The sequence below is a fragment of the Galeopterus variegatus genome, unplaced genomic scaffold, assembly GCF_000696425.1.
Source record: "Galeopterus variegatus unplaced genomic scaffold, G_variegatus-3.0.2 Scaffold960, whole genome shotgun sequence".
Lineage (NCBI taxonomy): Eukaryota > Metazoa > Chordata > Mammalia > Dermoptera > Cynocephalidae > Galeopterus > Galeopterus variegatus.
In genome coordinates this window covers 394,679-465,010 of record NW_007727071.1, presented here as the reverse complement: position 1 = coordinate 465,010, position 70,332 = coordinate 394,679, and the positions used below count along the sequence as shown (strand labels likewise).

Below are 70,332 nucleotides of genomic sequence, written 5' to 3'. Positions count from 1 at the left end.
GATTTAGCTTTGCTATATAAATTTAATAGACTAGGTATATATATACAAAAAAAATAAATAAATCCAAGTAAAGCCTTTAGAAATGAAAGAAAATACTGAAATTAAAAACTCAATTTGTGGATAAAGCAGATTAAACGTGGATGAAGACGGAATTAGTTAGAACATATATGTGAAGAAATTATCCAGAGTGCAGTACTGAGAGATGGAGATGAAAAATGAGATTAAGAGAAAGTGGAGGTTAGAATAAAAAGGTATGGTAAATGTGTAGTTGGAATTTCAGAATGAAAAAATAGGGAAAATGGAAGAGGGGCATTATTCAAAGTATTAATAGCTTTGAACTTTTTAGAAACTAATAAAAAACATATTTAAGAAGCACAGTATGTAGCAAGCAGTATAAACAAAAAACCCATCCATACCCACACATTGAAATTCTATAGCATCAAAGACAAAGAGGATATTAAGCTAGAGGTAAAAGATTACGAAAAAGGAGCATTAGCTAGGTTGACAACAGATGTCTCGTCAGCATGAATGGAAGCCAATGGAGAGTAGAATAATTCCTCAAAGTGATGAGAGACTATAAATTTCAATATAGAATTGAATTGAAATTCTATATCAGGTAAATTTTGCAAGAAAAATTTCAAGGTCTTATGTTTTTGATAATGTTAGGCTAAGTTATTTAGACTACTTTCTACTCATGCACCTCCCACCCCATGGAAAACAACTAAAATTGTTGGATTAAAAAAAAAAATTAAAGAACCATCAACGTAGCAAGGAACTTCTAGATCAAAATCAAACTGAAAGTAGGAAATGTGAAAGGTAATTTAAGCCCCATAAGATGGAATCTGTCTTTGCCTTGATGGTATTTGCTGATCTGGAGAAAGTGGGGCTTTGATTTTAGAGGACTTATAGGGTGAGAAGAAGAGTAGTTAAGATCTACTGGCCTTCTCAAGGTAGAAAGCCGAAAGGGGATTGAACCCTGGACCTTGGTGTTATCAGCATGACACTGTAACCAACTGAGCTAACCAGCTAGTCCTCTACAGATTTTTTTAAAGGACAGTGATTAGTAGTGCACAGACAAAAATGTAAGTATGTAAGGAAACAAGCAAGGCACCATGAGTTAAACCAGTAGAAATGGACCCTCAAAATCTTCAGATATTGGAATTATCAGAAACAGACTATAAAACCAAGTGTGCTGTTTATTTTTAAGGAAATAAAATAAATATTTAATGAAATAAAAATATGTGTTGGAAACTGTAAAAGATGATCTAGAATATTTGAAAAAGAACCAAGTAGAACTTCTAGAAATAAAGAGCACAATATTAAGAATTCAGCATATGTATGGTATATACAGTGAAGCAATAATATAAATGAGCCAGAAAACAAGTCAGAAGGAATTACCCAGAATAGAGCACAGAGAAAATGATGGAAAATATAGAATAGAGGTTAAGCAGCATGAAGCATAGAGGGAGAATGTCTAACGTACATTTAATTGGTGCTCTATTAGGAGAAAAGAGAGAATGGGACAAACTTATTACTAGAAAAGATAAAGGCTAAAGGTTTTCTAGAATTGATGAAAAAAATAAGTCTACAGATTCAAAAAGACAGATGAATCATAAGCAGGATAAATAAAAAGAAAATTTATAGCTAGTCAAAAGAGTAAAACTTCAAAGCACCAAAGGCAAAGAGTGATCTTAAACCAGAGGAATAAGACAGATTAATGTCATCTGAGCAATAGACAGACTGATGGCTGGATTCTTTTTTTTTTTTAAAGATGACCGGTAAGGGGATCTTAACCCTTGACTTGGTGTTGTCAGCACCATGCTCAGCCAGTGAGCTAACCAGCCATCCCTGTATAGGGATCTGAACCCATGGCCTTGGTGTTGTCAGCACCACACTCTCCCGAGTGAGCCACGGGGCCAGTCCTGTTGGCTGGATTCTTAAGTGCAGCAATGGAAGCCAGAAGCCAGTGGGATAATATCTTTATTGTGATGAAAGTAAACAATCGCTAACTTCTAGCTTTATATCAGGCAAAATTGTCTTTCAAGAATGAGGATGAAGGGCTGGCCCGTGGCTCACTTGGGACAGTGTGGTGCTGACAACACCAAGCCAAGGGTTAAGATCCCCTTACCGGTCATCTTTAAAAAAAAAAAAAAAAATGAGGATGAAATAACGACGTTTTTAGGAAAACAAAAACAGAGTTTGGGGCCGGCCCGGTGGCGCACTGCTGTGGTGCGCCACTTGGGAAGCGCGGCGGCGCTCCCACCGAGGGTTCGGATCCCACATACAGACCGGTTCCCGCTCACTGGCTGAGCGAGGCGCGGGAGCAACACCGAGGGCTGCGATCCCGTTGCCGGTCCCGGTCTGGTACGGGGGCGACACTGAGGGTTGCGATCCGTTGCCGGACACGGAAAAAAGACAAAAAAAAAAGAAAAAAAAAAAAAAAAAAAAAAAAAAAAAAAAAACAGAGTTTGTCACTAGCAGTCTGCTATGACTGAATGTTTGTGTTCCTCCAAAATTCATGAGGGTGGAGCCCTCATGAGTGGGATTAGTGCCCTTATAAAGGGGTGAGGGAGTCTGTTAGTCCTTTTTGCCCTTTTGCTCTTCCACCACGTGAGGACACAGAGAAGATGTTGTCTGTGAAGAACAGGCCCTCACCAGACACCAAATCCGCTGGTGCCTTGATCATAGACTTCCCAGCCTCCAGAACTGTGAGCAGTAAATTTCTGTTGTTTATAAATTACCCAGTCTAAGGTATTTTGTTACAGCAGCAGGAATGGACTAAGACACAATTCTTTTCTAAATATAATTCTAAAGAATGGGTTTTCAGCAGAAAACAGTAATCCCAAGGGGAAGAAATGAGATTCAAGAAAGAATGAAAAACCAATATGTGAGCAAATATAAATGAGCACTAGCTGTTTAGCAATATGCTAATGTCTATGGGGGTAAAATTAAGAAAGAATTATGTAGTTATGAAAACAATGAAGTGTAAGTCAGGAAGGAGGGTGAATGGAAGCAAAGCATTCCAGTCTCTGTAACAGCTGGGGTTGGGATTACTGCAGACTTTAATAAATGTGCAATTTACAGATTCTAGGGAACTATTATAAGAATAGAAGTATTATACAGCTTCCAAAGTAGTGAAGAGAAAATAGTGGGATTTCCTTTATTCTTGTAAAGAAAGGTTGCAGAAGCTTTTTTTTTTTTTGTCTTTTTTTGTGACCAGTAAGGGGATCGCAACCCTTGGCTTGGTGTTGTCCGCACCGCGATCAGCCAGTGAGCACACCAGCCATCCCTATATAGGATCCGACCCCGCGGTGGGAGCGCTGCTGCACTCCCAGCGCTGCACTCTCCTGAGAGCGCCATGGGGTCGGCCCTGCAGAAGCTTTTTAAAGCAACTATTAACTTAATGATGCTGTATTGAAAACTTTCCCTGTGAAAGTGGGAGGACTGGGTGCTTGCTTTTATCACTTCCACTGAGGATTATGATGGAGGTTTTAGCCAGCCCAATAAATCAAAAAAGGGGAAAAAGATAAAAGAATCTGAATGGAAGAAACAAACTGTTATTATTCATCGATGATATTATTACATATGTTGAGAATTCAAAATAATCTATAGATTACTTATTCAAATCAATAATCCTTTAGCGGGTTTCTGGATACAAAATCAATTTACAAAAATAAATTACCATATACCATCAACAAACACATTGAAGTTAAAAAGTAATACATATAGTAGAATTATAAATAAAAAGTACCTAGGAGTAAATCTAATACAAGATATGCAAACCCTCTATGGAGAGCACTGTAAAATTCTTTTTTTTTTTTTGTCCTTTTTTTTTTGTGACCGGCCTCACTGCGCTCAGCCAGTGAGCGCATCGCGCTGGCCATCCCTATATAGGATCCGAACCCACGGCGGGAACGCTGCTGCACTCCCAGCGCCACACTCTCCCGAGTGCGCCACGGGCTCAGCCTAGCACTGTAAAATTCTGAGAGAGGTTAAAGAAGATTTGAATAAATGGACAGATATATCCTGGTTTGGGATCGGAAAACTCAATTTTGTAAATATTCCAGTTCTCCCTAAACTGATCTAGAAATTCAGTGTAATCCAAATAAACCCAAGAGGTTGTGGGGGTGGGTTGGGGGAATTGGCAAGCTTATTTAAAATTGTAGGAAAATGAAAGAGTCTGTGAATACTCAGAACACAGTTGAAGAATTCTAACTCATTCCATGTGTCAAAGATCTTGTCAGGATGTTTTGGAAGCCTGAAATGCTGGTGTTTTTGGTGTTGGGAGGCTGCCCACCAGCCCTGGTTTGCCCAGGTGGCCTGGTTTTTGCCTGTGGTTCTGGTCTCATTATTAATAGCATGCTCTTTCATCACTGCTGTTTAGGGAAAGGATTGACCGTGTTTTGTAGTTTAGATTTTTTGTTGTTGTTGTTGTTCTGGTTTTTAAGTTGCCCACATTTTCCCAAATATACAACTCCAGACCAACAATAAACACATACCATCAACAAACACATTGAACCAACGAACAGCATTTAACCATGGTGGAGAAAGACTGCTTCTCTTTTGGTAAGTGGTGGTCAGGAAGGAGCTTCAGGCAGCATCAAGCCCAGGACCCCAGACATGCTTGTTCCCTGTCTTCCCTCTCACTGGGTTCCTTGGGCCCCTCGTCATGAAGGAGAGTAAATAAGACACAGCCTCCTCAGCCTCCTGCTTCCTTGCCATGCTTAAGACAAGCAGCTACCTGGGGCTGTTGTTCTGCCACTGGAACATGAGAGTGTGAATATTAAAACTAATCTAAAACGGAGAGGGAGGGGGCACCATGGAGCTTACAGTGCGTGTCAGTGACAGCAATGAATGAATTTTCATTCATTCAGTAAATTCAAGTTCTGTTTGTTTGGCACTTGTTATGTGCCAGGCACCTTATGTAACACCTATAACCTTTTGGAGAAAATATTATCATTTGATAGACGAAAAAGCCAAAGCCTGGGAAGGTGAGAAGGTTGCTCAAATTATATTATGGTGCAGGCTGAGCTGCTGCAACCAAGAGATGACGTGGGACAATGGCTTGAGCAGGGCGGAGCACGTCTCTCTCTCGCTTGATGGTCCAGTCTGGTGGGCGGCTTTCCTCAACCTGTGGCTTCCACTCACAGATCTAGGAGGGCTGCTCTTGTTCTTAATCTCCCAGCAGGCAGAAGGGCCAGGAGAACCACAGGAGCTCACACCCAGTAATACCTTGAGGTTCCAGTGCCATTTCTACTCCCATCCCACTGACCAGAGTTTAGTCACATGACTACAGCTGGCAGCAAGGAAGGCTGGAAAAGTTAGGCTTAAGGAGGGTGACCATGCACCAGCTAACTCTATTGCTGTTGAAGAAAGGCGGAATGGAAATTGGGACAAGTGGAATTTCTGCCACACCTGCCTGGAGTCACACCTGCCTAGAATCACATAGGTGTGGATCCAGATACTACGTTCCTGTCTGCCTGGCTTCCTGCCATGCTCTTTCACTGTACCCCACTACCGGCTTGGGAAGAGGCAGCCTTTAAGAATTAAAGTTAATTTATTCATTGATTCAGTAAACCTATAGAGGATGCCAGCTGCATGCCCAGCCTGGAGTTATGACCCAGGGAAATGAAGCACTGGGAGACACCGACCCCATCCTAAAGGAGCTCATAGTCTATTCTGGGGACAGGCACATACACTGATGATCCAGGTGGGTCCCTCAGAGCATTGCAACCTGTGGGAGCCAGGCCCTTCTCTGGAGAGGCTAGATCCACAGTCTGCATGAGGATTGTGTGTGTATGTTTTCAGCGATCTAAGATGGTTCAGGCTTTCTTTGAATGCATTAGCGTAGACTTGTGTAATTCTTCTTTTTTTTTAAATTTATTTTTTAAAAAATTTATCAATATACAATGTAGTTGACTTTTGTGTCCCTTTACCGGTTCCTCCTTTTCCTCCTTCCCTCTCCCCCTCCCCACCATCAACATCATATCTCTTCACTTATTAAGACATTAACAAGTTCAAGTGTTGTGATTGTTGTGTCTTCTTCCCCCACCACCCATTTATTTGTTTGTGTATTTATTTATTTATTTTTATTAGCTCCCACAAATCAGGGGGAACATGCAGTATGCCTCTTTCTGTGCCTGGCTTATTTCATTTAATATAATTTTCTCTAAGTCCATTCATCTTGCTGTAAATGGCAGTATTTCATTATTTTGTATAGCAGAGTAGTATTCCATTGTGTAGATATACCACCTTTTCCTTATCCACTCATCTGATGATGAGAATTATTCTTTTATAATTATTTTGATCTACCTTTCTGTTTGTGGTTATTTCCTCTTTTCACTTCTGATTTTGGATTTTTATTCACCTGTTCTCCCCATGGGCTCACACTGGCATATATTTTCTGGCCAAATGGAGTTCAAGTATTCAGCCTCTCCAGTGGTATGTTGGTAAATGTTTAACCACTGGCTATCTCAGGGAGGAAAAACATCTCCTGGTTTGTAGCATTTTCTGATTTCCATGATGTGAGTACTCCTACCACGTCCAACTTATGCCAGTAGTGGGATGTCCTGAAGGTGGGATTGGGAAGAGAGGCACACGGTCAGCTCACTGCTCTGGCCACCACAGAGCTTGTCTTCTGTGGGCATGATGACCTCATCTCTGTTTCCTTCTCTTCTTTACACTTAGGGTCTTTGAGAATAAAATGTGCTGGGAACTGTTCTAGACCCTTAATGTGGAGTAACTCAGTTAGTCCTCACAACTCTACGAGATGGGGATAATTGTCCCCATTTTACAAGTGAGGAAACTGAGGCACAAGAGGTTATGTAACTGGCCTCAGGTCACACAACAGCACCAGGACTTTGATTATAAATATTTAAAAGAAAAAAAGAGAACTGATTTGTTGCCAGACAGGTAATAGTGTGCATTTCAGATTCTAACTTTCTCTTAGCAACAATCTCTACCACAGAATGTTCTTTTTTGAAGGGCTCTTTCATGGAACTGTATGATCATATGGGTAACATTTCTGTTTGAAATCTACCTTCTGTCTGTTGGTTATGCCAACCTGGAAAGGATAGGAAGCAGAGCCTGAAGTTCCTTTCATTTGGCTGTTGAATAAAAGTCTAGAAGATGTTGGTAATACCATGCTTGACATTCCGGGTGGACTGTTGAGGATAGTTGTCAGGATACAAGGAATCCTTCTGCTGTGTTGATACTCCAGGTGTAACCAGAGACATCTGAAATAAACAAGCCAGTTCACGAGCAGTTATTTGTTCTAAAGATGCTGTCAGTGATGACCTTAGGGTCATCTAAGGAAGGAAAACTAAGGCCTTCCCTGTAGGTAAGGGCCAACCAAGAAGATACTAACATTGCTGTAGAGGGTGGAGCATAGTTGCTGGGATATGAGAAATATTTGGGATATGAGATATGAAAAATACGTATGCAATATTATCTGAGTACATGTTCTGGAATCAGTTTACACCAGTTTCTTTGACAGTGAATTTAGCTACAATTAAACCAGTGCCATCGCAGTGAACTCTTAAAGGGTGCCACTGACGTCCTTGTTTTGTGAGAATTTCTTAAAATGCATGGATAGCTGACAGAAGCATAGAAGGTTTTTTGTTATACAGAGATTTTGATTTAATGCCACAGCAAAACATACTAATATGAGCTAGTGGGGCAGATGGCCAATCTAAATGAACAATTTTAAGAGTAACCTGGTTTTGGGCCGAGCCCGTGGCGCCCTCAGGAGAGTGCAGCGCTGGGAGCGCAGCAGCGCTCCCACCACGGGTTCGGATCCTATATAGGGATGGCCGCTGTGCTCACTGGCTGAGCGCAGTGTGGCCGGTCTCAAAAAAAAAAAAAAAAGAGTAACCTCGTTTTAATTCAAGTGTCAATGGTAATGTAAATAGTTGTTCTCAAATACTGGTCTGTACTATTGGTGAGATGAGCAAAATAAGCGTAATGAGGTGTTTTTTTCTTAAAACAACATTTTTTTCAAAGTAAAACATTACTCTCAGTCCTGAGATTACGGCCTACCTTTTCTTGAATATTAAAAAATTCATTGTTTTCAGGCCGGCCCGGTGGCGCACTCGGTAGAGTGCGGCAGCGCTCCCACCAAGGGTTCGGATCCTATATAGAGACCGGTCCGCTCACTGGGTGAGCGCGGTGCAGGCGCGACACCGAGGGTTGCGATCCCGTTGCCGGTTGTGGTGCGGGTGCGACACTGAGGGTTGCGATCCCGTTACCGGTCACGAAAAAAGACAAAAAGGAAAAAAAAATTCATTGTTTTCTGAAATAAGGTAATTGTAGATGGTCACTTATCCTTTCCTTTCTTTCCATTTGTTCTTTGTGTCTCCTTTTCTTTCTCCTTTCTCCCCCCTCTCTGCTCCTTGCTAGACAAAGTTAAAAAGTTGGCAACCCTCTGTTAGTTTTCTAAATTAAAAGAAAAAAAAGTTTACTAGTCTGCAAAATCCCAAGTCTTAGAACCACTGAGCGCAGCTAACTTTTACACACAGGTGCCCAGGACTTGTTTAGGGTGTAGGCAGTCAGCGGTATTTAGCTGGTACGCTGATCCTAAGACTGTCGTAGGTTCTCAGAGCTCTCGCATATCCTGTTCTTGTTTACAGGGTGGACATCCTTACTAAATTTTCTGTTCTATAATTGAGGGGTAAATAAGTAGGTGTTAACTTAGCTTATTGTTTTAAATTCCAAAAGTTATGGATAAGTGAGTAATTTGAGGGTACTTCAAAAAGTTCATGGAAAAATATAATTAAAAGATAATATGAATCTTTTGGGCCGGCCCGGTGGCGCACTGGAGTGTGTGCCGCTTGGGAGTGCGGCGGCGCTCCCGCCGAGGGTTCGGATCCCATGTGGAGACCGGTTCCCGCTCACTGGCTGAGCGCAGTGCGGGTGCAACACCGAGAGTTGCGATCCCGTTACCGGTCAGTAAAAAAGACAAAAAGGAAAAAAAAAAAAGATAATATGAATCTTTTCATGAACCTTTTTGATTTTTTCAGATTTTCGAGTGTTTGCATATACCTAATCTTGGGGATGGGACCTAAGTCTGAACAAATAATTTATTTTTATGTTTCATATACACCTTATACACATAGATGGAAGGTAGTTTTATACATATTTTTTATAATTCTGTGTATGAAACAAAGTTTGTGTACCTTGAACCATCAGAAAGCAAAGGTGTCGCTCTCTCAGACACTCCCGTTGACAGCTGTTGTGCTTGTTTGGCATCATCACTATTCCTGACCCTGAATTTACATGCTATCGATATTCAATCATTTTCTCACACTTATTTACACATAAGTACTTAACAGTAAAAAGTATAACATACCATTAATTCAGTGAAAGATAATGTGTTCATGGTACCTAAGCAGCACAGCAGTGTCACCAGAACATGTGTGTCAGCTGTTTCCCAGCAGCACCCACAAACAGCAGCAGGCTTTTGGTCTCTGCCTGTGAGGGTGTGTTTTGATTAAAAGGTTACTGTACACTGTAGTTTACTTTTTTTAGGTGAGAAGTAACATCAGAAGTAGTTGAGGGGGGGGGCCGGCCCGGTGGCGCACTGGATGGTGCGCCGCTTGGGAAGCGTGGCGGCGCTCCCGTCCGAGGGTTCGGATCCCACATACAGACCGGCTCCCGCTCACTGGCTGAGCGAGGCGCGGGAGCAACACCGAGGCTTGCGATCCCGTTGCCGGTCCCCGGTCCGGTACGGGGGCAACACTGAGGGTTGCGATCCGTTGCCGGACACGGAAAAAGACAAAAAAAAAAAAAAAAGAAGTAGTTGAGGGGGGGGGCCGGCCCGGTGACGCAGTGGATAAGTGCGCCGCTTGGGAAGCGTGGCGGCGCTCCCGTCCGAGGGTTCGGATCCCACATACAGACCGGCTCCCGCTCACTGGCTGAGCGAGGCGCGGGAGCAACACCGAGGCTTGCGATCCCGTTGCCGGTCCCCGGTCCGGTACGGGGGCAACACTGAGGGTTGCGATCCGTTGCCGGACACGGAAAAAGACAAAAAAAAAAAAAAAAGAAGTAGTTGAGGGGGGGGGCCGGCCCGGTGACGCAGTGGATAAGTGCGCCGCTTGGGAAGCGTGGCGGCGCTCCCGTCCGAGGGTTCGGATCCCACATACAGACCGGCTCCCGCTCACTGGCTGAGCGAGGCGCGGGAGCAACACCGAGGCTTGCGATCCCGTTGCCGGTCCCCGGTCCGGTACGGGGGCAACACTGAGGGTTGCGATCCGTTGCCGGGCACGGAAAAAAAAACAAAAGAAAAAAAAAAAAAAAAAAAAAAAAAAGAAGTAGTTGAGGGACCAGGAAGTGGGTCCTCTAGGGATGAGGAGGCATTTTGTTGGGTGATTTTTAAAATTTTTCCTCCAGAGTCATCTGCCTCATTAACAACGGAAGTCTCTCTTTGTATTATAAACTCTTGTGGCTTCTTGTTCTGTCATGAATGCACACTGCTCTGGTCCTTCAGTGAGCCTATCACACATTTTGATACTGTCGTCTAGAGGCACATTTTCTGCGGTGTTAACACTGTCATCTTCGTCATCACTGTTATCATGACACCTTGACATAGAAAAGTGTTGGCTGTCCAACAGGGCCCTCACATTGACGTTAAAGACTTCTTCAATATCCACTTCCTCCAGCCCACTGTCAAACTCTGACAGCGCATCTTTTGCATGTGTTAAGGAGGTCAGACATCACTTTTTTCTCACTTGACATGCTGAATCCTCAAACCACTATCTTGTTCATCATCACCACTGAACATAGTTGCAGGCCAGAGGTTGTGATGGGTGTGCCAGACGTGCACAACTGTCTATAGTCACTGTGTTCCAAGCGTTGGCGAGAGCATAAACAGCATCCTTTGTACTAAACTCCTTTTGAAAACCTTCCGTGTCCACACCTCTGTTCACTGCTGCTAGCATGCTGTTCAAGAAAGTGTTTTTATATTTACTCTTTATTGATCTAAGGATACCCTGGTCACATTACTGAATTAATGAAGTCACATTTGGGGGAAAGTACATGGCAAAAACATTATTTCAGATGAGAATTTCAGCTGGAAAATGAGCAGAACAGTTGTCAATGAATAAGAAAATCTTACAGTTGTTATCCAGTCCAGCTTTCCTGCAGTGCGTATGAGTTGATGGTACAAAATATTAGTGAAACTAATCAGAAAAGATGTCCCTGGTGATCCATGCTTTCTTGTTAGCATGATGATGGATTGGCAAGAAATTCGCTCCTTGAAAACAGCAAGGGCACAGGATTTTGGCTATCACAGAAAGTTTACACTTACGCATGCCTGCTGTGTTAGCACATCCCAGTACAAGTATCCTGTCCTTGCCATCCTTAATTGCAATCCTATAAGGGCTGTCTCATCAGCTGTAGCCAGTGACTTTCTGAGGCAGTGGCACCAAAACAGTGATGTTTCATCAGCATTATGGACCTGTTCTGGTGTCAGATTTTCATCAGCATTGACCTTGGCAAACTTGTCAAGGAATTTCTCTGCTGCTTCTTATCAACAGATGGTTTTTCACCACAAACCATTAAAATTTTAATGTCATGTCTGTTCTTAAATTTCTGCAATCAGCCTGTTGAGTATTCACAGTTCCCTTCAATTTTCAGCCCACGGTGACAGATCTTTGCTTATTTCATGACCAGCATGCCATGCAGTGCATGTGTTTGCTGCAGGGCTGATGGATGCACTCTTTCAATACGCAATTCAGATCTTCATTTTAGCTTGATGCAGCGTTTTTCTGTTTTTCACTAACTTCTGTTTGTCACTTTCATCACAGAAGTCCAACAGCTTATACTTCTGTTTCCTCAGGGTGTATATATGGTGATTGTTCCAACACTGTACTCTTCTGTGAGACATTTCACACTTACGCTGATATCCAGTTTCTCCAACAGCTTGACTTTCTGGGTTATAGATAAACATAAATGCTTCCTTTTTTTTTTTTTTTTTAATCACTGTTACCCACAGGGGTATCTGCTTTTTTGTCATTTTCAGCAATATCTTCACACCATAGAGCAGAAGATAAGCAAAAACACACAGTGAGTCATGCACATAGGTCTTGGCCCTGTTGTGGGACATCATGGGGACCTGCTGTTGGCTCATCCAGCCTGTGCATGTGCCATTTTATTACCCTTTGTGGGCCTGCTTGCATCGGGGAATCTGGGCATGTGTGGAAAAGATATATCCCAGCTGAAGGGGGCCAGGAGGTTCTTTTTTCCCTTGGGGATGCTGAATAAACTGTGTGTTGTACACCTGCATTGTGACTGTGACCCATCACAAGTTCAGGTATGGAGTTTTCCACTTGTGGTGTCAGGTTGGCACTCAGAGAGTTTTGGATTTTGGAGCATTTTGGACATAAAATGTATGACCTAGTCCTCTCATGAAGAAGTGGCGGTCTGTGGGCTGGTGTGGGCCCAGGGCCTGTGTTTGAGCTGCTGGTATTGTGCAGAGCAGCGTCAACTGCCCCTTTATTCGGTGGGTGGGGCAGTGCGGTGGACACTCAGTGTGTCTGTAGGCAGCACTGCCAGCGTGATGCCGCCTGTACTGCACATGGAAAAACAGACCACTTAAATGAAAGGAACTTTACAGATATTGGCACAGACTTATGGCAACTGTTAATAGCATTGGGCAGATATTTCAAAATAAGTCTGGGCAGTGAAATGGATTGATATCCAGGATTTAATTCTAAATGGTCCACTGGGAAGCAGTCTGGGTGAGACAAGATGGGCAATTGATCACTTTTCAGGCTGAATGGGGGGGCACACAAGGATTCATTATGCTGTTCTTTCTACTGTAAGATATGTGTGAAATTTCCCAAAATATAAAAGATGAAAGAAAAGCAAACAAAACTCCTAGCCATCTAGGAACAGTGCTGAGGTGGAAATTTGGACTTGGACCTCTGGTTTCTTGTTTCCCTGGGGATATGCTAAGCAGCTGCTGACTGTTACCTGCTGAACAGAGCCACAGCTGCAGTCAGAGGAAAGCATGTCAGGTGAGCTGTACTCCCTGAAATTACCCTGGTAGGTACATAGAAGTATGACAGATTTAGTGTTTTTAAGTCCAGCATCGTTGTCCTAGTTCCCTGCTTTTCCTGTTTGGAACTGTGGTGCAGGGCGGAGGTGGCCGTGCTCACAGGCTCAAGAGGCAGCCTTCTCCTGATCGGGCCCTTGAGCCTCCATTCCCCACTCTATGGGCAATTATTGTGATATGCTTTGTGTATGTCCTTTTGTGTGTCTGTGTTCCTATAAGCACATATTGTTGTTTGGCATGCATGTGTTTTAAATTGTATAGATGTATTGTGTTATGTACTTGATTCTGTTTCTTACATTGTTTCAGTTAGCCCAGTGTTTTTAAGATTTATCCACATTACCGTGTGCCCACTTAGTTCACCACCTCTAACCGTGCTTGGTATTTCCACACATTTGCTGCATGCTCTCTGCCTCCTCATCTTCATATGTGATCCTCCAGCAGGCAGGAGTGCCATTGCTGGGCTAGGTATAAATTTCCTAAGCAGTGTCTTAGTTGCTTCAGAACTGGCATACCATCTTGCCAGGGTCAGGAGTGTGTAAGCTAACTCCTCCCACCCATCCTGCCAACACTTCTAACAATCTGGTCAATCCAACAGGTGTAACCTGAGAACATTTAACTGTTTTTTCAAAGAATCAGTGTTCAGGTAATCTCACTTTTAAAATTTCCTGTCTTATTGATTCAGGTTATTATATTTATTCCTGCTTTTTCTTTTGGTTTGCTTTGGTGTTATTTTCTTTTCTTTTCTTTTTTTTTTCTTTTTTCGTGACCGGTAATGGGACCGCAACCCTCAGTGTCGCGCCCGTACCGCGACCGGCAACGGGATCACAACCCTCGGTGTTGTGCCCGCATCGCGCTCAACCAGTGAGCGGACTGGTCTCCACATGGGATCCGAACCCTCGGTGGGAGCGCCACCGCGCTCCCAAGTGCCGCACTCTACCGAGTGCGCCACCGGGCTGGCCCCAAGGTGTTATTTTCTAACTTCTTAAGTGAATTGTTTAGTTTGTTTAATTTTTTAATTTTTTTTTTTAAAGATGACCGGTAAGGGGATCTTAACCTTGGACTTGGTGTTGTCAGCACCATGCTCTCCCAAATGAGCTACGGGCTGGCCCTAGTTTGTTTAATTTTAACTTCTGTTATTTCCTGGTAAATATATTAAAATTATACATTCTTTTCTAAAGTACTGCTTATAGCTGTGTCTCACAAATTTTGTCATGTGATATTTTTGTTATTATTAAATTGTATATATTTCTACTTTTTTTTTTTTTTCCTTTTTATCTTTTTTACTGACCGGCAACGGGATCGCAACCCTCGGTGTGAGCGGGAACAGGTCTCCACATGGGATCTGAACCCTCGGCGGGAGCGCCGCCGCACTCCCAAGCGGTGCACTCTGCAGTGCGCCACCGGGCCGGCCCATATATTTCTACTTTTTAACTAAAGGGGTTTTTATGGATATGTTATTTAGTTTCAGGTACAGAGGATTTCTTTTTTTTTTTTTCCTTTTTGTCTTTTTTCGTGGCCGGCAACGGATTGCAACCCTCAGTGTCGCGCCCGCACCGGACCGGGACCGGCAACGGGATCGCAACCCTTGGCGTTGCCCCCGCACCTCGCTCAGCCAGTGAGCAGCCGGTCTGTATGTGGGATCCGAACCCTCGGCGGGAGCGTCACTGCGCTTCCCAAGCGGCGCACTATAGCAGTGCGCCACCGGGCCGGCCCACAGAGGATTTTTAAAAACAATTTTATTGAGATAAAAATCACACACTGTAAAATTCACTCATTTAAAGTGTACGATTCAATGGATTTTAGTGTATTCATACAATTGTGCAACTATCACCACAATCAATTTTAGAACATTTTGATCACCCCCAAAAGAAGCCCCTTATCTTTTATCAGTTATTTCCCGTTTCCCCATCCTCCCGCCCACCCTGCCCTAGGCTACCATTAGTCTATGTTTTGTCTTATAGATTTGCCTGTTCTAGCCATTTCACATAAATGGCATCATACAATATGTGGTCATTTGTGTCTGACTTCTTTCTCTTAATGTAATATTTTCCAGGTTCATCCAGCTTATTGTATTTATAAGAACTTCATTCCTTTTTATTTATTTATGTTTTATTTTTATTTATTTATTTATTTTAAAAGATGACCGGTAAGGGGATCTGAACCCTTGACTTGGTGTTGTCAGCACCACGCTCTCCCAAGTGAGCTATGGGCCGGCCCTATATAGGGATCCGAACCCATGGCCTTGGTGTTATCAGCACCGCAATCTCCCCAGTGAGCCACGGGCGGACCCCTTCATTCCTTTTTATTACTGAATAATATTTCATTGTGTGGTTATGCCATATTTTGTTTATCAACATATTTCTTGATGGACATCTGGGTTGTTTCAACATTTTGCCTATTATGAATAATACTGCTGTGAACATTTGTGTACAAGTTTCTATGTGGATGTATGTCTTCATTTCTCTTGCGTGTGTACCCAGGAGGGAGGTTGTGAGGTCTTATGCTAACTTTGTGTTTAATTGTTCAAGGAAACGCCAGACTGTTTTCTACAACAGCTGCACCATTTCACATTCCCACCAGTAGTGTAAGAAGCTTCCAATTTCTCCACATCCTTACCAAAACTTATTACCTGTTGATGGAGTTTGGATATGTTGTCCCTTCCAAAACTCACGTGGAAATCTATCTCCAATGTGGCAGTGTTGGAAACTCATTGAGTCATGGGGGTGGATCCCTCATGAATGGATTAATGCTCTCCCTGGGGGTGGGGGGGTTAATGAGTGAGTTCTTGCTCTATTAGTTCCCACGAGAGCTCATTGCTTAAAAAGACCCTGGCACCTTCTCTCTCTCTCTTGCTTCCTCTCACCATGTGATCTGCTTGCACCTGCCGGCTCCCTGCCGCTTTCCGCCATGAGTAGAAGCAGCCTGAGGCCCGTGCCAGACGCAGCTGTCCCAGAATCATGAGCGAAGTAAACCTCTGTTCTTTATAAATTACCCAGTCTCAGATAATTCTGTTATAGCAACACAAAACGGACTAATACACCTGTCTTTTTGATGACAGCCATCCCAGCAGGTGTGAAGTGGTGTCTCATTGCGTTTCCCCAATGGCTGATGATGTTCAGCATCTTTTCATGTGCTTATTGGCCATTTAGATGTTTTCTCCAGAGAAATGTCTGTATGTTGCTCGTTTTTTATTTCTTTGGTGGCTGGCCAGCACAGGGTGTCATCAGCATCACACTCTAACGTGCTGAGCCAATGGACCAGCCCCCTTTGCTCATTTTTAAAATTTGTCTTTTTATTGTTGAATTGTAAGGGTTCTTATATATATTCTAGGCACAAGTCCCTTAGGTAGATGATTTACAAAAACTTTCTCTCATTTTATGGTTGTCTCTATATTTTCTTGAAGGTATCATTTGAAGCATAAGTTTTATTTTTGATGAAGTCCAATTTCTTTGTTTTTTCTTTTATTGTTTTTAGTGTCTTTTCTAAGAAACCATTGCCAAACCCAAGGTCATGAAGATTTGCCTCTATGTTTTCTTCTAAGAATTTTGTCATTTTAGTCCTTAAGTTTAGGTCTTTGATCCATTTTGAGTAAATTTTATATATGATGTTAGGTAGGGGACCAACTTTTTCTTTTGCTCGTGGATAGTTTCCCCAGCACCATTTGTTGAAAAGACTGTACTTTTCCTGAAAATCAATTGAACAAATATGTGTGGTTTTATTTCTTGACTCAATTCTGTTCTGTAGGTCTATATGTCTGTCCTTGAGCCCTGTAGTGGATTGAGTTATGTCCCCCTAAAACTCACTGAATCTTGACTTGTGTCCCCAAGTTTTATGTATTAGAAACTTGGCCCCCACTGTGACCGTTAAGAGGGTGGGAAATCCTATTATGGTAATTGAAAGGTGGAGGCTTGAAGAGGTGATTAGATTGTAGGACTGTGCAGTAGTGAATGGACTAAAAATGGTGGTCAGGGGTGTGGTTCTGAGGGATTTCAAAGAAGAGGAGGATATGTCTCTCTGCTCTGCTCTCTCTGCTTCCACGATCTTGCAATGTGAGACCCCTGGGTCACTATCACCACCACCAGATGGACTTTGGAGTTCCCAGCTTCAGAAACTGTAAGCAATAAATTTCATTTTCTTTGTAAATCACCCAGTTTAAGGTACTTTGTTATAAGCAATGGAAATGGACTAATACAGAAAATTGGTACCAGTGAGTTGGGGTGTTGCTTATAACAGATACTTGAAAATGTGGAAATGGCTTTGGAACTGGGTGTTAGGCAAAGGTTGGAGGAGTTTAGAGGACTCAGAAGAAGACAAAAGGAGAGGGAAAGTTTGGAATGTCTTACAGACTGGTTACGTGGTGGCGAGCAGAAGGCTGATAGAAATATGGACTGTAAAGACTATTCTAAGGACGTCTCAGATAGAAATAAGGAGTTTTCAGAAACTGGGGCAAAGATCACCCTTGGTGGGGCAAATATTAACCTTGCTGTGAACTGGCAAAGAACTTGGCTGCGTTGTGTTCATGCCCTAGGACTTTGTGGAAGTTGGAACTTAGGAACTGTGAACCAGAGTGCTTGGTGGAAGAAATTTCTAAGCAGCAAAGCATTACAGAAGCTGCATGGCTACTTATAACATCCTATTCTGAGTTATGGCGGCAAAAGCATGACATAAAGCCAGAACTTAAAAGGGAAGCAGAACGTAAAGATTTGGAAAATTTGCAGCCTGACCATGTGGTAGAGAAGCAGAGAGCATTTTCAGAAGGAAAATTCAATGGTACTAAGAAGATTAACACAAAAGAATGGGATTATCAAGAGAAGGGTAAAATGCCCTGAAGGCATTGCAGAAGCCTCTGGAACCAGTCCTTCCATTTCAGGCCCAAAGGCCTAGTGAGACAGAATGGTCTTGGGGAACAGGCTTGAGGAGCCCTCCACGGTCCTTCAGGCACCAGCACCCCAGCTGCTTTGGCTACTCCAGCTGTGGGTAAATTGGTCCCATGTGTGGCTGGATATGCAGCTTTGGAAAATACAAGCTGGAAGCCTTGGCAGCGTCCATGTGATGTTAGGTCTGCAGGCTCACAGAATGCTAGAGCTATGGAGGCTTGGGAGCCTCCACCCAGATTTCTGAGGATGTATGGAAAAGTCTGGGGGCCCAGGAAGAGATCTGTCTCAGGGGCGGGCTCACCACAGACAACCTTCACTAGAGCAATGCTGAGCAGAAACGTGGGGTCAGAGTTGCAGCAGAGAAACCCCAACAGCACCATGCCTAATGGAGCTGTGAGAGTGGGCCAGCCATGGAGACCCCTGATTTGTGGAGCTACAAGAATGGAACACCAGCATGGGAGAGCTGAAGTGTGGCCTGAGACCAGGAAAGTCATAGGAGTGGAGCTGTCCAAGGTCTTGGGGACTCAACCCCAACACTAACGTGCAGAGGACATTGAACATGGAGTCAAGGTACATGATTTGCCAGCTTCGAGATTTGATGCCTGGCCTGTTGGGTTTCAGGCTTTTTTGGGACCTGTTGCCCCTTTCTTTTGGCCTATTTTTCCCTTTGGAATGGGAATATGTACCGTATGTTTGTCCCACCATTGTATCTTGGAAGTAGATAATTTGTTTTGATTTCACAGATGGGACTTTAAACTTTGGACTTTTGAGTTGAAACAAGTTAAGACTTTGGGGATGAAATGAATGTATTTGTATGTGAAAAGGACATGAGTTTTGCAGGGGCCAGGGGTGTAATGTAGTGGATTGAGTTATGTCCCCCCAAAACTCCCTGCAGCTTGAATTGTGTCCCCTAAGTTTTACATATTAGAAACTTAGCCCCCGCTGTGACTGTTAAGAGGGTTGGAAATCCTATTATGGTAACTGAATGGTAGAGCCTTGAAGAGGTGATTGGATTGTAGGACTGTGCAGTAGTGAGTGGATTTAAAATGGTGGTCAGGGGCGTGGTTCTGAGGGCTTTAAAAGAGGAGAGTCTGTCTCTCTCTCTCTGTTCTCTCTCTGCTTCCACCATCTTGCAGTGTGAGACTCCTGGGTCATTGTTGCCACCCCGAGATGGACTTTGGACTTCCCAGCCTCAGAAACTGTAAGCAATAAATGTCATTTTTCTTTATAAATCACCCAGTTTCAGGTACTCTGTTATAAGCAATGGAAACAGACTAATACAGGCTGGTACCACACTGCCCTGATCACTAGATTTGTAGTGAATTTTGAAATCGGAAGTGTGAGTCTCCAGCTTTGTTCTTCTTTTTCAAGATTGTTTTGTGTGTTCTGGGTCCCTTGCATTTCCTTTGAATTTTAGGAACTTATCAATTCACACTTAGGATTTTTAAAAACTTTCTTTTAGACACTAATTTCTGAGCTTTATTTTATTGTGTTTGGAGAACACAGTCTGTAAGCTAATGGTCTTTTAGAGTGTATTGATGTTTCTTTTATTGATTTATATGTGGTTAATATTCGTAAATATTACATGGTGTGTTCAAAAAGAATTTGTATTTTCTGTTCTTTAGGTTTATTTTATATCTCTTTAATAGTCTGAGCTTAGTAATATTTACATTTTTGACATTGCAACTGTAAGAAATAATACAGAGAGATCCCTTGTACACTTCGCCCAGATTTCTCTAGTGGTAACATTTTTCAAAATTGTAGTGGAATAGCACAGCCAGAAATGGACATTGATCGAGACCTTGTTCAGACTCCCCTTTTATGCGTGTGTGCGTCTGGTGCTCCACGGTTTGTCCCCTGTACTTACCGTCACAGTCAAGATACTGAAGCTTCAAAGCCATGAGGACCCCTGGTGTCGCCCTTTTGTAACCACACTGACCTCCCTCCTGCCACCCATCCATCCTTGTCCCTGATTGCTGGAACCAGTCATCTCTCCTCCATTTCTAAGATGTTATATACATTGAATCATACAATGTGTAACCTTTTGAGATTGGCTTTTTTTGCTCAGTGACAGTTCCCTAGAGGCTCATCCATGTTGTTACAGGCATCAGTGGTTCCTTATTATTGCTGAGTAATATTCCATGGCATGAACCTAAGTTTTTATTTCTCTAGGATCAATGTCAAGGACCAAGGCAGTTTTTATCTATGGATTTCTGTCGGTTGCTGTTCTGTAGAAGCTGAAGAATTCTGTAAGGTGCGTATGTGTTCATGATGGTTAGAGCTATCCCATCGTCCCTTCCACCTATATATATATATATATATATATATATATATATTTTTTTTTTCAAAAGATGAATGGTAAGGGGACCTTAACCCTTGACTTGGTGCTATCGGCACCACACTCTCCCGAGGGAGCACAAGCCGGCCCCTTGTATATCATATTTAAAAAAAAACATTACAGAGGTATAATTTATATGAAACAAATGGACACATTTTAATTTTGCGGTTCTGTGGATGTTGACAGATATGCTATCACAGTCGAGATATAGAACATTGACATCACCAGAAATTCCCTCGCATCACGTTGCTGTTGTTCCTTCCTGCAACCCCTGATCCTGAGCAACCACCGTGCTTGTGTGATTCTTCTATATTGTGCTTATTGTCTGTTGCTAAGTAGTATTCTGTTGTATGAGTAGACCATAATTTGTTTTCCATTCACCTGTTGATAGACATTTGAGCTGCTTCCAGTATTTGGCTATTATGAATAAGGTGGCTGTGGGTATGCATGTACAAAAAGTCATTGTATAGACATACAATTTTATCATTGCATGGTACCTGGGACTGGAATTGTGGGTTATATGGTAAGTGTATGCTTAAATTTATAAGAGACCATCAAAGTGTTTCCCCAAGTGGCTGTGCCATTTTACAGTTCTACCGACAGTGTATATATAGTAATTTCAGTTGTTCAGTATCCTCATCAACATCAGTACATGGTATTGACAGCTTCTTTTATTAGCATATTCATTATTACGAATCATACTTATTCTTTATGCCCCTTATCCAATCTCTCCCTATCCCCCTCCAATAACCATAGATTTGTTCTCTCCTTCTGATAGATTAACTATTTCTCTGTTGATTTGTTGCCTAGATGATCTGTCCAGTTCTGAGAGAGGTGTGTTCAGGTACTCCATTATCATTATTATCGTATGGAAAATGTTTTTTTATTACTCTGGAGTGTGCTCTGTGGAGATAGAGGACCTCTTCTTTTTTTTTTTTTTTTTTTTTTTTTTTTTTTGTCTCCACTGTTGACTGTCCTTGTGTCAATGCTGTCAGGTGTCTGGTGTGCCATCTGAACGGTGGCTGTGACTACTGCTATTGCAACTAGCCACTTTTGTGGCAGCCATGGCAATTATGGTGGCTGTGGTGGGCTACCTCCATGGAGATGGTGTTTTGGGTATACCCTTTGCCTGATTGCAGCTGGGTTTGGCTTCCCCTGGTTCCTGCCACAGGACACTGGTGGGGCCCTGTGGTGGTGGCAGCGTGCCTGCTTGTGGCTGGGGTATTGATGGCTTTTTAACTTTAGCCATTCTAGTAGGTACGTAGTAGTATCTTGTGCATTTCCCTGATAATTAATAATTCTGATCATATTTCTGTGCACTTATTGGCTATTGTATATCTTCTTTTATGAAGTATCCATCCAAATTTTTCACCCATTTTTAAATTTGGTGTTTTGTCTTATTTTTGAGTTATAAAAATTATTTATATGTTCTGGGTATGAGTGCTTTTTAAGATATATATAACAAATATTTTCTCCCAGTCTGTGACTTTTTATTTTCTTAATGGTGTCATTCAAAGAGAAGTTTTCAATTTTGGTGAAGTTCTGTTTAACAGTTTTTCTTTTATAATTCATGTTTTCTTGAGTCCTGTCTATCCCAAATGCAGTTTTTTTCCCTAGAATTTTTAGTTTTAGATCTTATGGTTAAACTTATGATCCATGTTGTGTTAATTTCTGTGTATGGTGTGAGGTAAAGGTTGAGGTTCATTTTAGTTATGGATATCCAGTTTTCCAGCACCATATGGTGAAAAGAGTATACTTTCCCTGTTGAATTGTTTTTGTACATTTATTGAAAATGAGTTGACAATATATGTGTGAGTCTATTTCTGGATTGTTTATTTTGTTCCATAGATCTATATCTTTGAGATAACAGAACTACACTGTCTTGATTACTGTAGCTTTATAGTTAGTCTTGAAATCAGGTGGTGGTGGTACTCCAACTTTGTTCTTCCTTTTAAAAATAGCTTTGGCTGGGCCGGCCCGGTGGCGCACTGGATAGTGCGCCGCTTGGGAGGCATGGCGGCGCTCCCACCCGAGGGTTCGGATCCCACATGCAGACCGGTTCCCGCTCACTGGCTGAGCGAGGCGCGGGAGCAACACCGAGGGTTGCGATCCCGTTGCCGGTCCCCGGTCCGGTACGGGGGCAACACTGAGGGTTGCGATCCATTGCCGGACACGGAAAAAGACAAAAAAAAAAAAAAATAGCTTTGGCTATTCTAGGCTCTTTTTATTTCCGTATACATTTTAGTACCAGCTTGTAAATTTCTATTTTTAAAAAGTCTGCTAGGATTTGATTGGGATTGGTTTGAATCAATAGATCAGTTTAGAGAAAATTGACATCTTAACAATATTGTATTTTTCCAATCCATGAACATAGTATATCTCTCCATTTATTTAAGTACTCTTTAATTTTTCTCAGCAGTGTTTTGTAGTTTTCAGTGTACAGGTCTTGCATAAATGTTTTAAATTTTCCCGAAGTATTTCATGGTTTTGGATGTTATTGTAGATCAAATTTAAATTTTTTTCATTTTTTAATTGTTCATTGCTTGTATATAAGAATATAATTACTTTTTGTATATTGACCTTGTAACTGGTGAGCTTGCTAAATTCACTTTCATTAATTCTAGTAGCTTTTGTCCTTATAAATTTTTTAGGCATTTCTGCTTACACAATCATGTCACCTACAAGTAAAGACAATTTTACTTATTACTTTTCAATCTGTAAATATTTTATTTCTTTGTCTTATCTAGGCCCTCCACTAAAGTCCTGAATAGACTGGTTAGAGTCATTTGTTCTTTCTTAGGGAACAAGCACTTAGTTTGTTCACTATTAAGTGTACTCATAGCTGTATCAGCTTCAGCGAGTTCTCTTCTATTCTTAATTTATTGAAGTGTTTTTTTTTGTTTTGTTTTTTTTAATAAAGATGACCAGTAAGGGGATCCCAACCCTTGACTAGGTATTGTCAGCACCACACTCTCCCAAGTGAGGCAACTGGCCATCCCTATACAGGGATCTGAACCTGTGGCCCTGGTGCCATCAGCACCACACTCTCCCAAGTGAACCATGGGCTAGCCCTTATTGATATGTTTTTATCATGAAATGATGTTAGACCTTTTCAAACTGCTCAAACCCAACCATATTAATAATTACATTAAATGTAAATGTTCTAAATACTCCAATTAAAAGTCAGAGAATGACAGACTAAGTAACAAAGTGAGGCCTAATCATATGCTGTTTTATAAGAGAAACATTTTAAATATAAAGACATAAATAAGTTGAAAGTAAAAGGATGTTAAAGGATATACCAAACGTGATTTGCGAGAATAGTGTGCTGTATTAATATCAGACAAGACAAACTTCAAGACAAGGTATATTGCCAGAGATAATAGTCATTTCAATGATCAAAGAGTCAATTCGTTAAGATGATGTAACAATCTTAAATGTATCTACATAATAAAAGAAATTCAAAATACATGAAGCAAGACATAATAAAAAGGAGAAATAAATAAATCCATAGTTACGATGGAAGATACAACCTCTTCTCTCATTAATTGATAGAACAAGTAGACAGAAAATCAGTGAGGATATAGAAAGAAGATTTGAATAACATGATTAACCAACTGGACTTATCTGATTTGCCAATAGCAGTGGAATAAAAATTATTTTCCAGTGCATATGGAACACTCACCAAGATAGACCATATTACATGCAAGGTTATTGGCTAGCAAAGTACAGCCTGCAGGCCAAATCCAGACCACTGCCTGGTTTTGTACAGTTTGCAAACTAGGAATGGTTTTCATGTTTTTAAAGCCTTGTAAAAAAGAAGAAAAAGAACATGAAACAGAGACCATATGTGGCCTACAAAGCTGAAAATATTTACTATTTAGTTCTTTACAGAAAAATTTTGTTGACCCCTATGCTAGGCCATAAAATAAATCTTAATAAATTTTAAAAGGAGTGAAATCATACAAGCATACTCTCTGATTGCAACAAAAATTAGAAATCAATAATGAAGAGATATTTAGAAAATTCCAAAATAATTAGAAAATTAAGCATTGTATTTCTAAATAACCTATAAGTCAAAGAAGAAATCATAAGGGAAATTAGAAATATCTTGAATTTGATGGAAATGAAGAGATTAAAATGGGCAAGGTGCAGCTAAAGCAGTGCTTGAAGGAGATTTTGTAGCTTTAAGTGCTTATAATAGAAAAGAAGAAAGGTCTAAAAATCAATGATCTAAGCCCCTATCTTAAGAAGCTGGAAAAAGAAGAGCAAATTAAACCCAAAGTATGCAGTAGGAAGATTACAAAGACAAAAGAGGAAATCAATGAAATAGAAAATGGCCAAATAATAGAGGAAAAAAAAGATAAAGCCTAAAACTGGTTCTCAAAAAGACCGATAAAATGGGGCCGGCCTGTGGCTCACTCGGGAGAGTGTGGTGCTGATAACACCAAGGCCACGGGTTCGGATCCCATATAGGGATGGCCGGTTTGCTCACTGGGTGAGCATGGTGCTGACAACACCAAGTCAAGGGTTAAGATCCCCTTACTGGTCATCTTTTAAAAAAAATAAAAAAATAAAAAAAAGACCGATAAAATGAGTAAACCTGTAGTCGTACCTATCAAGAGAAAAAAAGAGAGAGATGGACAGGTGTCACTAACACACACAGGAATGGAATAGGGAACGCTTCTACAGATCTCACTGACCATGAACAGAGTAACGAGATAGTACCATGTACCACCTCATGCCAGTAATTTAACCAATTTAGGTAAGATGTCAAATTCCTTCAGCAGTTATCAAAACAGAAACAAGAAGAAACAAAATATGAATTGCTCTATATCTATTAATGAGATGGAAGTCATGATTGAAACATCACCAGAGAAAACTTTAGACCTGCATGGCTTCACTGGCGAGCTCTGTCAAACATTTTACAAACTTAGAATATGGAGGAGGAGGGAATATTTTCCAACATATTTTATGAGGGCAGAATTCACCCTGCTATTCAAAGCAGAGAAAGGCATTGAAAGGAAAGAAGACTGTAGACCAGCATTAACACAGTCACTCCAGCTTTCTTATGATTCATGTTTACATGGTATATCTTTTCCCTTCTTTTAACTTTTCCCTACTGTAACCTGTGTCTTTATATTTACAACACTGCGCTCTAACCAGCTGAGCTAACTGGCCAGCCCCCTGTGTCTTTACATCTAAAGTGAGCTTTTTATACTCAGCATACAGTTAGCTCATACTTTTATTTTTATTTTTTTTATTTTTATTTTTTTTTCCCTTTTTTTGTCTTTTTTCGTGTCCGGCAACGGATCGCAACCCTCAGTGTCGCGCCCGTACTGGACCGGGACCGGCAACGGGATCGCAACCCTCGGTGCTGCGCCCACACCTCGCTCAGCCAGTGAGCGGGAACCGGTCTGTATGTGGGATCCGAACCCTCGGCGGGAGCGCCACTGCGCTCCCAAGCGGCGCACTGTAGCAGTGCGCCACTGGGCCGGCCCCCAGTTAGCTCATACTTTTAAAGTCCAGTGTGACAATTTCTGTCTTTAATTGAAATGATTAGTCTGTTAACATTTAATGCACTTATTTAAGTGGTTGAGTTTATGTCTAGTGTCTTACTGTTTTTTCTGTTTGTCCCATCTGTTTTTGTTGCTTATTTCCCCATAAGCTTTTTTGTTTGTTTGTTTGTTTGTTTTCTTTTGGATTAATGCACCCTTTTTATAGGATCCTGTTGTCTCATTTGGTTTGGTGAGATCTTGTGATCCGCCCAGCCATGCACTACTCTATGGCTAGATACACGACTGCACAGAAGCTACCTCTAGATGCCCTATCTTGCACATTCTTATTTTGGAACAAAAAGCTTTGACAGATGGAGCTCCCCTCTTCCCCTGGGTTGCATATTATCCAAGCGTTTGAGTCATCCTATGGGGCATTTAGGAGAGAAGAGCATTTTATCTGTGTGTATGGAGGCAGCATCTTTTCCTGAAAGTTCTCCGAGTGATCATTATCTCTGGCCCTCCAGTTTGTTGCTACCACTCATTAATATCCACCCACTCTCCTCACAAGAGGAATAAGGAAGATCTTAGGACCCACAAGGAAAGCTGAATGCAGTTAGTGTGTATATGGAGTCCCTTGTACCGCAAGTCAAAGCAGCTCCCCTTGGGGCCTTCAGAGCTCCACCTCTGTAGTCTTCTCATCTGAGGGCCTGGCAGTGCCCATCCCAGCAGCATGGACAGGTGTGGGGCCCTGGGGCCAAGTCCTTAGCTCAGTCTGGCAGGGGCAGAGCAGGTGCAGAAGATAAAGGTGGGAAAGTGCAGCTGGTGTGGGAAGACAGTGCAGGGTCCTGGTGGTGAGGCTGGGCAGGTGCCCACAGGACCCGGAGTCATGCTGTTGGAAGCAGCCTGATGTGTGGGGGTGTCAGGGGCCAGCAGAGGTCTTGAAGCCGAGATGAAAGGTTATGGAGACTTCATCATTTTGGAAAAGTGAGTTTGAGGCAACAAAGACCCAAGGCTGCGGGGTATGGCTGGCGGTGGAGGCTCCCATGTCGGGCTCCTAGGGCAGCATGAGTATCACAGCCAGACAAACCGGGTGTTTGCATTGTATGGTCAGTCTTTCATTTTTCTAAGTAAAATATTAGGTAAGATAAATTCCGTCTACTATTACCATAATTGTAATCACGAAGAGATTCATAATCTCAGAGTTAAAGTTTGTTAAAGATGTAGGCTTTAGGTTTCTCTTTGTATCAGAGCAGTGACAATGATGTGGCTCACCAGGCCTGGCCCACAGTCTGCCATATGAGACACACTAGGGTGGACATGCTTTGTTTAGCGCAGGCAAAGTGGCAAGAACCTTGAGACTGGGAGGCAGAGGACAGGGCTGCAGGTGACCCCTGAGGTTGCTGGGGAGAGGCCTAGCCAGTGGGGACACATGTGAGGGATGTGGGGCCTCCAGGATGACCCTGGTGTTAGCAAGACGGGGACAGCAAATGGAGGGGCCAGGTGTCAGGGGAGCTGAGGGGTTGGACACTGGGGAGGTGGGTGTGTGAGGATGGAGGGGCTTTACTGGTGCTGACGCATGGGAGACATCGGGATGTGTTGGCCTAATGGAGCCATCTAAGTGGGAGCATCTAGGAGGCATGTGGAGCTGTGAGTGGGACTAGCAGGGCTGTGGGAAGGAGAGCAAGGAGGTGGGTCATCCCAGAGGAGAGCCTGGGGAGGCAGTTCTCGGACCTGGGAGATGCAGCATCAGAGCTGGTGGGAGTTGGCAAGTCTGCGCTGACTTTTTGAGCCCAACCTGGAGAGGTCTGATGAGAGCAGTCCTGGAGAGAGCCACCCAGGGCCCCAGGAGAATTGCAAGTGTTTGTGTTGGGGATGGTGTAGAGTTGCTGAGGGCGGATTCACAGAGGGGAGAGAAATGACCCTTTTGTCCTTGCTTGCAGCTCTGTGGCCGTCACGATGTTCTGGAAGTTTGACTTGAATACCACATCCCATGTTGACAAGCTGCTGGACAAGGAGCACGTGACGCTGCAGGAGCTGATGGATGAAGATGACATCTTGCAGGAGTGTAAGGCTCAGAACCAGAAGCTGCTGGACTTCTTGTGCAGGCAGCAGTGTATGGAGGAGCTGGTGAGCCTCATCACACAGGACCCGCCCCTGGACATGGAAGAGAAGGTCCGCTTCAAGTATGTCCTGAGGCTGTGAGCGGGGCCCTGTGCGCTGGGCAGTGCTGCAGGGAGGCTGTGGGCAGTGTCTGAGGACAGCCATGGCGAGGGCCTTCTGATGGAGAAGCCAACCTTAAATGTTTACCCCACCTGAGAAGTGAGGAGGCCCCTCCTAGGGGGTTGTTGTTGCTGATGTTTAGGAGTTTGGAATCTCTCGTGGATGTGTTTTCTCATTCTGAGTTACGAGTAGGTTTATATTAGGCTGGTGCATGTCAGAGTGTTTTGAGTAACAATATGCTGAAAAGAAAAGATTTATCCCAGGATAAAGAGGTGCACAGGACTGCAGCCTCAGCGAGGTCGGCCCAGGCCTGGCAAAACGGCTAGGCAGGAGAGGTGTGCTCAACCCTGGGGAATGCCTCACTTTGGGGTCTTTGACTTAGAGGAAATATGTCATTATCATTAGTGGCACTGACTAGTCTCAAAGTTTTTCCTAAATGTTCCACTCAGCAGTTGGCTAGGATATTAGGAGATAACCAAAAGGGAAGGGGCAATGTGGCAAGAAGATTGGAGCTACAGCGCTCTGGGTGAGGACAGGGGCCTGTGAGCAGGAAGGCCTTGGGCGACAGGAAGCATAGGCAGCCCAGCCCCTGGCTCTGCAGGTGCAGCTCTGTGAAGAGACCGGTGGCCTGCAGTCCCGGGGGAAACTGGGGATGAGAGACATGGGTCAGGTCAAGCACAGCAGCCCACAGGTGACATGAGGAAGCGCCAGGTATAGGTGGGTGGTGGTAAAGTCTTAGAACAATGTCCGAAAACTGTGGCCAGGAAGTCAAACCCTGTTTTTGTGTGGCCTGTAATAATGGTTTACATTTTTAAATGGTTGAAAAAACATCAAAGGAAGAAGAATATTTTGTTGCACATGAGAATGAAATGAAATTCACGTTGCAGTGTCTAGCGATAAGTTCTTGTTGGACACAGCCACACACATCCATATGCAACGCAGAGTCAAGTAGTTGCAATAGAGATCATCAAAAATATTTACTATCTGGCCCTTTCCAGAAAATATTTGCTGACTTTGGTTTTAGAAGCAACATAAAGCAGGATAGGGAGGTAGGGCGTGCCTGTGGCAGGGATGGCAGTACTTCATTTAGGGTGGTCAGTCAGGTCCTCTCTGACAAGGGGAGCTGTGCTGGTGGTGGGGGAAGACAGTTCTAGAAAGAGCAGGGGCTTGTTCGTGGAGTAGCTGAGGGTTTGGGGTTAGGGTGGCTGTCGCTAGAGGCAACTGTGCCTGGGACATGCCCTGTCAACACCTGTGGTCTCAGCATCACTCTTAACAGCCCCCTCCCTTCTCTCCCAAACATGTCCCAGTTTGATGGCAAATTAGAGCAAAGTGACAGGTTTGGGGGGGACAGCTGGGGAGTCTCCTGGGTCAGGACCTCGGGTCCCACAGCGGTGCTGATGAGCCAGGAGGGTTTCCTAGGCAGAGTCCAGGAGAAACTGGTAACATAAATACAAGGCTGAACAAACAAAGCAACAAGAAAACTTAACTGTGGAGGAACTTACGTAAGTAAGTTAATGCAGCCAGAGCAATGAACCAGCTTAGACAGGAGCGGTGTCTGCACAGTCATACTAAGGTCACTAAAAATTGTGGGATCATTTTGCAGGGAGGGTGAGGGAGAGGGAAGTCATGAGTGAGTGGGAATTAAAGCTTCATCTCCCATTGTAGGAGGTAACTCAGAATGTCTAGTATCAGCAAATGAAGGAGTTTCCATGTGTGGTATTTAGAAACATGGAGGTCAGTATCAGAGAAAACTGCTGAACGAGTCTACAGTGATTGCCTCTCAGGAGCATGGCTTGAGGCCAGGGAGAGGGTTTCTCCTCACCAGCCCTGCCACACTGAGTTCTCAAAGCATGTGCATGTATCACTTATATAAAAAACATGACAACACGTTTTTTGAGAGAAGGAAGAGGATGGATGGATGGATGAAGTGGTAGCTAAATAAAGAAGTAGGGTCAAGGGCTGGCCCGTGGCTCACTTGGGAGAGCGTGGTGCTGACACCACCAAATCAAGGGTTAAGATCCCCTTACCAGTCATCTTTAAAAAAAAAAAAAAAAAAGTAGGGTCAAGATTATTTTTCAAAGAAGGGGAAGATATAAATACGTTTGTAGGCCAGGAGTTGGCAAACTCTATCTGTGAAAGGCCAGCTAGTAAATTTTAGGCTTTGCAACTACTCACCTTTGAAGTTGTGGCATGAAAACATTAAGCGAACGGGTGTGGCTACATTCCAGTAAAACTTTACAGGAACCATTGTCTGTGCTTTTCAAGACCCTGCAGCGCCCGGCAGTGGGCAGTGGCAGGTTAGACAGTACCTGCAACAGCCGTTGTGCCTTAGAGGTCAAGGTTCCGCCTGCAGACCTGGCTGAACCCCTCATGACTCAGGCTGGGTCATGGAAGGACTTCTTCCTGGGAAGTGGAGAATTTGCCTAGGCTGTGCCTGCTCAAGAGAAGCTGCACTTGGGTGGTTTGGGGTCAGGCAGCAGCCACTGTCCCTGCTTTAGGCCAGAGGCAGCTCCAGGCAGGTGAGCCCCATGTGCTTGCTGCCTCTTCTCCAAGGCCAGACATGCAGCCAGCACTGCCTCTGTGGAGCAGCCTGGGCTGAAAAGCCACAGCGGCCATAAGGCTGTTACTTTCCAGAGTCAGAGCACTGCTCGCCCAGGCCACAGCAGAGGATGCCACCATGTGGTCTGGCCCTAGAACCATGTGGATGCTCCTGGTCTTTTTTGTGGGTTCCTGTCTTGTTTGCCTGCTGAGTTCTGGATCATTTGAGAAATAAGACAAAAGAGCCAGCAGATAAATGCCAAGGTATCACTTTTGATACTCATAAAGCAATGTGGTTCACAATTCTGGGCTGTGGGCTACCTCATTCCTCGTTGCACAGTTAGAACTGTGCACCCAGTGGGAAGCAGCGCTGGGTCAGGGCAGGCCTCCAGCAAGGAGCCCCCTCCCCTAGAAAGACTTGCTGTACCAAGGGGAAGACCTGAAAGGAAGCTCCTCCAGTCAGGAGGGGAAGGGAATTTCCACCATAGCAGTCTGAGGCTCCATCCCCACTCTGACAACTCCACTATCTGTCTTCTGTGATTTTTTTCTTCCTCTTCCTTTGGCTTACTTTCTATGGCAAATTGTATTCTCCAGCTGCTTTCTGATGAGACCCCCTCTGGTTTAGAATTCCAGACTGGCTTCATCCCCTGTGATTCTGGAGCCTCTGCGTTGTCCTCCAGGGTCCAGCCTTGCTGCCGACAGGTCCGATGAAACAGCTATGTGTGTCACCTGTTTTCCTTCTGCCCTGAGGGCACATTGGTCCTTTTCTAGTCACTGTTGCTTTGGAATTTCCCAATAATGTGAAATTATTCTCTGGGTCAGGACAGGGGATCCCAGAGCGGCATTGATGAGCCAGGAGAGTTTCATAGTCAAGAGTCTGGGAGAAATTAGTAATAGAAAAATACAAAACTAAACAGCAGAACAGAGAACTATTAACTCTGGGGGGAAACTTATAAAAGTAAGTAAATATAACCAGAGAAAGAAAACCAGCTCAGCTGTGAACAGTATTTACATAGTCGTGTTAAAAGTGAACACTGGATGTTGATTTTTTTTTTCATTTATTGTGCTAGGCACTCCATGGATGCTTTCAGTCTGTAAATTAATGGGATGTAGTGCAGGGAAAATTTCTTGTAGGGCCAGCCCGGTGGCGCACTGCTATAGTGCGCCGCTTGAGAGTGCGGCGACGCTCCCGCCGAGGGTTTGGATCCCACATACAGACCGGTTCCCGCTCACTGGCTGAGCGAGGTGCGGGCACAACACCGAGGGTTGCGATCCCGTTGCTGGTCCCGGTCCGGTGCGGGTGCGACACTGAGGGTTGCGATCCGTTGCCGGACACGAAAAAAGACAAAAAGGAAAAAAAAAATTTCTTGTATATTTCTTTGATAATATTCTCCCTCCAGTTTTTCCTCTGCTCTCTCTTTCTGGAACTTCTAATCGGGTGTTACATCACCTGGATTAGTATTTTCTCTTCTTATTTTTGCTCTTAATGTTTTGTCTTTGCCTTTTTGGTCTACCTATGAGAGGTTTATTCAACTTTTAAGTTCTCATCCTTTTACTGACTTTTGAATTTCTACCATTGTATTTTTTTATTTCTAAGTGCTCTTTCTTATTCTTGGATATTTCGAGATGCGGGCACAACACCGAGGGTTGCGATCCCGTTGCCGGTCCCGGTCCGGTGCGGGTGCGACACTGAGGGTTGCGATCCGTTGCCGGACACGAAAAAAGACAAAAAGGAAAAAAAAAATTTCTTGTATATTTCTTTGATAATATTCTCCCTCCAGTTTTTCCTCTGCTCTCTCTTTCTGGAACTTCTAATCGGGTGTTACATCACCTGGATTAGTATTTTCTCTTCTTATTTTTGCTCTTAATGTTTTGTCTTTGCCTTTTTGGTCTACCTATGAGAGGTTTATTCAACTTTTAAGTTCTCATCCTTTTACTGACTTTTGAATTTCTACCATTGTATTTTTTTATTTCTAAGTGCTCTTTCTTATTCTTGGATATTTTAATAAAAGCTTCGAGTTCTTATTTATGGATACGCTATTTTGATGTATCTTGTTATCTCTGAGAACATTATAGTTTTTAAAAAGTGCTCTTCTGCTCTCTGTACTCTCTCTCTCCTCTGTGCGCCTTGTTCTCTGCTGGGTCAGCATGTGTTTCTTTCAAGAGTGAAGCCGTAATACTTGTGCAGAGTTTGGGATCTGAGCAGGGCTTGATCACTGCAAGAATCACTGCAGATGATCAGTGGCCAGCCGTTTGGTAAGATGACAACTAGTTGACTTTTCTCTTTGTCCCATCATTTTCTCTAGAAAAAAAGTCCTTCCAGCTCTTGCCTGTGAAACATAGACCTGTCAGCATCCTGGGAACTGAGGCGGAAGGTGGGGCTGGGGGCACCTGTCTCAGTCTGTTTTCTGGGGCTTATAACAGAATGCCTGGAACTTGGTAATGTGTTCAGAAATGAAATGTATTTCTTACAGTTCGGAGGCTGACAAGCCCAAAGCCCAGGGAACACATCTGGTGAGGACCTTGGTGGTGGGTGGTAACTCTTCACAGCAACACAGAATGTCACATGGGAAGAATGAGCTGAGCAGGAGAGCTGACCTCTTGCTGGCTCTCCTTATAAAGCCTCAGAACCACGCCCATGACTCCATGAATGGATCAACCCATTCACAAGGGCACAGCCCTCACAATTGAATCTCCTCTCAAATGCTATTTTCTCTTCTTATTTTTGCTCTTAATGTTTTGTCTTTGCCTTTTTGGTCTACCTATGAGAGGTTTATTCAACTTTTAAGTTCTCATCCTTTTACTGACTTTTGAATTTCTACCATTGTATTTTTTTATTTCTAAGTGCTCTTTCTTATTCTTGGATATTTTAATAAAAGCTTCGAGTTCTTATTTATGGATACGCTATTTTGATGTATCTTGTTATCTCTGAGAACATTATAGTTTTTAAAAAGTGCTCTTCTGCTCTCTGTACTCTCTCTCTCCTCTGTGCGCCTTGTTCTCTGCTGGGTCAGCATGTGTTTCTTTCAAGAGTGAAGCCGTAATACTTGTGCAGAGTTTGGGATCTGAGCAGGGCTTGATCACTGCAAGAATCACTGCAGATGATCAGTGGCCAGCCGTTTGGTAAGATGACAACTAGTTGACTTTTCTCTTTGTCCCATCATTTTCTCTAGAAAAAAAGTCCTTCCAGCTCTTGCCTGTGAAACATAGACCTGTCAGCATCCTGGGAACTGAGGCGGAAGGTGGGGCTGGGGGCACCTGTCTCAGTCTGTTTTCTGGGGCTTATAACAGAATGCCTGGAACTTGGTAATGTGTTCAGAAATGAAATGTATTTCTTACAGTTCGGAGGCTGACAAGCCCAAAGCCCAGGGAACACATCTGGTGAGGACCTTGGTGGTGGGTGGTAACTCTTCACAGCAACACAGAATGTCACATGGGAAGAATGAGCTGAGCAGGAGAGCTGACCTCTTGCTGGCTCTCCTTATAAAGCCTCAGAACCACGCCCATGACTCCATGAATGGATCAACCCATTCACAAGGGCACAGCCCTCACAATTGAATCTCCTCTCAAATGCCCCACCTTTCTTTTTTTTTTTTTTTTTTAAAATGATGACCGGTAAGGGGATCTCAACCCTTGGCTTGGTGTTGTCAGCACCACGCTCAGCCAGTGAGCAAACCGGCCATCCCTATATAGGATCCGATCCCGTGGCCTTGGTGTTATCAGCACCGCACTCTACCGAGTGAGCCACGGGCCGGCCTGAATGCCCCACCTTTCAAATGCCATAATCTGATTCCCCAGCCACCTTTTTCTTTTTCAAGTTAAAACCAGCCTTTTATTCTGAATATTCTCTAAAAGAAATGCAAAACAACCCCCTGCTCCCAGACAAGTCCTCAGGTCCCCATCAGGCTCACTAGAAAGTGAATCTACAAAGAGGTCCTGTGTCCCTTCTGTTCTGTCCTGAGAACATAGAGGGGAATCTGTGGGTTCGATTAGGCTCTGGAGCCACCAGGTCAAAGCACATCAAAGATTTTGGTGTTGAGAAGCAGCTCTGGGTGCTGTGCTCCATGTCCCGTGGTCTTGGAGTCGTGTGAGGGCAAAGCTGGCGTCTGCTGACCAGGGTCTCCAGTGGTCTGTGGGGGGTTTGGTGCCGAGGGAGCATGAGGACCCCCAGGTGCATTTGTTCCAGTCCCTCCCTTACAGCCACTCAAGCAGGGAAAGTTGCTGGAGGAGCCCAGTGTCCTGCCCCAGAGGGAGCCCAGGGAGAAGAGTGGTGAGGGTGGCAGCTCTGCCTGAGGAGGAGAGGAGAGCATGCTGAGGGCCCAGGACTTCCGAGGGGAAGGAGCAGCTTTTGGCCACACCATCTCAGGAGCAGGGCCCATGAAACACTTTCCCCAATCCTGGCATGGCCCTGTAAGGTCAAGTGACCCCCCAAATCCCACACCCCCAGATCTTGGCAAGAAGCTGTCTCATGAGCCAGGATTGAGGCTCGGGGTGGGGGAGGGTCCCTTTCCTCACCTGGGGAAGCCTTTCCCACAGCTCTGGCAGATGTAGGGCTCTCCCACGGACCCATCATGGGACAGCACATGGTAGGACATGTGGTCTTTTCTTTTGAACTGCTGCCCACACTCAGGGCAGGGTAGGGCTTCTCAGAGTGGGACAGCTTGTGCCAGTTGAGATGGTACACATCATGAAAGATCTTGCCGCAGATCTCACAAACCACTTGCTTCCTGGTCTGGCTCCTCTTTCAGGGGCCGTGGGGTCCTCAGAGATGGGTAGTCAATTCTTACCCAGCCTTGGAGGAGGAAGGTCGATGTAGCCCAGCTGGTGGCTGGTGACATCGTGCTGGGCCAGATAGCAAAGTGAATACCTTCCCACTCAGGCCACACGGAAGGACATCTGCCTCCCTCAGGCCCCTGGGAACTCAAACATTGAGTCCACCAGGCTGGCCCTCCTTAGCATGTTACAGTGGGGATTGAGTTTCCAGTACATGAACTTTTGGGGGACACATTTAACTCATAGCAGCACCCCAATGTCTTTTTCATAAAGTCCCCTATTTCTAGACTAGGTCTGATCACCCCTCAGCCGTGCCTGGTGTCCCCAAATCAGGAGCTGCTGTGGTCCACTTTTCCCGGGGAATAAACCTCTGCAGGCCTGTGGAGTGGTGGCCAGGAGGTCCCGGTGGTCCTATAGCTCTGCTCTGCGACAGTTTCCATCCACCCTGCCCTTGCCAGCCAGTGTCAGCATCCAGGCCTCTCCCGGGCTGTGTGGCTTGAACCCTCATCTCTAGCCGGCACCCCCTCTGCGGGCGCCTGAGGCAGCTTTCCCAGTGCCAGACTGGTCCTCACTCCGCCGGCTGCTTCCTCTCTTGCAGGCTGACCAACGTCACTTCAGCTCCTCTATTCTTGTCTTTTTAATTTTTTGCGTTATTTGAGTAGGAGTTTGAGAGAATAGCAGAAAGCCTGTGTGCTCTGTCTGCCATGTTTAACTGGAATTTCTGTTCCTCGTGTAAGTTTTAAAAAGTACTATCACGATACTTGTTCTTTGAAAGAATAATTATAAAACACTAGTAAAGAAAAAAAGGATAAAACCTTCGTCCTTCCGCCCAGGGAGTCAGCTTCTAGCTCAGGCTGCTCCATGTGTGTGGACAGATCGGCTCATCCCCGTGCTCCTGAAGGTTTCTTCAAGGAGCAGCCTGTGCTTTCTCTGTCTCTTCAACCTCGGTTTTCTCCTCACCCCCGTGGGGTTTGGCTCCCCCTCCACCCTGGCACATCTTGTCTGCTTGCTTACAGATCTGGGACATGCAGGGCCTCCCAGGGTGGCCTTTGATGCTGTGGGCCTGGCTCTCTGCGGTCCCCCTGCCTCGAGCAGCATGTGCTGTCCACTGTGCTGAGCACTTGTCCAATCCTTACAGCAGTCCCACGAGGCAGGCACTGGATCCCTCACTTCATAGACGAGGACACTGAAGGCCAGAGAGGCCAGCTAGTGAGGGGACAAGCCCAGACATGGCCCAGCCCCCTGTTCCCTGCTCTCAGGCCCCTGCTCTGCACAAACCCTGCCTGTGGTGCCCTTGTGTACTGACCACAGCCAGGCCACTCTCCCAACCCAGGCCTGCTGGTTTAGCTCCCTGCTGCTGGGCTGCTCTGTGACCTGTGGGCCCTCATGCTCAGCCTGCCCGCAGGCTCTGCGTTCTCCTGCCCAGGATGGTGAAGAACACACCCACAGTAGCTGAGGTCCTTCCGTCTTTCGTGCAGAATTTCTCAAACCCTCTAACCAATCACAGTGACCACCCTGGCATGGGCCCCCTTTGTGCCTGGCACCTGCCACATGTTGGCAGAAGGAAGGTCATGGCAGCTGACCTTGACTGAGGGCTTCCTGTGTACCCAGTGCTGCTCTGCTTCATGCACGGTAGCCCCTGCTGTCCTCACAAAAGCCTTATTGGGTAGGTAGGTACCCTCACCTCTGTGCTCAGACAAGAAAACCCAGACACGGAGAGGTCAGGTAACTTGCCCAACATAGGACAGCCCTGTTCCAGGGCAGGTAGTCCCACAGGACACTGCCACTGGGTTCCTGCCTATGGGTCCCTGGGCACCCTTGCCAGTGCTCCCAGATGCACCAGATGCAGGATTGAGCACCAGCCCTTGTTACCAACACTGCCGTCGACGTCTCTGTCCTGGACTGCTGGCCAGGTATCCTTGTCCTGGGACGACTGCCGCCACCCAGCCCACGTCTGCCATATGCCAAACAGGGAGCACAGTGATGCCATTATGGGATTACTCATAACGGGCTCAGGATTGTTTTGTATCTGGTCGTTTGTTTGTTTGTTTGTTTAAAAGATGACCAGTAAGGGGATCCTAACACTTGGCTTGGTGTTGTCAGCACCACGCTCTCCCAAGTGAGCCACGGGCTGGCCCTATATAGGGATCCGAACCCGTGGCCTTGGTGTTATGAACACCATACTCTCCCAAGTGAGCCATGGGCCGGCCCTGTATCTGGTCATTTTTATCAAATGAAAAGTACACTATTCAGAAATTTTGATGTTCCTTTATGATAAATCACCTGTGTATTGCCTCACAACTGATGCTGCGTTGTAAGCTGCTGATGTGGCATTTCTCGAGTCCAGGGACAGGGTGGGCCTGTGTTGTTGATATGAGGGGACAGAGGCCTGGAGAGGAGAGGAAAGGCCAGTGTCCGATGGGAGCGGGAGGTGGCTCGGCCTAACTGAAACTGTGCGGCTGGACAGGAGGCGAGTGGCCTGGAGCGAGGAGAAGCTGGAAACTAAGAATGGCGAAGTGGGCAGCGGAGTTGAGTGGGAAATGGGGGACCAGAGTTTGGGGCGGGAGGAGTCTGTAGAGGGAGATGGGGGACCAGAGTGTGGGGCACGAGGAGTCTGCAGAGGGAGACGGGGGACCAGAGTGTGGGGCAGGAAGGGTCCGCAGAGGGAGACGGGGGACCAGAGTGTGGGGCAGGAGGGGTCCGCAGAGGGAGACGGGGGACCAGAGTGTGGGGCAGGAGGAATCCGCAGAGGGAGACGGGAGACCAGAGTGTGGGGCAGGAGGGGTCCGCAGAGGGAGACGGGGGAGCAGAGTGTGGGGCAGGAGGGGTCCGCAGAGGGAGACGGGGGAGCAGAGTGTGGGGCAGGAGGGGTCCGCAGAGGGAGACGGGGGAGCAGAGTGTGGGGCAGGAGGGGTCCGCAGAGGGAGACGGGGGAGCAGAGTGTGGGGCAGGAGGGGTCCGCAGAGGGAGACGGGGGAGCAGAGTGTGGGGCAGGAGGGGTCCGCAGAGGGAGACGGGGGAGCAGAGTGTGGGGCAGGAGGGGTCCGCAGAGGGAGACGGGGGAGCAGAGTGTGGGGCAGGAGGGGTCCGCAGAGGGAGACGGGGGAGCAGAGTGTGGGGCAGGAGGGGTCCGCAGAGGGAGACGGGGGAGCAGAGTGTGGGGCAGGAGGGGTCCGCAGAGGGAGACGGGGGACCAGAGTGTGGGGCATGAGGGGTCTGCAGAAGGAGATGGGGGACCAGAGTGTGGGGCAGGAGGGGTCTGCAGAGGGAGATGGGGGAGCTGAGTGTGGGGCACGAGGAGTCCGCAGAGGGAGACGGGGGACCAGAGTGTGGGGCACGAGGGGTCCGCAGAGGGAGACGGGGGACCAGAGTGTGGGGCACGAGGGGTCTGCAGAGGGAGATGGGGGAGCTGAGTGTGGGGCATGAGGAGTCCGCAGAGGGAGACGGGGGACCAGAGTGTGGGGCATGAGGGGTCTGCCGAAAGCCTTTTAAAAACTTTGAGCTCCCCGTAGTCAGAAATACCATTTGGTCACAGAATAATTACATTTTTTCTTCTCTGAGGTCTTACCTCATAGGTCTGCTTCTTAAGTAGCAGGTTATTGAAGCAGCTTCCTGAGAATTGGAGAAGTCTAATTTCACCTCCAGTTGCTTGGACTGTGCCCTTTTAGATATCCAAACACAGCCTGTGAGCTTCTGACTTGTGATGTGCCGCAGATCAGTGATAGACTAGGCGGGGACGAGAGCCTGCTCAGCCTGCTGTACGACTTCTTGGACCACGAGCCGCCCCTCAATCCTCTGCTCGCCAGTTTCTTCAGCAAGACCATTGGCAATCTCATTGCAAGAAAAACCGAACAGGTAAAAACTGAGCAGGGCCCGTGTAGCTTTGGGCGCTGTCACGGCAGATGCTGGCATGTCCTGCTGTCAGCCCTTGCTGTGCAAGTCATCATGGGGTGGGAGCAGCATTGACTGCTGTGAGGGACACGTGGAGCAGTGTGGGCTGCTGAGACGTGAATTGGAATTTGAATAAGAAAGTGGCTTCTCAAGGAGTGTTTCTGATGGCCATTTCTGGAGTAAGCAGCTTCCCGCCATCCCTGGAGCCGCTCAGGACCCCAAAGTAGGCCAGCTCATCCCATTCCTAGCCAGGCACAAGCATGAGGTCCTGGGACGTGCCCTCCCTATGGCTGGGCCTCAGACATCCGCCTTCGGAGGCCTGCTGCTTCATCTGTGTGGGTGGCGTGTGCCATCTGCCCAGGGCACTTACTGTTTCAAAAGATTTTCAAGAATGAAAGATTACTTCTAGCACGAGGCTTCCACACAAGTAGTGAGTGAGCTCTCACCCAGCTGCTGCACAGGGTTTCTGGAGCCCATTGTGCTCCTGCTCCTGCTTCACATTTGACCTGACGCAGCTTCAGTGCCTCTGCACTGTGGGTACACACTGGTGCAGGTAAGTGTCGGTGCCTGTGCCTGCGCCCGGCCTGAGCACCATGCACCCAGACTCCTCTCCTCTGTTACGCCAGCCCACCCATCCCTACTGGATCATTTCAGAACAAATCCCAGACATCAGATCATTTCTTCTGTAAATGTTTCAGTATATATCTCTAAAGTCTTATGACTTTTTTCTTTTAAATATAACTAGAGTTACCTTATCACACCCCCAAAATGTTAACTCTAATTGTTTAATACCATCAAATGTCCAGTCAGGGAGCAAACCAAGTATTTTGTGTCTGTATCCTGATCTCTGAGAAGGGGCAGCCCCAAGGCGGGTCATTGTTTCACTTGAGGAAATTCCGCTGGCATGTCACGATTGTTCAGTGGAAATTCATCTTTCATAACACCGTACATCTGGGATTTGCAAGGGACCCAGAGGATGGTCTCACCTCAGATCTTTGTTTGAAGTGGAATATAAGTGAAGGGTACCAGCAGCAGCAGTGGGGGGCAGCGGCTGCAGGATGGGGTGTGGGTGGCGACCACCATGTGGTAGTCGCATGGTGTGGCACGGGGGTGGTCGTCGTAGCTGTGGGATGGTGGCAGAAGCCATGACGACCTTCTGTGTCTGGCCCTTGCAGCCCAGTGACTGGATCCACGTCTCTCATGATTTACTGTAGCCTGATCATACTCCTCGCCACTTTAAGATTAAAAAAAAAAAAATGTACTGCCTGATATAATATTCCCTCTCTTTCCCTTACCTAGTGTTTAATGCCTTAAAGTAATATGAACTGAACCCTTAAAAATATTTCTTTTAATGACAAATGTGTAACACATTTATATGAAATTCAAACAAGACAGAAATATATAAAACAGTGTCCTATAATACTCTCTAGAGATAACTACTGTTGGCTTAGTGCATATTCCTAATAAATTTTTCTAGTGACCCACTAACATATGCTTATTTATTTTCACACAATGTGTCATCCTCTGAATACTGCAGCTTGCTTTTTTCACTTAGAAGTAGATCTGTACATCCTTCCCTATAGAGCTACCTTGTTCTTTTTAGCAGACATACGTACCAGGGCATTGTATCAGTGACCCAGGAGTTCACTTGTCTCCAGGGCGGGTTGTGGCCGGAGGGTCCGTGGTGAGCCTTTCTCCTGGGTCTCCTGAAATGCTGTGAGTGGCTCTGAAGTGGGGCTGTCAAAGAAAGGATGGACGGCATTTTCTTAGCTCTTCATTATGGATTCTTTCAAATATCTATAAATTAGAGAAAATGGTTTATGAACTCCCATGTCTCTGTGACCTGGCTTCCACATTATCTGTTCATGACCAGTCTTATTTCTTCCACACCCCCTTATTTCCAACCCCCACCCCAGATTATTTTGAAGCAAAACCCAGACAGTGTATCATTTTATATATAAATATTTTAGTATGTGTTTCTAAAGGATAAGGACTCTCTTATAAGCATAGCCACAATACCATTATCCCACCTAAAACATTAATGACAATTTCTGAATTTCATCAAATATGCATGAAATGTTCAAATTGCTCTGCTGATCTCATACAATGTTTTTCAAAGTTGGTTTGTTTGACTCGAGATCCATTTTGCCGTTTACATCCGTGTGGCGCGGTCTAGCATGCGGCTTAGCAAACTTTTTCTGTAAAGGGCCAAATAGTAAATACTTCAGGCTGTGAGGGCCACAGATAATCTCTTGTCTCATATTCTTCTTTCTTGTTTTATACAACCCTTTAAAAATGTGGGCTGCCTGGTTAGCTCAGTTGGTTAAAGTGCGGTGCTGATAACATCAAGGTTAAGGGTTCGGATCCCCATACTGGCCAGCTGTCAAAAAAAAAAAAAGAAAGAAAAAAGTAAAACAGCCCTGTGAGGGCACAGGTCATACGGACGCAGCAGTGGTTGGATGGAGCTGCAGGCAGGCTTGGTCGAGCTGGCCCCAGCCTCTCCTGCATTCTCACAGACCCTGTGTCATTACCATCCTAACTGTGCCTCTTCCATATGGATCCTCAGGAGTTCTATTAATGAATACTCGTGTTGCTTTGTGCACGTTGTTTTTCAGCCTTTTATCGTGAAGCTTACCACACATGCAGAGGAGTGCACCACATATCGCACAGCCCAGTCTGTCAGAAGTGGAGCCTCCTTGAGCTGCTCCCGGTCACTACCTTCCGTCACCTCCTCAGGGTCACTGTCCTGACTTAGAGCTGCATAGTTTAGTTTGTTATTTTGAAGTTTTAAAAAGCTCTTTGAAATGTAATGGATTCACAAGAATTTGCAAAAATAGTTCAGAGAGTTCCTGTGTACACTTCCCCCGGTTTCCCCAGTGGTTTTGTCTCCACTATGGTTCAATATCAAAATTGGAATTGACATTGGTACAGTGTAGCTATATATGTCTTGATAGTTGTTAGAGCGAGTCCTCTCACTTTGAGTTTCTTCAAGATTTTTACTATTCTTTGCCTTTTGCATTATTTTAGAATGAGCAAATTTTATGAATTTGTCAGTTTCCACACTCTCCCTTGCCCCCAACCCCTTTTCCCCACCTCCAAAAAGAAAAAAACCTGCTGGAATTCGATTAGGTTTGCATTGGCTGTAGATGGGGGATTAGTCCACAGGAGAAAACCAGCCTGCCACCTGCTTTTGTAGATGAAATTTTACCAGAACATGTTATAATTCTCTGTGTAGCAGGCTTGCACATCTTTCATTGGATTGATTCTTAGGTGTTAGATATATTTGTGCTATTCTAAGTGGTATCCTTTTATTGAATTTTTATTGAGATAATTGTAGATTTACATGCAGTTGTATGAAATAAAATGAAGAAAACCCTTGTATACTTTGACCAATTCCCTCTAATGATGACATTTTGTAAAACACCAGTAGAACATCACAACCAGGATACTGACATTGATACAAGCCGCTGATCTTATTCAGATTCCACCAGTGTTGCTCGCACTCATTTATGTGTGTGTGCGTGTGTATATTAAGTTCTATGCAACTTATCAGTGTGTAAGTTTGTGTATCCACCATCACAGCCAGATACTGCACCGTTCTAAAGCCACAAGGATCCTTGGTTTTGCCGTTTTGTAATGACACCTGCCTTCTTCCCGCCCCTACCTCCCACCCATCCCTTATCTCTGGCAGCCACAACTCTGTTCTCGATTTCTAAAATTTTTGTCATTTCAAAATGTTATTCAAGTCAAATCATATAGTATGTAGCCTTTGCGAATTAGCTTTTTTGCTCAGCATAATTTCCTATAGATTCACCTAATAGTTTATCAATAGTTTATTCCTTTTTATTGCCGTATCAATAGTTCATTCCTTTTTATTGCTGAGTAGTATTCCATGTTGTGTATGTAGCACAGTTTATTTAGCCATTCACATGTTGAAGGATATCTAGGCTGATTCCAGTTTTTGGTGATTATCAATAAAACTACTATTCTAATAATTTACCTTTGTATTCTTTTGTTTTATCTATGGACAGGATCATGTCAACTGTGTTTAATGACAACTTAATTTTGTTCTTTACAATTTGTATACTTTTATCTCTTTTTCTTGCCTTATTGCATTGGCTGGAACCTTTAGTACAATGTTGAGTAGAAGTGTTGATAGTGGGCTTCCTTGTTTTACTTATTACCTCAGAGGAAAGCTCTCAACATTTTACAATTAAGTATGATGTTTGTTGTAGGATTTTTACAGTTTTTTAAAAATTAAACTTAAAGGAGTTTTTCTAGTTTTTAAAAAATTTATAACATAAATCATTGAAATGTATCAGGTGCTTTTACTCTGTTGACTTTGATCATATCATTATTCTACTCTCTTAATAGGTAAATTATACTGATTTGTCTTCTAATATTAAACCAACCTTACATTCCTGAAACACACTCAACTTGATTGTGATGTTAAGCTTCTTTTACATTGCTGGATTTTTGTTATCCATGGTAATCAGTGAGATTGGCCCTTAATTTCCTTTCCTTACAATGCCCTTATCAGGTTTAGAATCAAGGTGTTGTCTTCATACAATGATATGGGACATATTCTCTTATTTTGTGTTCCTTGGAAGAGTCTGTGTAAGATTGAGGTTATTTTTCTTTAAATGCTTCTTAGGATTTGCTGCTAAACCTGTTAGAGCCTGGAGTTCTCTGTATGGGGAGGCTTTTAATTATGGATTTTGTTTCATTTAATGTTCTAGAACGATTCAGAATTTCTGGGGTTTTTTTGTCAGTTTAGAGAAGTGTATTTTTCAAGGAAATTTTTCGTTTTTCTAAACTTATGCAAATTGGTATAAAGTTGTTCATATTAATCTCTCGTAGTAGTTTTTATGTCTGTAGGATCTGTGGTGGTATCGCTCGTTTCATTTCTGATACTGCTATTGGTGCCACCTCTGTTTTGTTCTTAGGCTCTCTCTCGGTGTTCAGTCACCCTTTTCAGAGACACTCCCTCCTCCTCCTCCTTCCCTTGCCTGTTTTCCCCCACACCCTCCTCCCTCCTGAGTGTGGCTGAGGTCCCCCAGCTGGGTGGACCTTCTCCGTGTTCCTGGTGGAGGGCCGGCTCTACCCCAGCCCCCAGCCCAGCAGCTTGGACGCGGCAGGCCCTTCATCTGTGTCAGCTGAGCTGAATTTGCAGACATGTGGCTGACAGGGACTCAGCCCGAGCTTCTCTGCCTCCGTCTCCACTCTCACTGACAGTCTGCATTCTGAGCAGCCCACCATACCTGTGGTGGGTGCTGTATCCCCACCCGCCACAGCATCACGCTTAGCTGTCTACACCTTGTTGGCGCTGGTCACCAGCCGGTGTCACATGATGCCTCTTTCTTTTTTCTAAAACCTCGGTCTTATTCTCCTCTCAGCCACTCACAGGTTTCTGATGGGCATTCTGTGTGCTCTGTGCTCTTTGGGTTTGTGTTCCAGGCCTGAGGACTGTTGACAATGACCATTACCTCCCAGCTCAGCTTCCTCTACAGCGTTCATTTCTGCTGGAGAAACCTGTGCAGCAGCCTGCACAGTCCCCCTGGGGAGGCCTGGCCCCCGTGAGCACAGAGCCTCAGCTGTGCAGCAAACCTCCGTGTGCCCCAGGTCCTCACACACACCACTGCCTGTCCTAGGAGCAGTCTTTCTTACAGCTTTCTCTAGGTCTTTCCATCATTTTTGCTCAATATAATTAAAAGTTAACCTTTCTCATGCGAGTTCTTGGAGGGCGCATCTCACAGTTGTCAGGGGTCGGCCCTGCGTCTTATCGGGCATGTTTGGTTTCAGGTGATTATGTTCTTGAAGAAGAAGGACAAGTTCATCAACCTGGTGTTGAAGCATGTTGGCACCTCAGCCCTCATGGACCTGCTGCTGCGCCTGGTCAGCTGCGTGGAGCCAGCCGGGCTCCGGCAGGAAGTCCTGCTTGTGAGTCCCGGGAGCCCCTCCCATTCCCCCGAGGGAAGGGCATGTCTCCTGAGTATGCACCAGGGTGCCCTGCACCCCCAGCTCTCCACTGGACAATTGTTCTCCCTCTGGCATTGCCTAGGGTTCTCATCAAGGCTTATGGTGTCCCCCCCCCCCCCCCCCCCCGTTCCCCTTGTCCTGTCTCAGCCCTTTCAGAAGCAAAGAGCAGACAGGTTCCTGCTCCCCCAGCACTCTGCACACGTGGGCTTTCCTCACCTCCCTCCCTTTCTCACCCCGTGGCCTTAGAGTGGGAGCCCAGTGACCTCACTGTGAGCTGTAGGCCCAGCACGTTCCAGGGAGGAAAGCAGGAGCCAACCAGCGGCTCCACGCAAGGGACTGTTGTCTCTCCTGGAGCCTGTGAGCACAGAGCACTGTGCTGGTGCTAAGGGAAAGGAGTGGCCTGCAGCGCCTGAAGAGAAGAGGATTCCCTGCCCAGAGAAGCCCAGGAGATCAGTGCTGGGCGAATCTCTGTTCACGGTCGTCTGCAGGCTTTGCTTATAGTGCAGTTTTATATAAAAGAGAGTCAACTGTCAGGTCTTGGGCTTGCTTTCCAGCTCCTGGAGCCAGGCGTCCTGAGGGCGTAATTCTTTCTCATAGAGCAGCCCCCCACTGAGGGTAACAACAGTTAACATTCACACAGGGATGAAGTGTAAATATCAGCTCTTGTTATGAGCTCTTAGTGGGAAGCCTGTGTCACCAGGTGCCAATCAGCCTTTTACCTGGACTACTTTGTTCAGTTTGCAAAGCAGCCACGTGGGGACAGGACATCCTGTTTTCAGATAAGGCATCTGAGGCACAGGGCACTGAAGAGTGCTGGAGGAGCCCCGTGGGCCCAGGCCTGCCAGGGCCCCAACACTGTCACACTGGCCCCCATCACCCTCGCAACTCGAGAAGGGTCACACACTTTAGTTTTTGCAGCACTCCTGCGTTCTCAGCGAGCCGTTTTGCTCTTCATGGTCCTGGGGAGGCCCTGATACTGCAGGGAGCAGAGGTCCCTCTGGCTTCTGCATCCAGCTCATTTGCACCCTGGTCTTCAGACATGTGTCCTGAAGACAGAGCTTGCAGATGCACCACTACAGCAGGTGCACGTGGTCTCCTCATTCATACTCTTTTGGGCCACTCGCAGAACTCAGTCATTGCAAGTTGTGTTCCTTCTGGGTCTGGGTAGACAGACGTGTCAGGCAGAGTCTCTATCCCAGGAAGCCTGGGCATGTGGACCTCTGCAGCACCAGGGGACTTTCCTCTCGTGCAGTTAGACGTGACAGAGACGTTGACTGGTCTTTTTTCCCCTTTCAGTGGCTGAATGAAGAGAGGATCATCCAGAGACTGGTGGAGTTGATCCATCCAAGTCAGGACGAAGATGTGAGTGGGACGCTCCCAGAGCCACCTTTTTGCATGAAGCCCCCGTCTTGCTGCCCAGGGGGGTGGGGGAGGGAACTAGTTAGACATTTTCCCTCCTTTAATCAAGCACTGACTTCTAGGCTTTTTTTTTTTTTTTTTTTTTTTTTTTAAAAAAAAAAAAAAATTTTTTTAAATTTTTTTTTAAAAAAAAATTTTTTTTTTTTTTTAAAAAAAAAAAAAAATTTTTTTAAATTTTTTTTTAAAAAAAAATTTTTTTTTTTTTTTAAAAAAAAAAAAAAATTTTTTTAAATTTTTTTTTAAAAAAAAATTTTTTTTTTTTTTTAAAAAAAAAAAAAAATTTTTTTAAATTTTTTTTTAAAAAAAAATTTTTTTTTTTTTTTAAAAAAAAAAAAAAATTTTTTTAAATTTTTTTTTAAAAAAAAATTTTTTTTTTTTTTTAAAAAAAAAAAAAAATTTTTTTAAATTTTTTTTTAAAAAAAAATTTTTTTTTTTTTTTTTTTTTGCTAAAAAGTAACAACATATGTGTTCTAAAAACAATTCTAACAGAATTGTATTAGTTATCTATGGTTGAGGAGCAAATTACTCAAAACTTAGTTGCTTATAAAACAAGTATTTTTTTTTTTTCTCTTTTTTATAACCAGTGTTTCTATCTCTAGCAACATCAGTTTCTATGGGTCAGGGATCTGGATCTGGCTTAGTGGCTTCTCTGCTCAGGTCCTCTCACAAGACTGCAGTCATCTCGGGGCTCAACTGCGGGTGGGTCCACTTTTGTGGCCATGAGTGTGTGGCAGTGTCTAGTTCCTGGGGGCTGTTGGCCGAGGTTGCCCTCAGTCCTGCACTGTATGGGGCTCTGCACAGGGTGGCTCACGGTGTGCATGGTGTCCCTCAAGTGAGCAGGACAGGGTCAGTCTTCTGTAAATGCATCTCTGTAGCCCTCACTCAAGCTTGTTCCGCTCTTTAGATGTGAGTGGCTAGGTTCAGCCCACACTCAAGGACATGGGGTTTACAAGGCCGTGAATTCCAGGAGGGAGTCATTGGGGGCCTCCTAGAAGCCACCCATCATAAATCTAGAAGCATGTCAGGTGACCATGGGGCTTCCTCTCTCAGCCACCCCCTCCCTGCTCCCTACAGTAATAACTGTTGAGAGTTTGGGGTATACCCTGAAAGGCCTTTTTATGCATCTTAAATTCACACACACACACACACACACACTGTCCTCAGCAGTTTTGAAGACAGTGGTACCAACTTGTGTCTGAGGCTTTTGCTACTGCCTGGCCCCTCTACTTTGTTCCCCGTAAACCCACAGTGCTAGCCAGACAGTTGGGAGAGGACGTGTTGGTGTCTGTGGGAAGGGAGAGCCAACGTAGCTGCTTTTGTTTTTCCCTCAAGCCGTCCCGCGAGTATTTCCCTCTACCTCAGTCTCCCCATAGTATGGACACCAGTGCTGCAAGGACTCAGGGGCTGTTTCTCTCTCAGTCATCTTCATCTCCCCCCACGGAATACCCTCCACGTGGTCAGCAAGTACACGTGTAAACTAACGTGTACTGAACCAATGGGATCTAGACTTTCATGGGAGGGGTGAGGGGTGTTCATGTTTCCCTGGAAAGGTTGAGTCTCTGTTTTCTCTGTAGCAACTTCCCTAGGTTCATTAGCTCACAAGAGTCATCCTGGATCATCATAGCTACTTATTATCAGATTGATAGCACACTGTCGATAACACGGTCATATATTCAGTATATCTCTAAACTGGATCAAGATACAGAGCAGTATCTGCATAGCATATTTGACCATTATGAGCCCCATTTTGAATACCTAGGGATAGTTTAGTACAGCTAAAAAAAAAAAAAATTAACCAGATCTATGTTTTGACCATAGAAAAGGCAGACACAGGCTTCTTTGAAATAAACCTGTTGGTCTGGAACCTTTGTACAAAACCGGTTTAGAGAAAGTCTGACATCGGTCAGAGAAGCAAGCTGTGGCTCGCATGCGTCTTCCGCCTGGCAGGCTGTCCCTGCTGACGGTCCTCCTCGGTTTCCCTTGTCTTTTCAGAGGCAGTCGAATGCTTCTCAGGCACTCTGTGACATTGTCAGGCTGGGCAGAGACCAGGGCAGTCAGCTTCAGGAGGCTCTGGAGCCAGACCCCCTGCTCACAACGCTGGAGTCGTGAGTGCTGGGCACCATGGTGCTGGGGGTGTCCCCAAGCCCTGCTCGATGCTGCTGCCACCACTTCTGATTCAGATTCTGATGAGCTGGTTGGGAAATGCTCCCCTAGGTTCAGAGCCCAAGTTAACCTGATCGGCTTGTTTCTTAGGGAAGGAGTCTTCAAGGGATTCTCCTGACAGGTCCAGAGAGTTGAGGCCAGCAGGGGCAGGAGCCTTGTCAGAGCCCTTGGCACCTGGCCTTGAGCCTGAGCATGTTTAGGGTGTTGCTGGGGTCCCCCAAGGGGAGGAAGGGCCGTCCATGCATCTTTGTCTGTGTCTGCTCTGCCAGGCAGTGACCTCCGTGTGTGTCCGACAGGCAGGACTGTGTGGAGCAGCTTCTGAAGAACATGTTCAACGGAGACCAGACCGAGAGCTGCCTCGTCAGCGGGATGCAGGTGTTACTCACCTTGCTGGAGACAAGGCGGGCTGGGTGAGTCTTTCTCTCAAGGGAAAGCATTGTGGCGAGCTGACTCTGACACTGCAGAGACATGGCTGCCCAGATGAGCTGTCTGGGTTATGTCCTTTGTATTTTAAATTAGGTTTTGATTTTGCAAGTAATAACATGGATAGACTCCCCTTGTTGGAAAGGTCAACTTTAAGGTTGCAACCAAGTCCCCTGTGATAATGCACCCTCAGTCATGGTCCCACCCCAGCCTAAAGACAGCGACTGTCACCAGTTGGCAGGTGTTTATAGACACATGCAAAATAGGTGTGGTTGGCAGGTTTTCCCCGAGGACTGTCCTGACTGGTCCCTGAGTGTGCGCGTGTGTGTCTGCTGCAGGTTTCCACTGTGGCACATTGTTACTTGTTTACACAATTGTCTCCTGTGCCCAACTGTGTGCCCTGCAGAGCAGGGCATGTGTTGTGTCCCTTGTGTCTCCTGAGCCTGCGCAGATGAATGGTCCCTGTTGAGCGCTGAACTCAGTACTTCGTTTCAAGGCAGCTGTCCTCTCTTGTGTCACCAAATGTGGGGGCCCAAGCAGACACAGAAAACTGAGGTGTGGCCCCTCCTCTTTAATTGCTCCCAGTCTGGTACAGGACAGTAAGCATGATGCGATGCAGTGGGTAAATGCAGTGGACACACACTCAGTGCCACGTTGTGGGGTCCACAAGAACAGATCACCTGGGGGCTGGTGGTTGTGGCCTCATGGTCAAGAGTTTATCTGAGAGGTTCACGTAGTCAGAGACAATCCCTGGGGAAAGGTAGCAGGGGTCCTTGTGTGGGCACAGGCATGGATGTGGTATATGGGTGGGGAGGGGTGAGCTTGCTCAGAGGGACCCCCGTGCTGTGACCCCTAGGGAGGTCACCATACTGGCTGTCCTCAGGCACGGCTGTTGTAGGCCTGTCAAGGCAGAGATGGTGAGTGGGAAGAGACAGACAACAGCAGAAACCAGTTTGGGTGAAAGGTTGAGTTCACTAGGGGTACAGGTGCCTTCAAGGATGCCAGGTAGAAATTTCAGGAAGTGTCTGACCCTGTTGCTCTGGGGGCCAACGCGAGCCAATGAGCCTGTCCCAGGAGGACACCCTGTGAGCAGCAGCGGAGACAGCAGTGTGGGCGTTGTCCTCTGGTGCTCCCCTCGGGCTCCTCCCAGGTCCTTGAGCCCAATCCGTGGAGTCAGGTTCCCTGCAGCCTGGGCCACGCTGCTCCCGGGATGCTTCTGTCCGCTCTGTTCCATCACGTGCTGGGTTAATGGTCTCCCTCTCCCAAGGTGCCTGTAGTCCCTTATTTCCACACACGGGAGAAAACTTCATTTAGCCCTCCAGCACTGATAGCCTATGCTTTTTTAAAAAGAAAAAAAAAGAACAGGCAAATGATAAGAAATTGGCTTAATCTTGGTAGTGGGATTATTAGCAACCTCTCTCTGGCACTACCAAATACATATTTAGTTTATTACCTAAAAATAGAATTATGACATTGTGATCATTTTCTCCAGTTAGGCAACCAGAGTATTGATTTTTTTATCTTCGTAAACTCAGGAAGCCTGGGCCTCTTCTGAGGGCTGAGCCCAACACTTCAGTGATGGAGGGGACGGTGTAAAAGTTAGGAAAATAGAGATAAATCAGCTGTTTCTCTGCTTTTATATTCTTTTATGTATTTAAATTTTTTTCTATAATGACCATGTATTCATTTTATAATTAGAAAAAGTGTTAAAATAAATATCTCAGAGAAACTTGCTTGAAAAAGCCAAAGCAACAATGGCCAGTCCTGCCCCCTTTTTCTCAGCTGAGGATGGTGGACAACAGGGGATGTTTCCAAAGCAGGTGCAGGGAACGGCCCCACCAGGGCTGAGGGGCAGCGGGAAACCAGTCCGGCTTTCTCACCGGCTGTGCGCTCGTGGGGATCAGCTGGAAATGTTTTCCTGGAGGCCTCCGGCACCTTTCTCTTCTCTCTGGACTGGCCACCAAATCATGTGTGGAGGCCTTGTGTAGTCTCACTTTTGAGATTTCTTTTTGGGAAAATTAAAAAGAGCTCTTTTGGAGGAAGACAGTGAGTAGAAGCGCTGGCAGGGTGAGTGGGGTGTGGACCAGGCACTGGGTGTGCCACCCCGTCTCCATCTACTCTCCTCGTCCACAGGACAGAGGGTTTGGTGGACCCCTTCTCTCAGGGACTGGAAAGGCCGTGTGCTGTCAGCAGCAGCGTCCTGCACGGCATTGAGCCGTGGCTGAAGGACTTCCACCAGCTCCTGCTCAACCCGCCAAAGGTAAGTGGCCATGGACGGCTGTTGGGGGCCTTTGCAGACATTGTAGGATAGGATGGTTTGCAAGGAGGGGACCCTGCCGTTTATCCTGATGAGGCAGAGTGTGGGTGCATGGTCTCTGACCCCACCATTCCCAGACCCTCACTTGAGAACCGCCAGGTAGATGCCAAACAGGTGTTTCCAGGACCACCCCCAGATCTATGAATGTCTGTCTCTGCCTCTGAAGGGAGGACTGAGGGTTGGATGTTTTACAGTCTGCCCAGGCCTGGCCTCCACATCAGGGTCCCCCAGCCAAGGGACTCTCGGCTCCTGAGGGAGGTCACATTGAAGAGGGTGATGGGCAGCCAGGGCCGCCTCCCTGTTTGTCCTGTCTCACCTGTGAGCCCCTCCGCATTCCCAGCGATTCTCCTTGGCCCCCAGTCTGATCTACCTGCGACTTATTCATCAAATCGCTCATTGTCTGCCTCCCCCACTAGCAAGTGAGCTTCATGGAGACAGAGGTTCTGTTTTGTCAGCCTGAACATTCCGTTAATGAAAAGGGAAAGTGTTATGTGGACCATGAGGGGGTCAGAAAATACCCATGTCCAGCCTGATGAGGCAGCTTTCCCACATTAGTCCTGAGGCGTGTTCCAGAGAGCCCCATGCCTCTGACTGGTACCGGTGGCTCTCTCCAGGACACATCTCATATGTTGAGGGGCATGGCCCTTGGGCCTGGTGGACCCAGGCCAGAGTGCCCTGGGCTTCCTCAGAGTGGCCAACCACCCTCATCCACTCTGTGTGGGGCCCTAAGGGGAGCAGTGGGGTTCTTTACCTGCTGCCCCCTCATTTCCTCTTGTAGGCAGCCTTGCCTTGAGGAGCCCGCACATGCATGCCCCGCTCATGGAGCAGTGGCCATGCTGGTCACAAGGCTCCAAGTGGGTGGTGCCTCCTGTGTTTGCAGAAAAAAGCAATCCTGACCACCATCGGTGTGCTGGAGGAGCCCCTGGGGAACACCCGTCTGCATGGTGCTCGCCTCATGGCCGCGCTGCTGCACACAAACACGCCCAGCATCAACCAGGAGCTCTGCCGGCTCAACACCATGGACCTCCTGCTGGTGAGTAGGCTGCGCACCAGCCCTGCCGGTCTGTGCGTGTGTCCTACACGACCCGAGGCCAGACGTACGGATAGGCTGGGGCAGCAGAGCAGGGTCTAGCAGAGGTCTGCCCTGGTGAGCTTCTGGCCCCAGGTCCCAGGGTATGACCACGGGTCCCTGGTGGAACCCTCTGAGCAGCAGGCAGACGAGCCTAGGCTGTGCCTCACAGGAGGCAGTGAGTCTGCCGTAGAATTGCCCTGAAAGCCAAGGGTAGGGTTCTAATCCTGCTTGAGGAATGGGGTAATACATCCATCTCCTTTCTCATATTCTGACTTAATGTAGCTCTTAAATATAAAACGTCCTAAAAGAGAAGCTCTGCGTCTTCCACAATAGGTCACCCTAACAGGTCACCCTGCTAGTTCTTATCAAAGCCAGTGGGAAATGCTGCTCCACTCAGCTGATGCTGCCTGTGACCTGTGGGATGCTCTGGGTGTCTGAGAAGAGGGATGGGTGGGCAGTGACAGCCAAGCAGTGCTACTGCCTCTTATAAAAATAAGAAGAAGAGGGGCCAGCCCATGGCTCACTCGGGAGAGTGCGGTGCTGATAGCATCAGGGCCACGGGTTCGGATCCCATATAGGGATGGCTGGTTGCTCACTGGGTGAGCGTGGTGCTGACAACACCAAGTCAAGGGTTAAGATCCCCTTACCGGTCATCTTTTAAAAATAAAAAATAAAAATAAAAAATAAGAGGAAGAGTATGGGACAGAGGATTCTTTTGAAGAGAGAAAAAGTAAAGTAGATCTTTTTAAATTGCTGCTCGGCTGATCCAGACTGGGATTTCAATTACAGATGTGCCTAATAACTCAGGCAGCAGGGCCCGCTGCAGAGAGCATAGGGCTGCTCCCGTGAGAAGAGGGTGCCAATGGACAGGGCCTCGCCCTAAATGGGTGCTGTTGGCAGGCACAGCCCCTCTCCTCTGCCTTGCCTTTGGGCCTCTGCTCAGGGGAAACTGGGATCTCCCTGCATTTCAGTCTCAGATGAGCCAGCCTCGGAACTGGGACTGAAGAACTGTCTGCCTCAGAAGTTCTTCCAGCATTTAGAAGATATTAGGCACATCTGAGATTGAAATCCCAGTCTGGATCAAGGGAGCAGCAATTTAAAAAGATCTACTTTACCTTTTCTCTGTTCAAAAGAGTTCCCTGTCCCACACTCTTCCTCTTATTTTTATTGTGGTAAAGTAGCATAACATAAAATTTACCATTTGAACCATTTTTAAATTCAGTGGCAAGCATATTCACAATGTTGTATGACCATTACACAACCTATTCTCAGAACTTACTCGTTTCCCAGAGACTCTGTGCCAGTTAAACACTGACTCCCCACTGCCCTTGCCCCAGCCCCTGGCAACCACCACTCTACCTGTGTCCCTGAATCTGACTCTTCTAGGTACGTTGTGTAAGTGGAATCACAGAGTATTTATCTCTTTGTGACTGGCTTATTTTACTTAGCATAATCTCTTCAAGGTTCGTCCAGTGTTGTAGCATATGTCAAGATTTTCTTCCCTTTTAAGGCTGAGTAAGATGTCATCGTACGTATAGACCACGTTTTGTTTATCCAGTCATCCATCAGAGGGCCCTTGGGTGGCTTCCACCTTTTGGCTGCTGTGGATATTGCTGCCATGAACGAGGGTGCACAAGTCTCTGTTTGAGTCCCTGCTTTCAGTTCTTTTGGATATATACCTAACAGTGGGATTGTGGGATCATGTGGCAATTCTCTGCTTAACTTTTTAAGGAACCTCCGAACTGTTTCTGACAGTGGCTCTATTGTTTTAGATCTCAACAACAGGCTCCCGTCTCTCCACATCCTCACCAACACTTGTTGTTTTTCTTTTTTTTTTTTTTTAATAATTTTTCTAAGGGCCGGCCTGTGGCTCACTCGGTAGAGTGCGGTGCTGATAACACCAAGGCCGCGGGTTCGGATCCCACATAGGGATGGCCGGTTTGCTCACTGGCTGAGCGTGGTGCTGACACCACCAAGCCAAGGGGTGAGATCCCCTTACCGGTCATCTTTTTAAAAAAAAATAAAATAAAATAATTTTTCTAATGGGTGTGAAGAGGTATCTTACAGTGGTTTTGATTTGCATTTCCCTAAAGATTAAAGATGTTGAGTATTTTTTCATGTGCTCGTTAACCATTTGTATGTCGTCTTTGGAGAAATGTCTATCCAATTCCTCTGCCCATGTCTGAATTGTTTTTTTGTATGAGTTATAGGAGTTGTTTACATATTCTGGATATTAATCCTTTTTTTATCAGATACATGATTTGCAGATATATTCTCCTTTTCTATGGGTTATCTTTTTACTCTCTTTGACACTCAAAATTCTAATTTTGATGATACCCACCTTGTGTTTTTTTCTTTTGTTGCATGTGCTTTTGGTGTCATATCCAAGAAATCATTGCCAAATCCAATGTTATAAAGCATTTCCTCTGTGTTTTGTTCAAGGAGTTTTATAGTTTTAGCTCCTTTTTTTTTTTTTTTTGGTAGCTGGCCAGTAAGGGGATCTGAACCTGTGACGTTGGTGTGATCAGGCTGCACTCTAGCCAACTGAGCTAACCAGCCAACCCAGTTTTATTTCTCAAGTTTAGGTCTTTCATCCATTTTGAGTTAATTCTTGTATATGGTGTTAGGTAAGAGCCCAACTTCATTTTTCGCATGTGGATGTCCAGTTTTCCCAGCACCATTTGTTGAAGAGACTGTCCTTTCCCTGTTGAGTGATCTTGGCACCTTGTTGAAAATGATTTGATCATATACGTGTTAGTCTTCCAGCTTCATTCTTCTTTTTTTTCTCCCCAAGATTGTTTTGGCTATTCTGGGTCCCTTGAGATTCCATATGAATTTTAGAATGAGTATTTTTTCTATTTCTTTTTTCTTTTTTTAATTGAAACATAGTTGATTGTAGATATCTGTGGGATGCTGCATTGAGTATCAATACTTGTGTGCAATATATGATGCTCAAATCAGGATAATTAGTAGGGTTTTTCTATTTCTACAAAGAAAAAAAAAAGCTGTTGATATTTTGATAGAGATTGCATTGAATTTGTAGATCACTTTGGGTTGTATTGTCTTTTTAACAAGATTAAATCTTCCAATCCATGTGCAAGAGTGTCTTTCTAGCAGGTCTTCTTTAAATTCTTTCAGCAGTGCTTTGTAGTTTTCAGTGTACAAGTCTTTCACCTCCTTGGTTTAATTCATTTGTAAGTATTTTATTCTTTTGGATGCTATCATACATGAAATTGTTTTCTTTTTTTTTTTTAAAAAAAGATGACCAGTGGGCCGGCCCGGTGGCGCACTGGATAAGTGCGCCGCTTGGGAGGTGCGGCGGCGCTCCCGCCCGAGGGTTCGGATCCCACATACAGACCGGTTCCCGCTCACTGGCTGAGCGAGGCGCGGGAGCAACACCGAGGGTTGCAATCCCGTTGCCGGTCCCCGGTCCGGTGCGGGGGCAACACTGAGGGTTGCGATCCGTTGCTGGACACGGAAAAAGACAAAAAGACAAAAAAAAAAAAGATGACCAGTAAGCGGATCTTAACCCTTGACTTGGTGTTGTCAGCACCACGCTCAGCCAGTGAGCGAACCGGCCATCCCTATATGGGATCCGAACCCGGGGCCTTGGTGTTATCAGCACCGCACTCTCCCGAGTGAGCCATGGGCCGGCCCTGAAATTGTTTTCTTAATTTCCTTCCTGAATAGTTCATTGCTACTGTGTGGAAATGTGATTGATTTTTGTGTGTTGATTTTGTACCTACAACTTTGCTGTATTTGTTTATTAGCTCTAACAACTTATGTGGAATCTTTAGAATTTTCTACATATCAAGTAATTTGGGAACAGAGATAATTTTACTTCTTCCTTCTAATTTGGATCCCTTTTCTTTCTTTTCCTTTCCTAATTGCTCTGAGTAGAACTTCTAGTAGTACTATGTTAAGTAGAAGAAGTGAGAACAGACATCCTTGCCTTGTTTCTTATCTTAGAGGAAAAGTTTTCAGTCTTTCAACATTGAGTGTATGGTTAGCTGTGGACTTCTAGATATTTTTTCATGTTGAGAAAATTTCCTTCTATTCTTAGTTTATTGAGTGTTTTTTATCAAGAACGTATGTTGCATTTTGTCAAATGATTTTTCTGCATGAATTGAGATGGTCATTTTTTGTTTTTTTTTTCTTCATTCTGTTAATATATTACCTTGATCGATTTCCATATGTTGAACCATCCTTGCATTCCAAGAATAAATCCCACTTTGCCATGGTGTATAAATCTTTTAATACGATGCTGAATTTGGTTTGCTAGTGTTTTGTATTGATATTACATAAGGAATATTGGTCTATAGTTTTCTTTTCTTGTAGTGTCCTTGTCTGGCTTTGGTATGAGGGTAATGCTGGCCTCATAGAATGAATTAGGAAGAGTTCTCTCCTCTTTAATTTTTGAAAGAGTTTAAGAAGGGTTAGTGTTAATTCTTCTTTAAATGTTTTGTAGAATTCACCAGTGAAGCCCTCTGATCTGGGCTTTTCTTTGTTGAGAGATGGGGTCTAACTCCCTATTGCAGATGAGATAACACAGTGAAGCCACCTCCAAGGTTGCTCAGTCACAGGCAGAGAAGGTGAAGCCAAGATTTGGGATTGTGTTTCTGTGCAGGAGAAGTACAAGTAGACAGGCTTTCTGCCATTCTTTAGCTTTCAATTCCCTGGTGTGTAGGATGGACCCAAACTCATCTTCCCGTGTGGAGTCTACACCCATCACTCCGCACACCCCTGTCCTTCTCCATGTGGGCCGAGGGGGTCTGGACGCAGGCTGCTGAGGCCCCTGGAGTGTGTAAGGTGGTGGTAGGGGTGAGGAGAGGTGTGCCCATGCTCCTCTCCCTGCCAGCTTAGGGGTCAGGGATCGAGGGCAGGTTTCTGTGCTTTTCCTTTCCCTCCCTGTCCTGGTCTGGAAGAGGCTGTGTGGGAAACAGGGGACAACAGCCATCCTCATTCAGCCACCTCTGTCCCCAAGGGAGCCCCAAGACTGCCAGAACTTCCTCTGGGCTTCAGCCTGTGCTGAGGCTTTGACCCCCTCAGGGATTATGGAATATGCACCTCCTGGTCTCCCATCTGTACGGTGGAAGATTCCCTGTTCTGCTCATCCTGGATGGAATCCCCATGTGTCTGAGAGTTTAACCACTTCCAGTAACTCATAGGTCAAAGACAAAATCATAACGGAAATTTTCAAATACCTAGAACTGAAGAATAATAAAAATGCTGCTTAGCAAAATGTGTAGAATGTAATTAATGTGAATTTTCCAGGGAAACGTATAGCCTTTTAAAGACTTAACACTGGAAAAGAAGAAAAGCTAAAAATTAATGAGTTGAGCTTCTAACTTAGGGACAAAAGCATAAACCCACAGAAAGTGGGAAGGCCATCATTCAAGCAAGAGCAGAGATTAATGAGACAGAAAGAAAGCAGCATGCAGGAGCTGGAAGGACGGGGCAGCTCTTTGAAGAGCCACCTGGCCACCTGGAGACTAGATGCTTGAGAAGTTGGAGACGGTGCCTGGGAATGATTCCCGTTCACCTTTGTGATTCAGCCATTAGGAGAAAACCAATCTGAGAACTTTCTTCTGTTCTCTGTTTACCCAGGACTTGTTTTTTAAGTACAGCTGGAACAACTTTCTGCACTTGCAAGTGGAACTGTGCATAGCCGCTATTCTCTCCCACACTGCCCGCGAGGAGCCGGGAGAAGCCCGTGGATCCCAGAGCAGGGCGGAGCCTCTGCCTGGGAACGAGAACAGGAACCTGGAGGCCCCCCAGCCTCCCGCCAGCCTCCCTGAGAACACAATGGTGACTCACGTAAGTGTAGGCCAGGGTCCCGCTGGTCCCTGCAGCCTCAGCCCACCTCAGCCCACTCACACTGTCATTGCTGGTGCACCAGGCCCTCCTGCGTCGTCTCCTCCAGCCCTCATGTGCGGTGGGTGGGGCTGCTCTCCTTTTACCCACAGGGACACTCAGTCATGAAGAAATGTCGGGTTTGCAGGGGTCCCAGAGCTAGTGTCAGGGAAGCGAGAGGGAAGGCGGCGTTAGTGTCAGGTCAGTCCTGCCCCCCAGGAGGCACACGGCCTCCCAAGTCCTGCTGCTGCTCTGCTGCAAGCAGCCCTGTCATGGGAGAGGGAGCCTTGTGTGCCACAGGTCAGTCCATGGTCGTAACCAGACCACAAAGGAAAATGCAAGGGGAAGAGAGACGGCGTCAGAGTCTCACGAGAAAACATTCTAGGGTTTTTGACCAACCTTTCAAAAACTAGATGCATTAACCCTCTCTATGACACTCTTCTCTCCTCCTCCCATGATGCTGTCCCCCAGGTGCTGTCCCCCCAGGTCCTGTCTCCCCAGGTGCTGTCCCCCCAGGTGCTGTCCCCCCAGGTGCTATCCCTCCAGGTGCTATCTCCCACAGGTCCTGTCCCCCCTCCATCTTGTCTCCCCCAGGTCTTGTCCCCCCCCAGGTCTTGTCCCCACCAGGTGTTGTCCTCCCCCATGCTGTCCCCACCCCCACAGTCACACAGTTGTGTGCTCAGACTGTCTCCTCCCCAGGCTGTGTCTGGTTCTCTTTCTGCTCCACATCTAGTGCTGTGCCTAGCAAAGGGCAGGCCTCAGTCAGTGTTTGCAGGAAGGAAGGAAGCAACTTGGTACCACGAGCAGGGCTCAGACCCCACCTGTGGCTGCTCTCCTGGGAGGGCCGGGGGTGGTGGGAGGACGGGCTGGACCAGACTTCACAGCTGACAGGAGGGCAGAGACTTGGGAAGGAGTCCCCAGGTCTCTGGTCAGAGGCCTCATGGACAGTGGGGCTTGAGTGGTCTTGAAGGCCTCTTTCCTGCCTGCCCTTGACAGGTGTCCGGGGCACTTTCTGTGTGCCAGTGTGGCAGGGATAATCCTGCACAGGTAGGGTCCAGTCTAGCTACAACTGAAGGCCCAGTGAGCAAACAGCCAGGGCCGGTGGTTCCAGTGATGAGAGCCACATGGGGGAAGGGGGATATTCAGGGGCCGTGCAGGTCAGTAAGGGACCCTCACCCAGAGAGAGAGGCCATGGGTGTCCCAGGTAGAGGAGATGCCCTGTGTCAGGGCCTGGAGGCGAGAAAGCACTGAGGGCCCTTCTGGGGGAGGAGGTGGGAGAGTGGCCAGAGGCGGAAGCCCAGGGGCAGGGGCAGGGGCAGGGGTGTTCCAGGAGGCTGGAAGGGAATGGAGAGTGTCCTTTTATCCCACTGGTCCTCATTTTCAGGGTACTTGACAGCAGGGCCTTTGAAGCCCTGGGTAGCGCCTGCCTCCAGTGTTGTGTGGGAACCACAGGGGCCAGGGCTGTACCAGTCACGTCCCACAGGGCCCTGGTGCAGATGTGCTGGCCCACTGCCCACAGGGTCCACGCAGACAGGTGGCTGCTGTGGCCCTGCCCAGCCCAGGGTGAGTGGAGGTGTGCGTACGGCCCTGCAGACTCTGATTCATGCCGCCTGCCCCCTCCCCACAGCTGTTCCAGAAGTGCTGCCTGGTACAGAGGATCCTGGAGGCCTGGGAAGCCAATGACCACACACAGTAAGAGCTGCATGGGCCCGGTGAGGTTGTACCCTGGGGATCTGGGCCTGGCCAGTTGGGGATGTGGAGCTGCACTTCACCAGGGCATGGGCGACACCATGCCCCGGCCTCCCAGCTTGGTGTGGGTCGTCTGGGGTGTGTGGTATGGCCCCCTGCCTGGGCAAACAGCTGTAAATGCTGCCTGGGAAGGACACAGGAGATGACGAGGGGCAGGTGAGTGGCAGCCGGGCCTGGGCTGTGTCCGGGCACAGCCCCTCCCCCAGGAGTCCACCCAGCCTGTCTGGCCCAGGCTTTGCCCACTGTGGGTCCCATGTCTATTCTTGATCTTCCACAAGAACTTGACACCCCTGTCAGCCCTGTACACAGGGATGTGGTTTTACTTTAGTATTCTGTGTCTTCTGCTTACCTGGTGTCCCCTGGGTCAGGAATGTCCTGCTTATTGTCCTGTGCCCTGGGCCTAGGGCCGTCCCCCAGCATTCGCTGTCCTGCCGAGAGCAGTCGGGCCCCAGGCGGTGCAGGGAGGGACTGTTGGGAGCCAGGAGGGGTCTGAGTGCAGTGGTGGGCTCGGAACCCCAGACCTGCTTGTAGAACATGCTGTGGAGAACCACGCGCAGCCCCGCGTCCCACAGAGCCTTGTGCTGAGTGCAAGCCTCGTGGCTGACAGTCCTGAGCTCAGCACCCACTCCACTACCACCACTGGTGGGACTTGGGCCAGCACCATGGCCTGTGTTTTCTTGTTTGTAAAATGGTGGTACGAGCAGTGTCTGTCTCATCAGCTCCTCTTGGTAGTGAAATTGCAATGAACCTACTGCGCATGGTGGGTGCTTTCCAAACACGCATTCTGGAGGCGAGGTTGACAGTTCAGACACTGAGCAGGGCCAGGCTGCTGTGCTGGGGGTTGGCCTGTGTCACTCGGCTCTGCCAGCAATGGGTCAGGATGGGCTGAGGCCAGGTGGCTGCCCTGATGGTGCCTGTCACTTTCAGGGCAGCGGGTGGCATGAGGCGTGGGAACATGGGCCACCTCACGCGGATTGCCAACGCCGTGGTGCAGAACCTAGAGCGGGGCCCTGTGCAGACCCACATCAGCGAGGTCATTCGAGGTGAGCCCCCATCCCCCTCACCCCCTGCTGGTCACCACGTCCGAGTCACTGCTGCCCGAGGTTGCCCTTTCCTGGTGCTGGGATGGACCATGCGCTGCCTTCGTGTTCACACCTTTCCATGTCCCATCTGTTCTCAGGGTGCTGGGTCCCGCATGTCGGTTCTGTGGGGCAGACACCCGGGGAGACCCTGTTGGGAGTCAAAGCACAAGGTGCAGGAGGCCCAGCCCCTGCCGAGCAGTGTGTGGCTCTGGCACTGGCAGATGGAGAAGGAGGTTGGGTCCCTTTCTCACAGACTGCCTGTGGTTTCTGTATTTCTGGGAGTTCCTCAGGGGGCACACCCACCAACAAACTCAGAACTCTGGTGCCACTGAAGTCCCTGTAGGGACAGGAGGTGCCACCACCTGCTCAGGCTGCTGTGCCCGTCTGTGCCAGGTCCCTGAGGGCTCACAGACAGTGCTTCCTTTGCAGGGCTCCCTGCAGATTGCCGTGGGCGCTGGGAGAGCTTCGTGGAGGAGACCCTGACAGAAACCAACCGCAAGAACACCGTGGACCTGGTGAGGAGGCCAGGCTGCTCCATGTGCAGCCGCAGTGCAGGACGGCGACAGATGCTCGACACTGGCCCCATGGCACAGGCCGAGGGAGGCAGGAGGGCAGCACTGTGGCTGGGCCACGCACCTTGCCTGCTCCTCTTGTGCGCACCTGCCGTGTGCCCCATGAGCATGTGGCCCGCCTCTGACCGGTGTCCATAACACAACCTGCCCTGTGCCAGGCTCCCTGAGGACCCCTGTGCAGAGCTGGCATTGGCCCCTTCTGTCCCACATCAGGAGCTGTGGCTTGTGGTGGAGAGCCCGATGCCTGTGACCCACAATGCGCCCTCTGCTCCAGGGAGGCTGGTCCATCACGGGCTCTCAGCCTCACCAGGCACCTCCTTCCAGCCCAGCCTCCCAGGCCCAGAGCCCTGACAAGGGCTGGGCTGGGTGGGTCTGGGATGCTGGGCCGGGCTGGGCGGGTCTGGGGCACTGGGTAGGCTCACGCTCCCGCCCCATCTGGCCTATTTTAGGTGAGCACTCACCACGTTCACTCCTCGAGTGAGGACGAGGACATTGAGGGGGCTTTCCCTAGCGAGCTGTCCCTGCAGCAGGTGAGGGTGTGGCCGGCACTCTGCACACTGCTGGGCCATTCCTGGCGCCTCAGCATGTTACAGACGTGTCCCTGGTGGCATCTCACTAGTGAAGGGGAGAGGTGGCTCATCCCCAAGCACGTGTGGGGGAGAGGGGGTCTGGGGGAAGACCCCCAAAGGCACTCACTTCACCTTGAAGAGACTGATGGGGACGCAGTGGATGAACTTGAAAGTTAAAGTAAAAGGCATCGTTTGGATGAGGCCATGGGAAACTGCAGCCTGAGTTTCAGTAGAATCTCGGGCCCTGAGCAGTCAGGGCACAGGGCCCACTGTTGCCGGAGAAGCTCGTGAACAACCAGAGAGATTCTGGTTTCCGAAGAGCCGTTTCCAGGCCTGAGGCTGCTCCTGACAGGCGCCTGTCCCTCTCAGGCTTTCTCCGAGTACCAGATCCAGCAGATGACGGCCAACTTTGTGGATCAGTTTGGCTTCAATGATGAGGAGTTTGCAGATCAGGATGACAACATCAAGTAAGTCCCCTGACATGCTGGGAGCCCCCCAGGCTGCCGGAGAGGCAGGGTCCCCCCTCCCACTCGGGTCCCCAGGGGCAGCTCCCTGTGGTCTTGCTGGGAGTGTGGCCCAGTGTCCCCCAAGGATAGCAAGTGTCACCTAGCCACGTGAAGGCACTGACATGGTTGGAGGTGCTGGCAGAGGAGGTGCTGAGGATGCTCTCCCCGGCTCTTGCAGTGCCCCATTTGACAGGATTGCAGAGATTAACTTCAACATCAGTGCTGACGAGGACAGTGTGAGTGGGCAGGGGCTTCTGCTGGGCCACATGGGCGTTTCGGTGGTGGGGCACGTACCTTGTCATCTGCCGAGAGTCGGGGGCCCTGAGCCAGCGGGTGTGCGTGGCAGGTCTGGGAGGCCTCCGTGGGAGCTTGGAACAGAGCTGCTTTCCTTGCCCGCCCTCCCTGCCCTCGAGCCAGGCGGGGATCCCACATCCTGTGAGCCGAATCACTCTGTGTGTGGGGCCAGGTCCTCCCGTCTCTCCCAGACCCTCAGAGAGCAGCCTCAGTGCTCTGTGTCCCACAGCCCAGCGCCGCTCTGTTCGAGGCCTGCTGCAGCGACCGCATCCAACCCTTTGATGATGAGGAGGAGGAGGACATCTGGGAGGACAAGGAGATGCGTTGTGCTGCCCGGGCGCCAGCCAGAGCCAGGTCTGGGAGCATGCATGCCGGTGCCCGGCCCTCTGCGGCCTCACAGTGGCCCTTGCAGGGCAGGCAACTGTCCCCTTCACTCTGGGGACTGTCCTGAGGAGGCCGGAGCCAAGCGAAGCTCCTCAGTCAGGACGCTCCCTCCTCGCCCCCAGCCCTGGGCCATCGCCACCCTCCAGGCATCTGACTGTGCATCTCCCCAGGTTTGGAGCCCCCCACACCTCAGATTGCTGCTCATGGAGTGGCCCGCAGCACAGAGTCCAGGACAGGAAAGTGGACTCGGGAGCAGACGGGGATGCACCTGGGCTGGACACCCCCCCAGCCCCTGTGCAGAACGAAGGCCCCCCCATGGAGGCTGATTCAGAAGGTAGCGCTGGGGGCCGGGCAGGGGACTCGGGTGTTGGGGACAGGATGGGGGCTTCACTGGAGCCGAGGAACCTCCGGCTGCCTGTGGTCTGGAGCCCACGTCCCTTCTGCAGGTGCCTCCACGCAGATGTTCCTGGAGGTGGGGGCTGTCCCTGCTGTTCCCCAGCTGTCCTGGCCGGTGGGTCCCAGCACAGGGTGGCTTCCCGCCCTGGTGCCCTTCTTTTGTGGGCGCTCTCTGACAGGGGAGAGGCACCCCATGCTACCTGGGTCTCAGCAGGAGCAGGGCCGCCCACCCCCAGGCTTTGCTCTTCTCACCTCTGCCCCGGGAGTGGCACTGAGGCACTCAGGACCTGAGTGAGGGGCCAGGGCTCTCTGTTGGGAGGTGCTAGGCCCTCAGCTGAGGCCGATGAGAGGAGTGTCTGTGAGGCCAAGGGCAGGCCCTGGGGGAGCCGGAGCATCCTGAGCAGGAGGCGGCAGCTGCACTCAAGGCCGGGAAGAGCTGCAGGGCCTGGCCAGCCACCCTGCCTGGGTCAGACTCGGTCCTGGGTCAGTACAGATGAGATGGAGCGTGGAGGGTGGCCCTGTCACCTCCACACCGTAGGCCCTGCTGGAGCCCCCTGGGCGTCCCACTGGTGCCTGACTGAACGCCACGTCAGCACGCCTATGGTGACTCCTGCGCACACCCCATGGGTGTTGGTGGTTTATCAGGACCCACAGGCCCTGCCTAGCTTTCAGTGTTTGGGGGCCTTGCAGCCACACTGCCCTCTTGCAGAAACTGTCCTGAGGGACTGGTGGGCACTGGCTGGAGCTCTGCCTGCTAAGACACTTGGGCAGTCAGAGCACAGCTGCAGCCTCTTCCAGGGCACAGCCGTGCTCCTGACGAGCTCTGTGTGCCCCCGGGGTGGGGGCACTGCCTCCTGTTTGCTTGCGACACCCCAGGCCAGCCCACACTTGCCGCTCAATCTCTCAGCTGCAGGCGCTGCATGGACGGCAGTGTTTGATGAGCCAGTGAACTCGACGCCTGTGGCCCCAGGAGTGGCGAGGGATGTGGGTTCCAGCGTGTGGGCGGCCAGCGCCTCAGCTCCAGAGGAGAAAGGCTGGGCCAAGTTCACCGACTTCCAGCCGTTTTGCTGGTAACGCATCACAAAAGGGGGCCATGCCACAAAGTGCCTGTCAGGGTCAGGAGGTGACCATCCCCTGAGGGCTCTTCCTGTCCTCGTCCTTGTTTGCAGCTCCGAGTCGGGGCCCAGGTGTAGCTCTCCTGTGAACACAGACCGCAGCCATGCTGAGGGCAGCCCGAGCCTGGGCTCAGAGAAAGCCTGTGAGTAGGAGCAATGTAGGCTGCACCGCGTACTCCTGCAGGTGCCTGGCCTTGCCCAGTTCCCAGCCCCCTCCTGGAGGCAGCGGCAGGAGGTGGCTTAGGCCCCAGGCATGCCTGAGTCTCAGTGGTGACGTTGGAGTTCATATACACCTGTGGGACTGGGGCGGCCATGTGCAGATGGGGAGACTCCCAGCCCTGGGGGCATGGGAGGGGCAACACAGCCACCAGGCTACCCCTGGAGCCAGGTCTGACCCAGCTGCATTGACCAGGCTGTACCCTGGGTCCCCAGCATCAGCACCGGGGTCCCAGCATGGAGAAGTGGTGGATGGACTGTCAGCAGGAGGCTGACCTGGGGCCTGATCAAATCCCCTGGCCCCCACCTGCCCAGTCAGAGGCTCAGAAGCCCCTAGGACCAGGCCTGAGAGCTCCAAGCAAAGGGACAGCCAGTGCCTGACTCTTTGTCCCAGGTGCCAGGGTCCCTTGGCATGAAGGAGCTTGTGGCCAGGCCACACAGTCTGAGCAGGGCCTCCATGGGCCTCTGCTTTGTCTGGGAACAGCGCACAGGGATGGTCCACATGGAGGACACGCAGCAGGAGTGGGAAATCCTCCTGCCCCTTCACGTGGCCCCTGTGCACAACCAGACACCCATGTGCAGGGACATGGCAGGCTGCATGTGAGCACGTTTCTGTTTCTTGTGTGCTGCACACTGGCCCCCATGGGTCTGGGGCCCCGCGGCTGTGGCGCCATGTTCAGCAGCCCCTGCCCTCCCTGGACAGCCCAGACCTCCTTGTTTTGCAGTCAGCCTGGCCTCCCCGTGTGCTTGGAATGTGTATGTTACCAGGAAGGCTCCTCTGGTGGCCTCTGACAGCAGCTCCTCCAGGGGCTCTGACAGCGAGGATGAGATGCGGAAGGCAGCTGTTGCCATGGAAGCCGTGAGCATGGGCCCCAGCCAGGAGACCCTTCTGTCCATGATGCCTGCCGCAGCCAGGACAGAAGAAGCTGGCACTGACAGGTGTGCAAGGGATGGCAGGCCTGCCTGGTCCCCCTGAGTGCATACAGTGTGGCTTCCAGAAGGAGGGCCGCAGTTCTCTGGCCCCATAGCCACAGAGGTCGAGTTTGGTCCCCAGGTCTCAGCTCCCCTGGGAGCAGCCTGAGGCCAGGCCGGGCATCCCATACTGCTGCCCCGATGGCCCCACAGCCCTGCAGAGGCCAGAGCTAATGGGGGGTGACACCATTCATTTCAGTGAAGGCTGGGAGGGAGGGTCTGGGGTCATCTTTCTTGGACGCAGTGTTCATTTTCTCTGTTGCAAGTGGTTAAGATGAGAAGACAAGGCCTGAAGGTCCCAGACAGCCCCCCAGGGACTTGGGGGCACAGCTGCCCCACAGAGGCCTGATTGGAGAGAATGATGATCATCATGGTTCAGGCCTGGCAGGGATCTGGGGCTGCCTGATGTGGGGGCACCGCCTTAACTCACCGTCCAGCCGTGTGCATCTGTGGGGCTTGCCCAGATCTTGCCTGCTGCCCCTTGCTGCCTGTGCTGAATCCCAGATACACTCTCACCTCACCTCAGACGCCTGACACCAGTCGTGCTTGGACAGTAGGATGGGGTATCTCAGGACTGCACAGATGGACAGAAGCCGAGCCTCTTTCATATACAGAGGCTGAGATCCATTCCTGGGGAGGGAGTGGAGAGGGGAGATCTCCCTCCTGGCAGGGGCTGGGGACTGTCATAGGGAACTGGAAACAGCCACAGGAGGGTAAGTTGGCTGGGGTAGACCTAAGGGAGACAGTGGGGCTGGGGCTTAAAGGGGTGATGGGTATGCCCAGCAAGGTTCTGAGCTGTGCAAAGGTCCTAAGGCCAGAGCTCCTGGTGGGTTCAGGAACAGTGAGGAAGTCCCTTGGGCAGGACCCCACCAGGAGGGGATGAAGTGCCAGTCACACAAGGCCATATGTCCAGTTGAGGACTTTGCATCTTCTCTGAGTGAAACGGCACCTGTGAGCTCGAGTCCCTTGTCCCTCACCGCTCCTGGCTCCAGGGGGAAGGGCCTGGTGGGGGTGGGGAGCTGCCCCCAGCCTGACCACCAGCGTACATGGGCATCAGGCCCTAGGTCCCAGCCCTGCTCTCTCCCCCAGTCCCGATGTTGCAATACCATGTGGTATTGGGGCTTCGGGTGTGTCCCCCAGCCAGGCTGCAAATTTAACACCTGGCTGGGTCCATCCCGTTGACGCGGTGGGTCCGGCTTTGACTCTACCCTCCTCGTGGTCTGTGCATGCAGCTCGTTCCCTGGCTCAGCCGCAGCCAAGGCACTGAACCCCTGGGCCCACATTCCAGAGGCCCGACACAGCACGGCCTCTCAGAAGACCACCCGCCCGTGGGGGCTTGGCAGCAGGGAGGGGCACGGCCCGGGGGAAACGCCAAGGCCCGAGTAGTGACTGATGGGAGGGGCCCACATTCTCCCTGATGCTGACGCAGTGAAATGGCAACAGGAAAGCCTGGGCCAGAGCACCACAAGACTCCCGAGAGGGCTTAATTCCTTCTTAAAGTTTAGAATTGCTTAAGTTCTTAAAACCTTGACCTTTTCCTAAACACCACCTAAAAAACTGCTTAACTGTGCTCTAAAAAGCAGGTAGCAGTCTGCAGAAAACTGCCATTTCCCACAGGGCTGGCTGCATAAAACTTGTTGCTTAGAGTCCTCGCTGTACATGCAGCTGTCCCAGCGGCCTGGGGTGAGCGTGCACCCACCCCCACCGCCTGAGTGCCCTTCCTGGGTCAGACACCCAGTGTCCTCCCCACAGCCAGAGGGCCTGTCTGCTGCTAGGGACTAGGCTGGGCCTTGGGGTGCCTGACCACCCCCAAAGCAGGCCTCCCCGATGCCCAGCAGCACCCTTTCTCCCTCCCACCCTGTGGCTCCCCTGCCTCTGTGCCCAGTGTAAGGTTGGAGTTGAAATCACATAGTGGGCGCATCCTAGGCCCTTGGAGAACGAGGCACTTTACAATGAACAGGATCCAAGTGCTCCCTAGGACATTTAAGGTTAGGGTGACAGGCAACTTGTCCAGTGTTTGGAACTCAGGGTGGCAGAGCTGCCTGGCAGGGCACAGCTCCTGGGCCACCCCACGGAAGGCAGGAGCAGGAGGGGGCCAAGTGCAGTGCTCCCAGGCTACCTTCTGGACTGTTCCACCTGCTGGTCCTTGGGCACGTGAGGTGGGCGGCACTGCAGAGAAGGGGCCCCCATAACGAGCCACATCTGCCACACAGGGCCAAGTGTGCTGTCGGCATGCTGCCAGACCTCGCCTGCCCTGCGCCTGCAGAAGGGACTGTGGCTGCCATCACAGCACTGAGCAAGGCTGGCCCCCTGGTGGCCACCCCAGCACTTTCTTCTGCAGTGGCCACGGCAGTCCCTTCAGGGCCCATCATTGTTGTCACCACAGCAGCCCCAGCCATGACAGCCACCCTGGGGACACTGACAAAGGACAGGTGAGCAGGTTGGACAAGGAGTACAGGGTGGGGGCTAGACGAGGCCCCACAAGCATCAGTGGCTCCAACTGCACCTCTTGTTCCTGCAGGAAGACAGATGCCCAGCTAGGAGGAGCCACCTTAAACGGTCCCGTGTGATGCTGCTGCTGATGCCCTGCCACGGTCCACCATGGCCAGGCCAAACCTTAATCATGAGAACTACCTGGTGATGCAGTTTGTTTCTTTAATTTAATTTAATTTAAAAATAAAATGCTGCATTGGTAAAGCTGGCAGCTGGAACCAGTTGGACAGCCCAGCCTGCATCTCTCCTGCCCAAATGGGTCACCCGGGCCCTGCTGGAGGACAGAGGATGACCTCGGCGCCCAGGCCTCGAGCACAGCAATAAGGTCTCAGACATGCAACCTCTGCCTGCAGGAGCCAGGGGCCACACCCCCCAGATGTTACCAGGACCCAATGGGCCAAGAAGAGGGAGCGGTAGCTGAGGCTGTTTTTACCAATTTTTTTAGACAAATATAGGAAGAGGCAAGCATTTTGCACTTTGTATCCAGCTGCAGCGCAGGGTCTCCCCTGGCTCAGGGCAGAGGCAAGGGCTTGGGCTGGGGAGACCTGACCCCCACAAATGCATGTGGGTCAAAAGCTGACTTAGCCAGGTGCCCTACCTGCCCTATGGCCCTGGGAGCTGGCATAGAACCAGGCTGCACAATTTGACTGCCTTAAAAAGACAAAAGACGAGAGCCTCTAGGCCTGATGGGCTGTCCCCATACCCAGCAGTACAGGCCAGTGGGGGGACACAGTGGGGCTCAAAGACTGGCCTCCAGCAGTGCTAGACAGGGCTGTGTTGTCCTGAAAGGGTCTGAAAGATTATTTTACGTCGAGGCCATTTTTAACGTTCTGATCATCTGACAGGGCACCCCAAACTCCCAACTCCCAATAAAAGTATGACATTCTTACTGACAAACTGTGCATCGTTAAGCTGCAGACCCAGGAGCCCTGACCTGGCGGGGGGTGGGGTGGGTGGGAAATAGACCATGTCACTACAGGTGGGCCCAAGGGTGCTGTCCTCAGAGGACCCTGCCCCTTCCTTTTCTGTCTCCCCCCTTCTGCCCTCTTTCTGGAACCCCAGGCCCCACCTCATCCTCACTGGCTCGCGGGGAGGGGCGGGTGGAGACCAGCCCAGCCAGGACGGTCCCTCCTGAAGTGACTAGGCCAGAAGGTTCTCCTTCCTCCCCGGGGGGAGGGGACCCAACCAACGCCCCGCCCTGCTCCCCACCCAGGAAACGTTAAATTGGCAGGACAAGGTCCTTCCTCCCCTTATCCCAACCCATGGGTTGCCAGGGGGTGGGGAGGGGCAGTCTCATGGCCCTCCTAGGCCCCCCCACATCTTTCCGAGTGTCCTAGCACCAGCCATCAGGGCAGGAGGAGTTGGTCACAGGCACCACTGGGGCGCGAGGGGTCCAAGGCCTTTCTTGGCTGCAACCTCCCGCCAGATGAGAACCCTCATTTGGCCCCCACAGCCCAACCAGCTCCCAAGCCTGCCCCTGCCAGCCTCCGGCGGGTCCTCCCTATCCATGGGTCTCCATAGGCACTGGCCCCTCCTTCTGCCCTGTATTTTCTGTTACCTCAAAGACCCTCA

At 48.2% G+C, this 70,332-nt stretch overlaps 1 protein-coding gene across 4 annotated transcripts; it reads left to right on the top strand.

The window, feature by feature from the left end:
• Nucleotides 1-20,096: 20,096 nt before the first annotated feature.
• On the top strand, nucleotides 20,097-69,657 carry PPP6R2 (protein phosphatase 6, regulatory subunit 2). Of its 4 annotated transcripts, none has more exons than XM_008573755.1 (23): nucleotides 20,097-20,182; nucleotides 27,705-27,936; nucleotides 39,010-39,150; nucleotides 44,989-45,126; nucleotides 46,462-46,527; nucleotides 48,577-48,689; nucleotides 49,044-49,157; nucleotides 51,304-51,430; nucleotides 52,368-52,520; nucleotides 58,167-58,376; nucleotides 60,040-60,104; nucleotides 61,089-61,204; nucleotides 61,673-61,758; nucleotides 62,265-62,345; nucleotides 62,754-62,851; nucleotides 63,069-63,126; nucleotides 63,414-63,538; nucleotides 63,739-63,902; nucleotides 64,872-65,034; nucleotides 65,134-65,222; nucleotides 66,021-66,234; nucleotides 68,481-68,699; nucleotides 68,789-69,657. In XM_008573755.1, the coding sequence occupies exons 2-23, from the start codon at nucleotides 27,721-27,723 to the stop codon at nucleotides 68,835-68,837; spliced, it is 2,805 nt and encodes a 934-aa protein (XP_008571977.1). In that variant the 5' UTR covers nucleotides 20,097-20,182; nucleotides 27,705-27,720; the 3' UTR covers nucleotides 68,838-69,657. The 4 variants fall into 4 exon arrangements, with proteins under 4 accessions (XP_008571977.1, XP_008571976.1, XP_008571978.1 ...); XM_008573754.1 differs by having other exon boundaries at nucleotides 27,705-27,947; nucleotides 38,964-39,150; XM_008573756.1 differs by lacking the exons at nucleotides 68,481-68,699; nucleotides 68,789-69,657 and adding an exon at nucleotides 66,534-66,979 and having other exon boundaries at nucleotides 27,705-27,947; nucleotides 38,964-39,150.
• The last annotated feature ends 675 nt before the right edge of the window (nucleotides 69,658-70,332 follow it).

Excerpts from the sequence above, each read along its gene's own strand:
- PPP6R2 (XM_008573754.1), top strand. The coding sequence starts at position 27,721 with ATGTTCTGGAAGTTTGACTTGAATACCACATCCCATGTTGACAAGCTG. Across the intron at positions 48,690-49,043 it reads CTGCTCACAACGCTGGAGTC|GCAGGACTGTGTGGAGCAGC; the intron begins GTGAGTGCTGGG and ends TGTGTCCGACAG. Across the intron at positions 65,035-65,133 it reads GACTTCCAGCCGTTTTGCTG|CTCCGAGTCGGGGCCCAGGT; the intron begins GTAACGCATCAC and ends CCTTGTTTGCAG.